We start from the raw sequence: 72,089 nt of genomic DNA on the forward strand, positions 1-72,089 counted from the left end.
CACTTGCATTCATGCACTCATTTTGAGGTTAATACACGGCGGATTACCGGACCTCGGTGGATTCCAAAATGGTCATAAGACCCGGATTTCCATATTTAGGACACTACGGTGGTCCTCAGTAGCAGACGGAATGGCAGACCTACGGGTTCACTGCTGATCTGACTACTTTTGTGTGGTGTAAGAGACGCCCGAGCGGAATGGTCCCACTTTGGCCGGTGTTAGGGCAGACTCGATGGTGTCCATCCTTCTTCCGGAATGCATTTTGTTACCCAGCATTGCATTTCATGCAACATACATGCTGACTTAGTTGCTGAGTGTGGTTGGTACCTGTTTATCCTACTTGAGGCATGCTAATTGTTATTATGATCTTTATATTCATTGTGATATATGCAACCCTAGGATGTTATCCCTAGACGTATGAGCCTGAGAGGCTAAATAATTATTACCCTATATATCTGGTTTTATTATTTATATAATTCTTTGGAGTTGACCCTCGCGTCTTCTGTGTGTGTTTGGGCGGACTACGCCATTGTCAGTTGAGTATGGCGGACTGGTACGAGACGGTCGTCCCTTCGGGGGGGACCAGGTTTGAGATGTTGGACCAAGACACCCCGGGCTCATGGGTGGTCGACCCCGCTGGCCACCGAGCTATCTATTCGGGGCGAATAATGGAGGATCGCATTGACCGGATACCAAGCCTGACGCACAGAGTTTGGAGGCACTACACTATCAGCTTCAACTTGCCACCGGGTGTACACTGCGGACCTGGACTGGGAGTGCCACCACCACCGTCGCCTTCGGACGACGTCTACCCCTCGGAGGAGGTGCCTGTGGGAGGGACTTCTTCAGGCACTAGTTCACCCACTGTCGCGGCTGCTATAGACTTGGGATCGGGTGCAGAACCCGCTCGACCAACTGTGGAGACCGATGCAGTCATCGACATAGTCGTCTTGGATTTAGATTCAGACGACGATCTTGGGGATGCATAGTTGGGATTAGTGTAGGAGTAGCGTCTTGGCTCTGATGTTCAGTCTTTCGTTTTGGGCAAGGTAGGTCCCCGACCTTTAGCTTTTCTTGGGGTTCTCTTTACGGAAATCACAGAGAGTTGGTTGGACTAAGAGGTCTTGTTTTAGGCCATCTGGGCTAACTCATTCTCATTTTGAGGGATAGTGTTGCGGACACTTGACTTTTCTTTTGGTTTGTACTTTTGCCTTCGGGCGTTACTTTCTTCTGTCACCCGTCGCTTGAGGTTACTCGCGATGTGGCTGGTACTAGTGTGGGCATGTATATATTTACGTAGATGTATATTAGTTCTCTTTTACCTTTTGTCGAGAAGTTTATTTACCTTCAGTCTTTCATTTTATTATCGAAAAAAAATAATTCACGTTTTCCGCATTAAGTATTTCTTTTGGTTACGAAAGTGACGCCACCGAAATCGGGGTGTTACAAACATCGTTATATGTTTTGATGAGTAGATGTTGATAGATATCGTTATGTGCTTTGATGATGGAATTGTACTAGAGTGTTGATAACATGCTATGTTTAAACCTTAGGGTAGACAATGCAGAACTTATATGTATATATACAACATATATATCTATACCCCTTATACTTTACCTGGTGTCTTGTATTCTCTATCCTATATTCCGTAAGTTGACCCTTGCACGTGCTACCTGTGTTTGGGGGGCTATGTATTCCCTTTTTTGTCAGATGTCGTTGGTGGATTCTTCCGTGATTCCTCGTCGTTCGGGGAAGACCCGGAGCGAAATGACTACTATTGAGCCTTCGACGTGGACTCGGACTTCATGCATGACCAGATGTGAGTCGATGATGGAAGTATGGGGGATGGGTAATTAGAGTCTATTAAGGTTGGGTGTTAGTGTCCTAGCTCTGACTTATTCTTATTTTTGAGGGCTTGTGTTGCTGACACTTGACCTAACATTTTGGGATTGTACATTTTGCCTACGGGCGTTACACTTTTCTACTTTCCGTCACTGGAGGTTACTCGTGACGAGGTCGCTACTTACAGCGGAGAATGTTATATGTATTGTGTATTAGTTCTGTTACCTTTCGCATTTGGGTTTTATTTATTTCAGTCTTAGTTGTCATCAAAAAAAAATATTTACGTTTTTCCGCATTAAGTTTATTTTGGTTACTAAAGTGACGCCACCGAAATCGGGGTGTTACATTGTGGTATCAGAGCTTGTCGAGTCTTTCGGGAGTCTTTGGGGAATAGGTCTTCTGTGCTAGGTTGTGTGACTCTGCAAAGAGTAAAAAATTGATTGTCTGCCAAGCGATTTTTCGCTTAGAATTGATTGAAGTTATTGCTTAATCATATTGTATAGTTATGGAAAAGCTATCTTATGATTAGTACTAACTGTTGGTTTAACTAAACCGAACGATGATAACCTTCTAACCATTCTTTCTCATTTCAGTATAATATGTTCCATTAATCGCGTAGCGTGTGCAAGCACACCTATCTTACTTATACTGTTTGAGCTTTGACCTTATAGTTATTACGCCTATGAATACCTTATTTGACCGTAGCTCGTATTTTAGCTATAGAAGTACACTAGGTTTAAGATAACACGTTAAGCCTAGAAAGTTGTCTTGTACCGATGCGTTTAACCAGAAGCTTGAAGCTAAAGAATGAATCTTAGAGAGATTTCGTATGGATAGTATACGTATGATGTCGAGAGTGTGTAGTTCCGTAGCGACATTATTGAGGATTTAATATCAAGATATTTGTGACTATTGGATGATAGGAACTCATTGACTGATCCAGTAGGTTTTTCTAGATTTCCACCTTCGATGTATTAGGCCTGATCAACTTAATATTGAGGGGGTGATATTCGGAATCACAGCTGGCTATGGACTTTGATAGAAGGATTGGTAAGATTAACTTGATTGGATCGAGGATTAGTCGAGCTGGGAGGAAAAAGTTCGCATTAAGTATAAGTTCTCTTGCGAAGGAGATATAGTTTGAAGAAATGGATATTCATTTAGGAAGCATTGAAGAATTAACGGACATTAGAGGTCCAAACTTGGTGAAGGTTCAGGTTTTAAGTCTATGAACCGTTGTCTTAAGTTTCTAGGACTCGAAGTTGGTTAGAATTTGATAGAGAGATTAAGAAGTTGATTGACGAGATGGTGATCAAGTTACAGAAAAGGGAAGTGTTAGTATTAAGATGAACACTTGAGGTTGTCATATTTGGACAAGTTGCTTAAAGTCTAAGAGTGAATGAAACTTGTTATGGATTTTGGTGATACGAGCTAGAGATTAGCGAGTGAATTTTGCTATGTGGAATGAGAATCTTAGGGTAAAGATTGACTTCAGAAGCTGGAGATCATATTCGAGTAAGAGTTTTAGTGGTGGTATCATTGAGGATTGTAGTTAGACCTCGGCAAGTTGAAAGATGATATGTCTGTCGAGACGCCGTTGGTCAACATTGGGACTAGAAGAGTGAAACAATCGAAGGGAAAGCAGAGTGTTTTAGTGAAAATTATTTGGAATAAAGACACGGACGGTGTTATGTGAGAGTTAGAGGAAAAGATCAAGGAATAATATCCAAAACTATTACTGACCCTTAAGTTTCGAGGACGAAACTTTCTTTTTGGAGGGTAGTAATGTAAGACCCAAGATTTTAAGCTTAGGATCAGTGGAAGAGATTTCCATTTATGATTAGGGTTGATGTATTGTGAAGGGAAACCTGAACTAGAGTTTACCAAATGAAATAAATTTATGAAGGAGAAAGTTCAGGAAAAGTCAAAGGATTACATCATGATCGATAAAAGTTATAGTACGATCGTTATACGCTTAAACCTAGGTCAGAAACCCTAGTATATAGCTAATTTTCACTTTTAGGCACGACGGAAGTTAATTCCAAAAATCTTCAGAGAAATGTTAGAACTTCTCTTTTTCCATATATCACAATCGTTTCGAGGCGAAACTCTAGGATCTACGAACGTCCGATTCCAATCATCGGAAGTTTGCCGAAACCGAATCCCTGGTATTTCAAAACCCTAGAATTTCTCGCCAATGAAGACTTTTTCTATTCAGAGCTTCAAATGAAGATTCTACACGCGTACACCCATTTCTCTTGATGATTTCAATCTTTCTTCAGAAGGAAGTTTTCCATTCCGACATTCGATGCAAAAAGTAACTTATCGGGTAAAATAGTTTTACACCGACTTTGCATTAGTCACCTAAAATATAAGGAGACCTCATTTTAGTTTTGGAATTCTTTCGCCAAAACCTATCTTAGAATTCACGGAGAACGACGCCGGAAAAATCAGATTCGCGAAACTTTCATTTTCCCGCGATTTGCCATCTTCTATATATAGCAAGCAAGTGAGAAGAAATCACAAAACTCCACCATTTTCTACCCACCAAGGCCGCGAGTTTGAGAGGAGAGGAGGAGAAGAAGATTTTGTTCAATCCTTGCTTGATCGTTGATTAATCAGTTGCTGCTTCAAGGTTTCGAGGTATAGTCGCTAATCCTTACCTCTGATCGCTTTTTCCATAGGTTTTCTGTAGAGTTTTCTGAGTGGATAGTTTATGGGTTTTTGCAAAACTATCCTGAATCTTTGATTTCTGATTCTAAACCTCTTCCTTATGCGCCCAAGATCACTTCTGCCGGATTAGATTTTCCGTTATGTCGCCGGAATTCCGCCGGAATCAATTTTAGCCTTAAATACCCATTTTTGGAGTTTTTGAGGTAAAGCTTCAACCTTTAGGCTAAAAACTATCGCCTTAGCTTAGTGTTAGTAGGATTAGTTGTCATAAACGTCGTTAGTAACGTCCCTGCAAAATTTGGTTTTTGGGATTTCAGTTTTGAAATTTCTAAGTTAAAAATCATGACCAAAATACCCCTGCGACAGTTTTTGATCCGATAATTTTTCCGAGTTCAGAATACCCTTAGTTACGGCTAATGAAAGCATAGGAACCAAGTTTGATCGAAGAAAAATCGAGCCCCACAATTGTGAAAAGTGGCCGAGCCCTATAGGGGAGGAGGGGGAAAATTCCTTTTCTGAAAACTTGTCCTTTCGCGCTAGATTATCGTACCTCGGAGTATGAACTACTTCGTGTAACCTTAGTGAGCATTGATAGCTTAGTTTCCGATAGATTTTGATAGAATTCTGTGGTTTTACTTTAAAGGTTCTTTTGAAGAATTTCCTGAAGATCAAGGAGCTCATTGTGAAGGAACGTTTGAGGAGAACGCTGGAATAACTAGAGGTAAGGGCAACTTACCTTGCTAGTTAATGCTTTAGGTGTCGATGAATTCGACTTGATTTATTGTTTATGCACTTGTTTGTGTTTGACTGGTAAAATGTTTTCTGAGGCTTCGGCTGACAATGTAGATGATTCATCTACTGAATGTTTTTGAGAGTGAATTACATGCTATGTGCTATGTGGGTAATCTAGGATGTGTGGTGCATGCCTTATATGCTAAGTGCTATGTGGTTATTGCTTATTATGTGGATATATGACATGTTGATTGATGGTGCTGAGTTATTTATGCTTTAACAATGAAATCTGAGTTTCTGAATAGTGAGAATAGCGGGCAGGTCATGCCGATTTTATTTTGAGAGTTTGGGGAAAGTTTGTTAGGACGAATGAGGTTCGGGCCTTAATTTTGTTTAGTGGATCGAGACCTCCTCTGGAAGCGACTTGGGATTGGGAGATCCTGCAAATGTATAAGACTTGCGATAAGACAAAAGGGAATCTATTTTATAAAGAAAATTCATAAGACCTTAAATAACCTCAAAATCTTTAAGTAATGATAACAACCTCGAAGGAAGGCATCAGTTTATACCTTCGGGTACAGTTTATGCCTTCGGGTACAGTTTATGCCTTCGGGTACAGTTTATGCCTTCGGGTACAGTTTATACCTTCGGGTACCGTTTATGCCTTCGGGTACAGTTTATGCCTTCGGGTACAGTTTATGCCTTCGGGTACAGTTTATACCTTCGGGTACCGTTTATGCCTTCGGGTACAGTTTATGCCTTCGGGTACAGTTTATACCTTCGGGTACAGTTTATACCTTCGGGTAATTCGGACATCGACGGGGGATATGATCGACCGTGAGGTTAGGATCGACCTGTTGATTGTCGGGCATAGCGGAGGGAAAAGTCGACCCGCAGGGTTAGGACTTATCCGGCTATGTCAAGGTTGTAAGTGACACTCCGGGGTTATGGTCGACACAATGCCAGTGTTAGGACCGACTCAAACGTGCCCAGCCTATTCTTTCTTCGGGTAATTCGGACATCGACGGGGGATATGATCGACCGTGAGGTTAGGATCGACCTGTTGATTGTCGGGCATAGCGGAGGGAAAAGTCGACCCGCAGGGTTAGGACTGATCCGGCTATGTCAAGGTTGTAAGTGACACTCGGGAGTTATGGTCGACACAATGCCAGTGTTAGGACCGACTCAAACGTGCCCAGCCTACTCTTTCCGGAATCGTCGAGAGTGACGTTGCATTGACATATCATGCACTCTAATTGTATCGTTATGTGTTTTGATGAGTTGATGTTGATAAACATCGTTATGTGTTTTGATGAGTAGATGTTGATAGAGATTGTTATGTGTTTTGATGAGTTGATGTTGATAAACATCGTTATATGTTTTGATGAGTAGATGTTGATAGATATCGTTATGTGCTTTGATGATGGAATTGTACTAGAGTGTTGATAACATGCTATGTTTAAACCTTAGGGTAGACAATGCAGAACTTATATGTATATATACAACATATATATCTATACCCCTTATACTTTACCTGGTGTCTTGTATTCTCTATCCTATATTCCGTAAGTTGACCCTTGCACGTGCTACCTGTGTTTGGGGGGCTATGTATGCCCTTTTTTGTCAGATGTTGTTGGTGGATTCTTCCGTGATTCCTCGTCGTTCGGGGAAGACCCGGAGCGAAATGACTACTATTGAGCCTTCGACGTGGACCCGGACTTCATGCATGACCAGATGTGAGTCGATGATGGAAGTATGGGGGATGGGTAATTAGAGTCTATTAAGGTTGGGTGTTAGTGTCCTAGCTCTGACTTATTCTTATTTTTGAGGGCTTGTGTTGCTGACACTTGACCTAACATTTTGGGATTGTACATTTTGCCTACGGGCGTTACACTTTTCTACTTTCCGTCACTTGAGGTTACTCGTGACGAGGTCGCTACTTACAGCGGAGAATGTTATATGTATTGTGTATTAGTTCTGTTACCTTTCGCATTTGGGTTTTATTTATTTCAGTCTTAGTTGTCATCAAAAAAAAAATATTTACGTTTTTCCGCATTAAGTTTATTTGGGTTACTAAAGTGACGCCACCGAAATCGGGGTGTTACAGTTAATGGATATTTATATTTAAAACATAATTAGATTTTTATTTTTATTTACGCTTAAAATATAATAATTCATAAATATGAAAGCTATAAAAGGAAGGTTATAACTTAATGTAATTCGAATTTGGAAAAAATTCAAATTTGTTTTGGTGAAAAAAATATTCAAGTTTAAAACACAAGTATTCATTTATTTTTTCTGAACGTCACAAATATTCACTAGTAAATTAGAAAATATTTTAATTAAAACCAAAGATTCTCTAAAATTCAAAATTTAAATTAATGGACTAAATAAATCATCATCAATATCATCGTAATTACTAGATTTGACTTGATATCCTATTTTAAAAGTTGATGAGATAGAGACTATCACATCATTTTCTCCTATACACATATTTTTTCTTCACTTCTTCTTATTTGCCTTTTAGCGAATGACAACACTCAATCGTTTCATCAATTTCAATAGGTGCATGTGTACATTTATTTTCTTCTTACCCATGAGATAGTGTGTTTTATCTTCTAAGCTAACATTTTAAAGATTTGTCTCCAAGGTCTATTATTTCTCCATATACTATTTTTTTAATTCCAATACCATGAACGATTTCAAGAATATAATATTATACTTTAGGATTTAATTTATTTTATAGATGTGATCTATGTCTCATACGAACATCATAATCATTCACTTTAAAAATTCTATGTTTTTGAGTTTTTGGTATTTGTTAAATAATACTTAAAAATTATATGAAATGATTTAAATATACTATCAATTTTTTTATAAATGACAAAATATATGAGATTACTTAATTCAATTCTTCAACAATTATTAAAAAAATAGATTCAAGCGTTAATATTAGACAAAATCTATCATGTATTTTGCTGGTTTAAGCCTAATTATAATCGATTATTAGAGTTAGATCATGGCTTTAGCGTGATATGACTTACGTTGGATCCTATGCCAGCCAAGAGCCTGTTCTTGAAATGGGATATTCATATTTGCTATCCATCGGGGTTTTCATATCTGGTTTTTGAAACAGATAGTCTTTTGTTGAAGGATGGGCGTAAATCACTAGTGGCATCCTACTCGCGGATGATTGTGGAGGATTTTTTGGACCTTAGTCGATTTTGCCTCTTGCAGTTTGGTTCATGTGAAGTTTTTCGCTAATGTGGTGGCAAACTGTATATCAAAGTTAGCTTTATGTAATTATGTTCATTCATGGGTTGAGGGGGGTCCTCCGATTTATTTTCTGATTAAAGAAGTTTTACTTTACCCTAATAAAATTAATTTCTAAAAAACATGTCCATTAGAAAGAAATATGGAAGGTCTTACGATTAAAGACATATTTAAACTCTTATATATTATATTTAAAATAAAATTTGTTAAAAAAACTTACGAAGAACATAAAAATTATGATGTTTTTAACACTTTTGACAACAAATGCTACCTTTATAAAAACAATAAATGTTTTGTTAAAAAAAAAATTGAATTTGAAGTCCTATAATTATTTTCTTTGCCAAAAAGTAATCCTATACAATAAGCTCTACCTTATTTTAGAAATAGTCAACTAACTTTATCCTAGAATCTTGGGTCCTTTGGTTTGCATAGCTGGGTTAGATATATTTTGTAATTCAGGTTCCCTCTGATACGATCGTCCTGCACGATGCTGGGACAAGAGGTTCGACAACCGCTTAACAGTAAAACAAAACTTAACAGCAGAAACAATAACACACAGTAATTGTTAACCCAGTTCAGTGAAAACAATAACCTACGTCTGGAGGGTTTGCACCCAAAGAAAGGAAATCCACTATCTCAAGATTCAGGAATTACAGACACTCATGAACAACTCAGTTGATAATTCACTTCCTAATCTACCCAGTATATTTCTACTTAGAATCTCAACCTAAGTATGAGAGCCCCTCTCACTTTCTCTCAATCACTGCCACAGTGATTGGTGAACACAATGAACAAGTAGAGTTTGAACGCAATCAAACACACAGAATCTCTCTTTGCTTTATAGGATCAGTGAGCAAAGACAGATTCACAACTAACAAAGGACAAAGCACAAACACAAATCCTAAAACACTCGATCTCTCTCTATCAACTTCGACAGTCTTCACGTTTTAGGTCTTCATCCTTTTATAGACTTCAGAAGCGGTAGCATGGGCTTTTGGGTTGGCACGGGCTGAAGAAACAGATTGCAGTAACAGCAATTCAAAACGCAATCTTGATAGATTCGGTTTCTTATTGCACAAGTAAAGATAGAAACCAATCTTTTAACAAAGATTGTTTCAACAAATAACAACCCAACAAATAAACCCTTCTGGAATAGATACTTGCTCCTCAAGTAACTCAAAAACATATCTTCAGTAAATCTTCAGAGGGCCCACAACAGAAACACAAGCTGAGGACTGATGCCCTAGCTTCACGAGGTCAGAGGCCACGACATCTGCTTCGAAAATCGGTTGTTTTGACAAAATGCATGGCAACATGTACCAACAATCTCCCCCTTTGTCAAATTTTGTCTAAAAACAACTCACAATCAAAGAGGATAAAAACTAGAGAAACAATTCTCCCCCTTAGTCAAATCTCCCCCTCAACTGATGCAACTCCACAACCAACTACCATACTTCAGAAGGCATAGTTGGAACAAAACACTTAGCAGCACAAACACACAACCAAAAGTACAATCAGGCTTAGCACATGATGACACCAAAATAGATTAGCTTGAACATCATCGTATCAGAAACACTACCATCAGAAGCTGGCAGCACATGATCAGAAGTACTACTATCAGAAGCTAACATATCAGAAGTAATGTTTAAGAAGTAACGTTTCAGAAGTAACGTTTCAGAAGTAACGTTTCAGAAATACTGCCATCAGAACATGCCTCTTGAAACAAACATAGCCATTGTCTTGAACTTGTCTTCAATGCTAACACTCTCAGAACACACATAGCAGAAGCAACTTCACAGTAGAAACATAGGTCTTCACAAACTTCTGATCATAGATCTTCAAACATCTGAAAACACAAACTTCTGGAGACTACTCCCCCTTTTTAGCACAAATTTGCAAAGGGTGCACGAATACATCAAAAACAAAAACAAACTAGTCTTCAGAACTGGAATCCTCTCCTGATCCTTCTGCACTTTCTTCAGATCCTTCCTCCTCTTCATTACTCACATTCGGAGCAACTGTAGCAGCAACACTTTGCTCACCATCTTGACGTTCTTCTTCTTGTAGCTTGAGTAGCAACGCATCAACTTTGAGCTTCCTGGCAGTGCTCACCCTGATTGTCTCCTGCAAAGCCTTGGAGACTTCCAGTAATTCAGCAATTATGGTCTTAGTGCCAGACTCAGTCACAGGAGGAGCAGATGTTCTGCTGGTTGGTAAGGCAATGTCTAGAACATGTGGCTCCATAAACAAACGTTGATCCAAAGTGATTGGAACTCCACGAGACATAGCCACATCATCTGCCTTGAGAATCTGAGGATGTTGCTTTAGAATTATCTCAGTAAGAAGTGAAGGAAATGAAACAGGCAGCTTCACAGCACAAGTATCAACATGCTTCAATGTCTGCTCAAACACAAAAGTTCCAAAATCAAAAGCAATAGACTTGCCAATCCTATAGATCAACTTGGCAAGCGTTGCAGAAACACCAGAGGTATGCTGAGTAGGAACCCAATTCACAGCACCAATCCTGTTAAGGATAGCATACTTCACACTCAGATTTCCAGTAGACAACAACTTCTTGCTGGGCCACTTCTTCACATAACCTGCAGTAAGCTCCTTGGCAACATCATCCATGGACACTTCTTCATCAACAAATTCAATAGCACTTCTTCCAAGTGCTTGATTGACCACAGCAGGTGAGAACATCACACATTCAGCCCGCACATAGACTCTCCTGAATTCTGCACTATCAGGAAGTCCCACATCAATAGAGAGATTCACCAAGAACTCTCTCACAAGCTTCTCATAGCACCTACCAACATTCTGAATAGTCTTCATCAGACCTGCTTTCTCAATAAGTGCAATAACATCTCTGCATTTAAGAACATCAGAACCAACTTCCCTTTCCTTGGCCATTCTCCTCTTGCAGACAAACTTCCACTTCTGAACGTTCTCTTCTGAGTGGAAAGACACTCTATCAATAGGAACAGCATGAACATTCTGAGGAATACGCTTACCAGAAAACTTCTTTTTCTCAGAAGATCGAATGTCCTGGACACCGACTTCAACATCTGACTCAGAGTCTTCAACTTCAACTGAAATCTTCCTCTTCTTCTTCTCAGTGGGAGTCTTGTCTTCCTTTTGCTTTCCCTTACTCTTCACACTGGCTTGTCGGGACTTGTAGGTTATAGGTGAAGACTTGGATTTCTCTGGAGTGACTTCAGGAGAAGAAACCCTTCTTTTCTTCTTCATCCTCGCAGCAACACTATCAGCAAAGGTCTCAGTCAGAGGAACATCATCAGAAGCATCATCAGAGATGTCCTGAACAGAGGCTGGAGCCTGGATTGGCTCTTCAAAATTGATACCCTCAGAGTTACCAGTCTATGGATCAGCATCCTTTGAAGAGGATGACACAGAGATATCAGGCTGGGTAGCATCACCTGAAGCTTCATGAGAAGTGGAATCCTTTCCAGGTTTTTCTTGAGCAGAACTTTCCACAGACCCAGATGTCTCAACATCAGGTACAACATCAGGGGGCGATTTCACGAGAGAATCTTCATCAGGAACATCCTCAAGGATAGGAACATTTGGGGTTTTGCTGTTCTTGACCTGTAATTTGTAGACCTTACACGTTGGGTTTCTTGATCTCATCTTCTTGGGGGCTTTCTTGGACACAGAAGATGGTTGAGAAGAATCACTCTTCAAACCCATACACTTGACTCCTTTAGCAGTTCTTTCAATCTTGGCCTTGACAGATTCCTTCTTTCCTGAACTATGAGACATGATGAATGTTTACTTCTTCAGGTCTAGGAATTAACTCCCACACTTCATTTCTTCTGAACTGCTCTAGCTCCTCTTGCATAGCATTTATCCAGTATTCATCAGTGAGAGCTTCATTGACATTCTTGGGTTCTATCTTAGAAATGAAACAACTGTGAGCAATTATACTTCTGGATCTGGTAGTCACCCCTTCTTGAAGATTACCAATAATGTTTTCTTGAGGATGATTCTTCTGAACCCTGATTGATGGAGCTTTGTTTGATGTGATATCTTTGTCTTCCTTTTCATCAGCACTTGTTTCTGACTCATTGTCGAGGGCGGTTGCTGGAGCATCGGCTGGAACATCAGCACCATTATCATCTTCATTCAAAACTGCTTCTTCCTTCTTGCTTGGTTCATCATCCATAGTCACATTCACAGATTCCATCATGGTCCTTGTGCGAGAGTTAAAAACTCTATAAGCTTTGCTGTTCATAGAATATCCCATGAAAATTCCTTCATCACTTCTAGGATCAAGCTTCCTCTTAGGATCACGATCTGCAAGGATATAACATTTACTTCCAAATATGTGAAAGTATTTTACAGACGGTTTTCTACCTTTCCATAGCTCATACTGTGTGAAGGATGTCCCTGCCCTGATGGTGACTCTATTATGTATGTAACAGGCAGTACTCATAGCTTCAGCCCAGAACTGGTGTGGAATCTTCTTAGCATGTAACATTACTCTAGCTGATTCCTGGAGAGTTCTATTTTTCCTTTCAACTATTCCATTCTGCTGTGGAGTGATGAGGGCAGAAAATTCATGGCTAATACCTTCTGTTCCACAGAACTCCAAGAATTTTGAATTCTCAAACTCCCTTCCATGATCACTTCTGATTCTAACAATCACACAGTCCTTCTCATTCTGAAGTCTCATACATAGATTCTTGAATATTTCAAAAGTCTCTGATTTTTCTCTCATAAATTCAACCCATGTATACCTTGAAAAATCATCTACACAGACAAACACATACCTTTTTCCTCCCAAGCTTTCAACCTGCATGGGACCCATGAGATCCATGTGAAGCAATTCCAGAACCTTTGTCGTGGTCTGATGCTGGAGCATCTTGTGTGGCACCTTGGTTTGCTTACCAATCTGACATTCTCCACATAGCTTTCCTTCTCCCAAGCTCAAATTGGGCAATCCCCTTATTGCTTCATCTGCAAGAATCTTTTGCATGCTCCTGTAGTTGAGATGTCCTAGTCTTTGATGCCATACATTCACCTCATCTTCTTTAGTTAACAAACATCTGGAAACATGAGCTTTTTCTTCTGATGTCCACATATAACAGTTGTCTTTTGATCTGACTCCTCTCATCACAACTCTCTCATCATCAGTGGTCACAACACATTCTATCTTATTGAACTTCACATCATATCCTTGATCACACAGTTGACTTATGCTGATTAAGTTGGCTGTTAACCCATTTACAAGTAACACATTGTTCAAGTTAGGAGATTCTGTGCTAACAAGTTTTCCTATTCCCTTGATCTTTCCTTTAGCTCCATCTCCAAAAGTAACATAGTTGGTGGAGTGACTTCTGATGTCTTGCAAGAAGCTCTTGTTTCCTGTCATGTGCTTTGAGCATCCACTATCAAAATACCAATCTTCATTTGATGATGCTCTGAAGGACGTGTAGGCTACCTGACATCTGACTTCACCCTTGGGCTTCCATTGCTTCCTCATCTGAACAGGCTTTTTATCGTGCATCTGAGGATAACCATATAACCTGTAACAATAGGGCTTTATATGACCATTCTTACCACAGTAGTGACACTTCCAAGGTACAGTTTTGTCAAGCTTAAGCTGGGGTTTCACATGCAGAGGTACATGTCGAGGCAATGAATCTGACAACTGATAATTTCTGGGCTTCTTGAATTCAGTTTGTTTTGCAGCAGACACAAATTTCTTTGAACCTTTCTGATTTTCTTTGTTTGTTGTTCTATAGTCAAAGCCAATTCCCTTCAAACTCCCTCCTTGCTTGCTAGTTTCTTTCAGAATTTCATCAAGCATATCAGAACCACTGTTCAACATTCTAACAGATTTGTGAGTAGCTTCAAGCTTTCTTGTCAAAGTTGCCACTTCCTCTTGAAGTCCTGCATTAATCAACACTAGATTAGCCTTTTCAATAACTTCAGCATTATTAAACTTACTTTGCCATTCCTCCAGATCTTCCTTCAGCTTTGTGCTAAGCTCTTTCAGCCTTTCATTCTGAGAGACAAGTTGTTCTATCTCACTTTGCTTTTCTCTCACAAGTTTACATGCTTCTTCCCACTTGATGTGTAGCAGCTTGTAAGTCTCAGCCAGTTCCTCATCTGTAATGTCCTCATCACTTGTATCAGACTCATAGACGGTTCCAGAGAAAACATTGACTTTGTTTGCAGATATCTCCTCCTCATCTTCAGTGTCTTCATCTGACCAAGTTACCATCATACCTTTCTTCTGCTTCTTAAGATAGGTGGCGCATTCAGACCTGATGTGGCCATATCCTTCACATTCATGACACTGCACTCCTTTATTCTTACCAGATCTTTCATCTTCTTTGGTCTTCCTCTGTGAATTAGAAAATTTGGGTTGTTATCGAACTTCATGTCCTGGACATTAGGCCTGGTTCTTTTGTCAATCTTTCTTAATGCTCTGTTGAATTTTCTTGCTAGCATGGCCAGAGCCTCAGACAGATTTTCACCCTCACAATCTTCATCATCACCTTCATCAGTGTTTGACACAAAAGCAATACTCTTATTCTTCTTCTCAGATTTTCCACTCAGTTTCAACTCAAATGTCTGCAAAGAGCCAATAAGTTCATCAACCTTCATGTTCTCAATGTCTTGAGCCTCCTCAATTGCAGTGACTTTCATAGCAAACTTCTGAGGAAGAGATCTCAAGATCTTCCTTACAAGCTTCTCATCTGACATAGGTTCTCCCAAAGCAAATGAAGCATTAGACAAGTCACGGACACACATGTGGAATTCTGAAATAGTCTCTTCTTCAGTCATCATCAAATTTTCAAATTGAGTAGTAAGCACCTGAAGCCTTGACATCCTTACTCGAGTAGTTCCTTCATGTGCAGTTTTCAGAATTTCCCAAGCATCCTTTGCCACAGTACACGTATTGATCAACCTAAACATATTCTTGTCAACTCCATTAAAGATAGCATTTAGAGCCTTTGAATTTCCTAGAGCAGCTTCATCTTCAACACTGGTCCATTCTTCTTCAGGTTTTTCCACAACAGTAGTAGAGGTGCCTTCAACCTCAGCCTTAGTGGGGTGCTTCCAACCCTTGACAATAGCTTTCCAAGTCTTGTTGTCAATTGATTTGAGAAAGACTGTCATGCGAACCTTCCAGTAGTCATAGTTAGTACCATCCAGAATGGGTGGCCTATTGACTGATCCTCCCTCCTTGTTATCCATGAGAACTTGAATAAAACTCCCTGGAGCTCACCCAACCAGAACAGGGTGCCTGCTCTGATACCAATTGTAATTCAGGTTCCCTCTGATACGATCGTCTTGCACGATGCTGGGACAAGAGGTTCGACAACCGCTTAACAGTAAAACAAAACTTAACAGCAGAAACAATAACACACAGTAATTGTTAACCCAGTTCAGTGAAAACTTTCACCTACGTCTGGAGGGTTTGCACCCAAAGAAAGGAAATCCACTATCTCAAGATTCAGGAATTACAGACACTCATGAACAACTCAGTTCATAGTTCACTTCCTAATCTACCCAGTGTATTTCTACTTAGAATCTCAACCTAAGTATGAGAGCCCCTCTCACTTTCTCTCAATCACTGCCACAGTGATTGGTGAACACAATGAACAAGTAGAGTTTGAACGCAATCAAACACACAAAATCTCTCTTTGCTTTATAGGATCAGTGAGCAAAGACAGATTCACAACTAACAAAGGACAAAGCACAAACACAAATCCTAAAACACTCGATCTCTCTCTATCAGCTTCGACAGTCTTCACGTTTTAGGTCTTCATCCTTTTATAGACTTCAGCAGCGGTAGCATGGGCTTTAGGGTTGGCACGGGCTGAAGAAACAGATTGCAGTAACAGCAATTCAAAACGCAATCTTGATAGATTCGGTTTCTTATTGCACAAGTAAAGATAGAAACCAATCTTTTAACAAAGATTGTTTCAACAAATAACAACCCAACAAATAAACCCTTCTGGAATAGATACTTTCTCCTCAAGTAACTCAAAAACATATCTTCAGTAAATCTTCAGAGGGCCCACAACAGAAACACAAGCTGAGGACTGATGCCCTAGCTTCACGAGGTCAGAGGCCACGACATCTGCTTCGACAATCGGTTGTTTTGACAAAATGCATGACAACATGTACCAACATATTTTGCAGGTGTCGTGTGACTTGATAGGATCCCATCCGGTTGAACCTGTCGTTGTTTACGATTTCAAATGGGGGCTCTCCTAGAGGTGTAGACGTTGACATTAGGGGTTGTTGATTTGGGTGTTAAAGCATGGTTGCATGCTTGTGGGTTTTTTAGTGGTGGAGGGTTTTGTTGTAGTAGCTGGATTTTTGGTCGGCTTTCTGTTGACTTGGTTACTTTACCCATCTTGAGAGGGGTTGTTTCTCAACATTATATATATATATATATATATATATATATATATATATATATACGAAAATAAACTTTATCCTAGAAAATCAAATTAAGAAAACAACTTACTTTTTAATTTATTTTATTTTTTCATCATATTATGTTAGCTTAAGTGGTAAGTGCTAGAAAGGTTCCGAGATCAATCTCTCGCAAGTGTAATTTATTTTTCCGATGTACCAAAAAAATACTATAAATTCAACAAAAGAAATATATATAATTTTTTAAAAGATGTTCACACAAGCAAATCAAGCCTCTGTTTGTCCTCTACGGAACTTAACGTGGTCAGCAAACGACAAAATGAGCTCCTCTTATGAATAAATGCAGGTCATACAAATTTTATATATTGATAATTATGAAAATAATTACCAAGCAAGTTTATCATTCTAACCCCTTAATTTTATTTCTTTTATTATTATGATATTAAATTGAAATATCATATGTAAAATTATCATCCTAAAGATCTTTCAAAATATTAATATATAAATTCATAAACAAACTAAATTTTTTTTACGGTTTAATTCATTAAATATATATTTCTAACAAACATTTACAAATTTATGCAATTAAAAAGTTCTTTAAAAAATATTTGTGCAATTAAAATTACAAAACTTAAAAAAAGATATTACTACACAAATTTAATGATAAAGTCACCCGTGCAGTGCACGAGATTCAACTAGTTTGCTAGAAGACAATGAAAATAAGGTATGACATAAGAGAATGACACAATTAACACACTTACCAATGTTATTTTGTATAAGGCTCTTCGGGCTCAATAATATTTTATTAACTTATCATGCACTGTGTAAATGGGGCTAGATATTATTGAGATCCTAAACCTTTTGCTTAAGTTGTATGATCTCAATTGAAGAGTTGAATTCCTCGTTTAAAATATGAGGAAGCATTTGTGTTCACATAGTGAACCAAGACTAGATTAAAAACTTCTACGGAAGGAATCTTAATCCTAACTATTTTCATTTTAATAGTGAACACACATAATTACAAGAGGTTTGAGTCACTACAAAATAAGATGTTGTCGCTCGCCCAACCAAGGTCACTCACCAAGTGAGAGCACTACACATTGCACGAAGATGTCTCTCTCCAGATAAGGAAGTCGCCAATAAAGTGTTCGCTCGCCTAATGAGGCAGTTCTCACTCGCTAGTCGCTTGTAGGATGAGGTAGTTTCCAAATACTCCACAACCTTCAAGTGATCGTCTCAAGGCTTTAGCCAAAATCGGTCACCCCGTGCTTCTCAACAGATCATTTGCCCGTCAGGGCCTAGTATGTAGAGGCAACTAGAAGAAGATGTCACCCTACTTTGCACATAATTCAGGCGACCTTAAAGCCTGATCACCCCTGACCTATCCAACTTGGTTTATAAGAAACATTTGAAGAGTTGAGTTTCTTGAAGCCTTCAACAATTTTTTATTAGAAAAATGTATTTGCTTTTCATATTTAGGTATGAGTTTGATATTGGCATATAGAATACATATGATTTAGCATTTGGTTTATACTCATATCTTCGTTTTATACTCATATCTTCATATGTAGATCTAGGGTGAAGATAATGTTAGAATATGATAGAATATACAGATAACTCTTGAATTAAAAAGGCTAAATTGCAACTTTAGTCCCTATGGTTTACCAAAACCACGATTTTAGTCCCTCACCTAATTTAATTACAAAAATAGTCCCTCACGTTCCCTCCCGTTTGCAACGTTAGTCCTTCCATCTAATTTTTAACGGAGAAGGCTTATGTGGCAACGCACATGCCTCTCATGTGACCAAGAAAAATGATTTAATTGCACTTTTGGTCCCTGGCTTATACACATTATGTAGTTTTGGTCCTTAAAGTCCAAAAATTGCATTCACATTTATATAAAAACAAAAAAAAACCAGAAAATGATAAGTATTCATATTCTTCAAATTTAATTACATATTTATTAAATCATACTCAGGCATAATATTATAAATTTTAATTTTAAATAATTAAAAACATATGTATTGATTTGTGTATACTTTATAGAATAATAAAAATATATTTAATCAATACATTTAACTTAATATAAAAGATATCGGGAAAAAAAAACATGAAGGATTATATATAAATAATTTCAATTTAAATTAAATAGGATGGAAAGAGAAACAATTATGATTGTTATCAAAACATTACTGAATAAGAATTTAAATAGGTATTTTATAAAATCATAATCAGGCATAGTAAAATAAATTTTAATTTGAGTAGAATTTTTGAAGAAGATGAATAGTTATCATTTTTTATTTCTTTATTGTTTTTTTATTAATTTCGATGCATTTTTTGAACTTTAAGGACCAAAACTACACAATGTGTATAAGTAGGGGACTAAAAGTGCAGTTAAATCATTTTTCTTGGTCACATGAGAGGCATGCGCGTTGCCACATAAGACTTCTCTATTAAAAATTGGACGGAAGGACTAACGCTGCAAACGGGAGGGAACGTGAGGGACTGTTCTTGTAATTAAATTAGGTGAGGGATTAAAATCGTGGTTTTAGTAAACGTCAGGGACTAAAGTTGCAATTAAGCCAATTAAAAACTAAGAATTAAAAAATCAAAACCTAGAAATACAGATGTAGTTTTCCTAATTGGTCTCTCCTATAATTTACCAATGGAATTTTACCATAGTATGAGCATGATGATTATACCCTTACGTTTATCTTTTAAATGACATAATATAATTTAATTGGTAAAGACATATAACGAAACTGTTCAGAATTCAAATGTGAGTTGGAGTCACATATGGTTAACAACGAGTGAAGTGAATACTTTATATGAGATCTATAAACTTAATACCTTAAGGTTTTGGGTAAATATGTTGTGTCTAAATCTCTTGGTGATCTTTGATGTTGGCCCATTGATACATGATCTCATGATTTAGGCTCCACCTGTCTCCCAACAAGTGGTATCAGAGACGATGTTGGTGTAGCCACGAGACAGCTCCTTGTATCAAAAATTTACCTGGCGATGTGGTCAGGCTGCGTGTTCTGTTGACGCCGTGAAGCGAACGACAATGCAAATGTGAATAGCATGAGAATGTAGTAGTGACTCGCACTTGAAGAGAGGTTTCAATCCTAGAAAAACATGTGCTGAAATTATGAGCTGTAATATTGCTTGGATGTTGAACGTGTGGATCTTGGTATCTAACATATGGGGTTGCTTTTTCTTGTTCCTGTTATTAATATGAGGAGTGTACTTGAGAGGAGGCATGATCATGTTAACCACATTTTATGAGGAGTGAATCACATTAACGAAGTACACTACATATTTTTCCCAAAATCCTAAGGTAATGGGTGTATGAGTCATTTCACTTATAAACTATTCATTAGTCTCCTCTTTTTTTAATTTGAGACTTCTTTATATATTTTTTCTTATTACTCACACTTAAAGAATTCCCAACAGTTCCAAATATGGTGGCACATTATAGCACTAGCCAATCTATCATATCAGAATTAGGATTGAAAGTGGTGTCCTAACTATATAGATGTATTAAATTCAACATGCCCTCTCAACTACTAATTGAACCCAACCAACCAATGAACTTTTTCACTGGGGTCATCTATACTGCTCCACCATTAGAAAATTGCTCGGTGAGTATAATGTAGCTTTTTTTGGGATATTAATTTGCTCTACTCCCATCAAGTGCTTACCTTGATGACAAACTAGCAGGGTACTATAACATTTCCCCATCATAAAGCAAACAACTCAGCAAAGCGAAGCATGTCCAGTTATGTTTTCTTCTTTTGGTACTTCAAAAACTGTAAGTTCTTGTGAAGCATATACATGTTACTTTGAAGTTTGATCAACTGATAAAATCACTAAAAAATTCTAGTGTTTTATTGATTCGGTTTTAGAAAGATTATTAGTGTAACTTAAGAATGTTAGAATTGATTCTGAATAAGTATGCTAATCTAAGCATGCTATCAATCACATGATCGTTTAAGGTGGGGAAGGGGTTCAGATTCCAAATAATTGGGTCCTGGTTTAAAAATAAAAACATCGGAATGTTAAAACTTTGCAAGTTTTCATGAATGAATTTTGTGATTTACTTTCTTGTGCACTTAATCATATTGATGATCTCCTTCTGTGCCCCCACACTTTCTCTTAAATATTCCAACTTCCAGAATTCACAGCTAGGACCTAGGACATGAAGGAGCTATAGCAAAAATGTAACCACATAATCGGTTATTAGCAATGGATTGTTCTTTTAATGCTGGCATTTTTGTGTATCGGTGCTGTGCTCATTAGCTACTAGCTAGCTTTAATGACAAAAATGATTCAATCAAAATTGCCAACTTATATAGCTAGGTAGCCTTTAATTTAAAGCCATTCCATTATTCCAGTCAATAAAAAAGAAAAACAATTTTGCGAGTTATAAGATACATTGTTCTGTTTTGGTTGATACTGCAGCCAACTCAAGAAGTTTGTGAACAATGTGCGTAGCTTTATTTCTTTGGCAATCCCACCCACTCTATCCGTTCCTTCTTTTGAATAACAGGGATGAATATCACAATAGGCAAGTTTTCTTTATTATTTTTCTTTAAGGGCCCGTTTGGTGACCAGGACAGGATATGATAGGACAGGATAATAATCATATCCTGCTGTTATCTGTTGTTTGTTGCACCAGCAGGATATGATAACACTATTCTGTCTCCTATCCTATCCTGTCAATCATGTGTAAAAGTTATCCTGAGGGGGGAGCTAGGATAGAGCAGGATAGGATACCAGTTATATATTTTCTTTCAGTATCCTAACTCCAAATTAATTTATTTTAATATTATATAATTTATAATAATATTAATTAATAAATATAAAAATATTAATTTAACTAAAATAAAAAATAAATAAAATTATTATTCATAAATAGTAAAATAGACTACTTACTTATAAATATTGATTTATTAATAATAATAATAGACTAATATAATATTTTCATCTCCTATTATTTAAAAATTATTTATCTACTTATATAATAATTTAAATATAAAGTATTTTTGAAATAATAATATTTTTAATTTAGTTAATTTTTATTGTTTATCACGTGTCACAATTAAGTGAAAAACATTGATTACAAATATTGATTTTTTAATAGTAATAGATTAATTTTTTATTTTCATCTCCTATTGTTTAAAACTACTTATCTACTTATCTAATAATTTACAATTCAAATATAAAGTACTTTTGAAATAATAATATTCTTAATTTAGTTAACTTTTATTGTTAATTATCACGTCTCACAACTAAGTGAAAACCAATCGGATAACTGCATAATTTTATTTAAAATATAGGGTATCTTCAAAACAATAAAATAGGCTAATTAATAAAATTTAAATTAATTTTATATATTTTAAAATATAGACTCATTCATGAAAATGTAAAGAAATTAAATTTAATAGAATGATGAATTTTAAATGTATTTTTTATTCAAATATAAATCTGATACATTTTTCCTTATCATATCCTGTCCTTATCATGTGCACCTCAAACACAGGATATGATAAGAGTCTATCCTGCTCTTATCCTATCCTGTTGATATCCTGTTCACATATCATATTCTATCATATCCTATCCTGACCACCAAACGGGCCCTAAAAGCGTTTGGTACTTGTTTGATTGGTTAAATATGCATGCATTTGCTTGTCATTAACTTTCAATTTTATGTAAATGTTGATTTGGATGAAGGCCTACGAAGCCAGTGTCATGGTGGGAAGGTTGTGATATAGTGGGAGGGAGGGACGAAATAGCAAAGGGTACATGGTTAGCTTGTTCCACACAAGGAAGGGTGGCTTTTCTGACCAATGTTTTGGAGCTTCATACACTCCCTGTGGCCAAAAGTCGAGGAGACCTACCCGTTCTGTTTCTCAAGGTATAAGCATGGGCATTAGTCCTATGTTATTTTCTTTCCTGAACTGAATTTTATATGCTGATATTTTCATGTTAAATTTTTTGGCCATGATAGGTACACATTAAACAGTATAACACCTCACAAATTAAATATGCCACTTTCTCTCTATCTTTAACTTTTTTCTAATGTTTTATTGTTTTAATACATATGAATCCTCTAACCACAATCCGACATCGGTTTTTAAAAGTAACAATATGCAGAGTACTTTAAAAAAAGTCCAGCAGCTTGGGAACATTTTAATGATGCTACAATATTGATGTGTTTATTGGCGGAGGTTGAAAACACCCCACTAAACGCGTACGCCAAACAATAGTTCTAGAAATGCAGGGTCTATGTATCATTACTCTTCACTTTTTTATCACTGCATCATACATCCTATTCATTATTTATCTCTCTATTCTTTTACTTCCACACTCCAGATATGTCTACACTCATTGAGTATATCAGAAACGATTAAGATTTTTGAACTACACATTTCTAGCGAGACACCTGCAGTAGGTGACAATTTTATCACTACAATCTGCAGTGTTTATAAAAAAGAATTATCTCTGCAGAAACACTGTGACAAACTGTAAATTTCAAACTGTCACAAACTGGTGTCACATATGTTTTAGTGGGAAATGTTTGTATTACAATTACAAATTAACATCCAAATTTACTGTTCATTTTAATTTCTTCGTTTTTTTCTTTTCTGTTTTTCAGAGCAACAAGCATCCCAAAGAATTTGCAGAAAGCCTGAAAACAGAGGCTCCATGTTACAATGGCTTCAACTTAATCGTGGCCGATGTTACATCAAAATCCATGGTTTACATCTCCAATAGGCCCAAGGGACAACCTATTACCATTCAAGAGGTTCCGCCAGGGCTGCATGTTCTTACAAATGCAAAGTTAGATTCGCCATGGCATAAGGTTGGTTAACAAAGATTGACTCCAAAAAAATTACTTAATAGGCTTTTTCTACCGTGAACCACGAAAAATATGGTTCACAAGTTAAAAGAGTGGATAAATTTTAGCATACAAAAGACATATTGTAAATAACATCTATTAAATGCAAGCTGTAAAAATATAGTTCGTGGATGGATCAGTTTTTAACATGGTTATTATAAAATTGTTTCAATAAACGTTATCTATCACGGACTAAGAAAAATGTGATTCATGAAGTAAAACACATTTTCTACAAATTAATTTTATCACATTCTAAGAATTATATTGGAAATAATATTTACTAAATACATGGTTCATTAGTAAATCAGTATTGGACATAATTTACCGTAAAATTATATATGATAAAAGTAAAAGTACTATTTATATTTATTTTGACATATGGGAAAAAAAGTAAAATAAACTTTGGGTCAAAAACAAAATAATAAAAATGTATTCCATGGTTTCCCTCAAAATTCTGTGTTTAATTTTTATGATCTAAATTAACAACTAATTCAGATCCATTTTCTATTTTTATTCTCCCTTCACATACCTACCAATTTTAGGGATCTGTGGTCCCTAGATGATGGACGAGAAAAACAATTTCCTTGTACATATGGTACATGAGTCTTTTTTAGTGTACCACATTTTTCGAGCAAACAAGACACATGCAGTTTGTGGAAGAAACTGTAGACTTTTTATAAGCTAAATGCATGGTACACAAATTATTTATGTTGAAAAAGTTGAAGAATACACTAACAGTTCTCCATTTTACGATAAAATATCATTATATATCAGTTATTTACGTTCTATGCAAGCTATTAGAAAAATATAAATTATTCCTTCCAAATCCTGAAGTTCATTATAGGCCATTGAGTATCTTGTACATAATAAGGAATGTGTGAGTTACCTCTTGTAGGCTCTGCGCCTTGAATTCAGTTTTAGACAACATGTTGCCAAATATGGGGAAGGTGAGATACCTGTGCAGGAGGTAATCCAGAAGCTAATGAAGGACACAGTTAAAGCTGACAAAAATTTACTACCTCGTATATGCTCACTTGATTGGGAATTCAATCTTAGCTCCATTTTTGTTGAAGTACAAACACCAATGGTAACTTAAAAATTGCAAACAAAGTGATAAAAATCATGGAATATTGGAACCTATATATGATAACTGAAATCCTATTATATTATGTGCAGGGTCTATATGGTACTAGGAGTAGTGCTGCCTTAACCGTGAAATCAAGTGGACATGTAAGCTTTTATGAACTTTATCTCGATGGCCACATGTGGAAGGAGCATGTTATTGATTTCCATATCAGAAAGTTGAAGTGGATAGAGGCTATATAGAGATTCATGGATGAAGTAACCTACGCAAGAGCAATAAAAGAAAAAGAAATAATAGCTTGCTAGCTTTCTATAATATAATGTATTCCATAATTCATATTATATGAAGAAGGATCATTATCAATATTTGATCCCTTCTCTTTGTGTTGATAGTTGATAAGGCATGTCATTAAAGCACAACCAGCTAGCTAGTATAGTGCTGGACTGTTCATGTATTAAGTTTAAATAACGACATAAACTTAATCATTTACTCTATCCATTCCTATTTATAAGACCTTAAATAAAAAAATTGGTGTTTCTTTATATAAGATCTCTTACAAAGTTTGAGAAACATTTATTATTATTTTTCATTTATACCCCTCGCATTTATTGAGCTTTCATAGTTTCAAGATGCTACCGAATACAAATCAAGGGAATAGGTCTTATATTTAGGAACGGAGAGAGTATAACATAAATTCTCTCCATCACTTGAATATGTGTTTTTGTATTTCTGTCATCATCAGACATTCCAAGATAGTTTGAATGTGTTTTTGACTAATTCATATATTTTGCATGTGTTACTGGAACAAATGTGTTTTGATCAACTTGAACAGACATAATTACAAACACACACTATCAGGCACTCTTCCTGATTGACTTGTACTAATAGGAGTCATATAAGTTTAGGAGTGATTGTGTGTCATTCGATTTTCAGGTGACATCTCACATGATCGATCCAATCCCTTCGGTTTTATCTTGTAATCATGTATTGATCCTTTATCTTCGTATTGATAAGGCAAGCCATTGATGAACACAACTAGCTATTACAATGCTCGACTGCTCATATATATATTAAGATTAAATAACGACATAAACCTAATCATTGATAACATATAAATTCTCTCCAGGCACATGAATACGAATGTGTTTCTATTTATGTTATCGTACATTCCGAGGCTGTTTGAATGTGCTTTTTGTCAATTCATATCCCTTGTATCATATGAGAGAATGTGATTCTGTTAACTTGAACGTACGTAATTATAAACGTATACCATATAAGTTATTCTTCCTTTTTGACTTGTACAATTAGGAGTTGTACGTATTTGTGGTTTGGATTAGTTCGATTTTCAGGTAAAATTTCATCTGATCCAACCCATTCAATTTTATCATGTAATCATTTATTGATCCATTTTCTTCATATTAATATACTCCCTCCGTTCCTAAATAACTGACACTATTTCTAGCTGAATTTTGTTCCTAATTATCTGCTACTTTACAAAGTTCAAGAGAGAATTGACTATACTTTACCAATTGTACCCTTCATTTATTGGTGGTAGGAAAATTAAAAAGTTAGAATTAATAAGAGAGATAAAGGGTATAATAGGAAGTTAGATAGTAGTTTTAATAAAACAAAAACATTAATTGTTATTTCTTAATACTTGTGCAACAACCTTAAAATGTCAGTTATATAGGAACGGAGGGAGTAGTTGATAAGGTATGTCATTGATTAGCACAACTAGATAGATACTACAACGCGTGACTGCTCGTGTATTAAGATTAAATAATGACATAAACCTTATCATTGATAGATATAAGTTCACTCCAACGACATGAATATGAGTGTGTTTATATTTTTGTCATTGCATATTCCAAGGTTGTTTGAATGTGCTTTTAGTTAATCCATATTCCTTATGTCAATGGAGCGATAGTTTTTTTTTCCAACTTGAATGTTTGTAATTACAAACACACACAACATCAGTTATGCTTTTTTTTTTAACTTGTGTAAGACCAAGATTTGGTCAGGTGGTACAACTCCATGTTTTAATGATAACAAGTTTATTATTATGTATGAACAATTATGGTACTCTAACGTTTGTCTTCTTAAGTTGTGACAAACATGCTCTGACTCTGACTCAATGACCATATATATATGAGAAGTTGAAGACCCAAGAGTAACCAACGGAACGCTTCTGCAATCACTACGTTCTTCTGAACGGTAGCAAACACTTCAGATGTTCTGAAGATTAAACCTCTGATGTGGACTCTAAAAGACTCAAGCGCTGAAGCTCTGAAGACCAGATGTTCTGAGGAACGGTCCAGAAGCTGAAGACTTGAAGACTCTGAAGTCCAGAAGTAAGCTAGCTCACAAGACCAAAAGTACTTCATGTTCTGAAGACCAGAAGTTCAGGTGATCGATCCAGAAGCCGAAGTTTTGAAGGTCAGAGGATCCAAGCTTCCTTCTGACTCTGATCACATAGCTTCACAAGTCCCAACATGAAGCGTCGCCAAAGATCAAGAGTCAACTAGGCTAAGGAAATGTCATTGTCATTCTTACAAAAGCAAGTGTACTATTCTGACCACCTTACCTATGACGTTCAGCCACAGTGGGTTCTGGAAAATCCAGAACTTCCCTCCAACGGATTGATTCTTTCAACGGATACTACCCCTATACCTTGGAGTATTTAAAGGCTGAAGATAGAAGAAATGGCTAACAAACTGTTGAGCAATACAAGTGAAAAACCTACAAGTGAATACCTTAGCAATATTTCTTCATTGTTCTTATAGTGTTTACTTTTTCTTGTTTTAGAAGCATTTACTTGTAAACCAAACCTTTCACAAACTTTGTTTGTAGTTCCTTGAGAGACCGGTGAGGTCAGTATTCTTGACAAGACTAAGACAAGGTTGTCTTGGTGTTGCTAGTTCTTAGATTTGTTAGTCACTGAGCAAAGTGTGCTAGTGCAGTTGAAACAATCTTTGAATAGTGGATTGCCTTCATTCTAAGAAGGAAGAAATCACCTTAACAGGTGAACTGGACTAGCTTGAGAGATTCATCAAGTGAACCAGGATAAAATAGTTGTGTGCTTTTCTTTATCCTTCACCTTTAGCACCTTATATTCTTTCACCGAAAAGATTGTCAAAATCTTTGAGAGAAAGCGGTTAAACTTCAAAACCATATTCAAACCCCCCTTTCTAGTGTTTTTCATACCTTCAATTGGTATCAGAGCGTAAGTTCTGATTACCACACTTAACAGTGTTCAGAGATCCGGATCGGTGTGAAAAACTCAAATGGATAACACCACCAACGATGCTAAAAAAGATCACTACAGTGCTAAACCACCTATGTTTGAAGGAGAAAAGTTTGATTACAGAAAATATAGAATCAAAAGTTTTTTTCTTGGCTTTGATGCTTGTTGTTAATTTGTTGTCTTGCATTTTGTCAAAAACAACTGGATGTCGAAGCCGATGCCGTGGCATCTGACTTTGTGTTGCTAGGACATCAGTCCTCTGCTTGGAACGTTAAGTGTGGACCCTTGAAGATTTTATGAAGATATATTTTTGTAGTAACTAGAGGATCAAGTAGCTGTACGAGAAGGGTTTGATTTGTGGGTTGTTATTTGTTGAAACAATCTTTGTTAAAAGATTGATTTCTATCTTTACTTTTGAATATTGCAACAATATCTTGGAGATTCAGTTTTGATTTGTTACTGCAATCTGTTACTTCAGCCCAAGCAAATCCTAGTGCCCAAGCCATCGCTGCTGAAGTGTATAAAAGAACGAAGACCTAAAGCTTGAAGACCACCGAAGCTAATAGAGAGATCAAGTGCAATTGTCTCTTGCCCCAAAGAAAAAAAATTGAAAAAAGTCAAAAGAGAAAATGACCTCCATGGTGTGGTGGAGTTCCAAAAAAAAAGAAGAAAAAAATTCTGAAACTAAAGGGGGTTGAGAGACTTGAGTGCTAAGTATCAATAGCTTGAAAGCTCCGTAATTCCAAATTGGACCACACTCAAATTTTGTGCAGCCTTAGTCTTCCTTAGGGACCACCTACCTTGTGCTTTACCTAGCCAACATTACAACCCTTTTGAAGTCTCATTGAATAATGCATTGTCAACTTTAGTTGCTCTTGAGTGAATGATTCTCAGAACCTATGAACTTGCTTTTGTGCTCAGTGCACTAAACAATTGTCTCATGCTAGGATGTTAGCTCTAAATGCTTCTCATAGTGGACTCTAATTCTTCTTTATCTAAGAGTAGCATGAAGTTGATTGTTGAATCTTTCTCTTGGAACTAACTGCATTTACTTGATCCCCGGTTTTCTAAAACAGTATCCCTCTTTTGGCATGTGTGTTGGGAGTAATTCTTTGTGCTTGAGGGCAAGCTAATCTTAGTGACGCTCGAGGGCGAGCTGTCGTTGAGTATAGTGGTGTGATGACCCGGATTTAGTAGTGTTTTTAGGGTCATTTCTTTGTAGGTTTTGAGTCTTTTTCTTGTGTTTCATGTAGTGTTTCATGCATTCTCATGCATTTTTATCTTTTCTTGAGTCTTTGTTTTGTTTTGGTAATTTTGTAGTTTTATAGGGAGTTTTCTTGCATTTTAAGTTAAGTTTAGGACTTGCATGATTTTCTTTTGTTTTATGAAGGACCTCTTGTGCTAATGAGCTCTTTGAGCTTCTAGATTCTTCCTTGACTTGTTGGTTAGGTTTGGAGAGCAGAAACTGAAGGTAATAGAAGGCCAAGAAGCATGGAATTGAAGGAGGACTTAAAGAGGATTGAAAGAGGAGTTACAGAAGCCAAAGAGTCTTTTCCAAGCGAGCTGGAGCGCCTAGGCGTTGGCAGGCGCTGGGTAGGCGCCAATTAGCTCCAGAGAGCATGTTTTCAGGATGGAATTGGCGCTCAGGCGCTCTGAATTGGCGCCTGAGCGCCCGGAACAACCCAACCTCGTGATTTTTGCCTATAAATAGGATTTTAGTCATTTTCTTTTGTAATCTTTGACATCTTTGGATACTTTGTAAAATTCAGAGGTAGAGGAACATCTAGGAGAGTGAGAGAAGGCTTCCAAGCTTGTAATTCAGGTTCTTAGCCAAGCATGGCGCTAATCTCTCTTCTTTTACTTTGGTTTTCTTGTAAGACTTTTCCTTTTGAGTTATAATCTTAAGTTCTTTCCCACATGTTCTTCTTCTTTCCTTGAATCCCATATCCATGCTTTATGTTTCAAGTTAGAACATGTGCTAGCTTTATGCTTTTCTATAATAGAACGGAAGTTTGTTATAGATTAGGGACTTGTTATGGGATTACCTCTTCTATACTTGCTGCTAGGAATAGAGGAAGGGTTGGGGTTTGTTGGCCTGAACTTTATAATCTTTATGCTTCAAACAAATGTTTAAGTACACAAGGCATTGGGCTTATCTTTTGGTTTGAAAGAATTATCTATGCGAGGCATCGATAGGTAGTTGCTTAGGCTATAACATCAAGGAGAGATTCATGAGAACATGTGCTTAGAATGATGTGCTTGAATTGATTAGTTGAGCAAGAACCCAAAGTAAATCACTCTTTCTTTTCATTTTCTGTTTCATTTCTGAATTTATATTTACTTTTTCCTTATTACTACTTCGACATGTGTTTGCCTAAGTAAAACAAACCTTCAAACTCAAAGCTTGAACCGAATCTATTCACTCACAATCCCTGTGGTCCGATATTTAAAACCGGGTGGATTCCGTACACTTGCGGATTTACCAACAAGCATAAAACCCGAAGGCCTGCCATTTCGGTCTGCTACTAAGAGTCACCTAGCAGCGCTCTTACGTGGAAATCCGGGTCTTATGACCATTTTGGAATCCACCGAGGTCCGGTAATCACGCCGTGTATTAACCTCCTATGTGTGCATGAATGCAATGTGATCAGCCAAACAACGTCTCCGACATCACTCGACACGTCGCCACGTGTTCTAGCTAACTTAATGTCTCTATAAAGAATACCCTAAGGTAAATGTCGATTCTGCGACAAAATACAATAATCGTAAAATGAGTGCAAACACTCACGATAACTCTTCGAGTCATCAATGCTCCCACGAAGTCTCACGCTTCAGTGGAGTCTCACACATTCACAAAGTCTCACGCTTCAGTGAAGTTTTATGCTTTCACGGGGTCTCACGCCCCAGTGAATTTACACACTTGCACGAAGTCTCACGCTTTAGTGAAGTTCCATGCTATTCACGAGGTCTCACGCCTCAGTGAATATCCATGCTTTCCACAAGGTCTCACGCCTCAGTGGAGTATCCCGCATTCACAAGGTCTCACGCCTCAGTGAAGCTTCATGCTGTTCACGAGGTCTCACGCCTCAGTGAAGATCCATGCTTTCCACAAGGTCTCACGCCTCAGTGGAGTATCCCGCATTCACAAGGTCTCACGCCTCAGTGAAGCTCCTCGGCTCATCCCTTGGATGGCTAAACAAACTGCTCCCAGAGCACAAGAGTATCAACATACTCACAACTTCTTAACATTCTCAACACTTGGGATCCGACGACCCTTCTCGCTTTCCAAAACTAAGATTTGCATCCAAAGCTTCCTTTCGAGTTTATTATCATTATTTGAAGATTTAGAGGTTCTTTAATGTCTTATGAGTTTTCTTTGCAAAATAATATCCTTTTAGTCTTATCGCAAATCCTATAAGTTCTCGGGATCTCCTAATCCCCAAATAACACCAGAGAATGTCTCGATCCATGAAACACCATAACAAGGCCCGAATCTCATTCATCCTATCAAACTTTCTCAAACTCTCAAAATAAAATCGGCATGACCTGTCCGCTATTCTCATTATTCAGAATCTCAGATTTCATTGCAAAAGCATATTTAACTCAGCACAATCAACCAACATGTCATATATCAACATATTATGCAATAACCACGTAGCACTTAGCATATAAGGCATGCATCACACATCCTAAATTACCCACATAGCACATAGCATGTGATTCACTCTCAAAAACAATCAGTAGATGAATCATCTACATTGTCAGCCGAAGCCTCAGAAAACATTTTTCCAATCAAACACAAACAAGTGCATAAACAGTAAACAATGTCGAAAGCATCGACCCTAAGCATTAACTAGAGATTCAGTGAGTAGCCCTCACCTGTAGGTTCTCCAGAGTGATCTTCAAACTCTTCCTCACAAGCAAAGCGTTGCTCCTCAGGAAATTCCTCAAAAGCACCTTTAAAGTAAAACCACAGAATTCTATCAAAATCTATCGGAAACTAAGCTACCAATACTTACTAAGGTTACCCGAAGTAGTATATACTCCGAGGTACGATAATCTAGCGCGAAAGGACAAGTTTTCGGAAAAGGAAATTTTCCTCCTCTTCCCCTATAGGTTCGGCCACTTTTGGTAATTGTAGGGTTCGATTTTTCTTCGATCAAACTTGGTTCCTATGCTATCATTAGCCGTAACTAAGGGTATTCTGAACTCGAAAAAATTATTGGATCAAAAACTGTCGCAGGGGTATTTTGGTCATGATTTTTAACTTAGAATTTCAAAACTGAAATCCCAAAAAGCAAATTTGACAGGGACGTCACCAACGATGTTTATGACAACTAATCCTACTAGCACTAAGCTAAGGTGATAGTTTTCAGCCTAAAGGTTGAAGCTTTACTCCAAAAATGGGTATTTAAGGCTAAAATTGATTCCGGCGGAATTCCGGCGACATAACGGAAAAACTAATCCGGCAGAAGTGATCTTGGGCACGTAAGGAAGATGTTTAGAATCAGAAATGAAATATTCAGGATAGTTTTGCAAAAACCTCAAAACTATCAGCTCAGAAAAGTCTATAGAAAAGCTATGGAAAAAGCGATCAGAGGTAAGGATTAGCGACTATACCTCGAAACCTTGAAGTAGCAACTGATTAATCGACGATCAAGCAAGAAATGAAGAAAATCTCTCCTCCTCCTCTCCTATGCAAACTCGCGGCCTCTTGGAAGAAAATGGGTAAGATTTTTGTGTTTTTCTTCCTTTCTTGGCTATATATAGAGGTTGGCAAAACGCGGTAAAATGAAAGTTTCGCGAATCTGATTTTTCCGGCTTCATTCTCCATGAATTCTAAGATAGGTTTTGGCGAAAGAATTCCAAAACTAAAATGAGGTCTCCTTGTATTTTTGGCAACTAATGCATAGTCGGTGTAAAACTATTTTACCCGATAAGTTGCTTTTTGCATCGGATGTCGGAATAGAAAACTTCCTTCTGAAGAAAGATTGAAATCATCAAGAGAAATGGGTGTACGCGTGTGGAATCTTCATTTGATGCTCTGAATAGAAAAAGTCTTCATTGTCGGGTGATTCTAGGGTTTTGAAATACCAGGGTTTCGGTTTCGGCAAACTTCCGATGATTGGAATCGGACGTTCGTAGATTCTAGAGTTTCGCCTCGAAACTATTGTGATATATGGAAAAAGAGAAGTTCTAACATTTCTCTGAAGATTTTTGGAATTAACTTCCGTCGTGCCTAAAAGTGAAAACTAGCTATATACTAGGGTTTCTGACCTAGGTTTAAGCGTATAACGATCGTGCTATAACTTTTATCGATCATGATGCAATCCTTTGACTTTTCCTGAACTTTCTCCTTCATACATTTATTTCATTTGGTAAACTATAGTTCAGGTTTTTTTTCACATTACATCAACCCCTAATCGTGAATAAGAAGTTTATTCACTTAGCATAAGTTTAAAAACTTGGGCCTTACAGTTATTACTGTTAGTCGATTGTTGAACCTGTTGTCCCAGCATCGCGTAAGACATCTGGTCTAAGGAACCTGGATTTCCTATCGGGCAGGTAGTGCAGATGACAGAAAAAGCACATCACGAGGATGTTTCTTCTTAGGAAATAACTTAATTTCTTGGTTTAGTAAGAAGCAGAACTGTATATCTTTATCAACTGCAGAAGTAGAGTATATTGCCGCTGGAAGTAGTTGCACACAACTCATGTGGATGAAGCAAATGCTCAAAGACTATGATGTTGAACAGGATGTCATGACATTGTATTGTGACAATCTCAGTGCAATCAATATTTCCAAGAATCGAATTCAGCACACCAGGACCAAGCACATTGACATAAGACATCATTTTATTAGGGAATTAGTGGAGGATAAAATTGTCATTTTGGAGCATGTTACGACTGAGAAGCAATTGGCTGACATATTTACAAAGCCCCTTGATGCAAGTACTTTTGAAAAACTAAGAGGAAATCTTGGGATTTGCCTCTTAGAAGGAGCATAACAATCAACGCTCCTAAAGGTGTTAACGGCTAGTTTCTTTTTACTCATCATTAACTGCCGTTGTGACATTATCAGAGAGAAGGTTTCTTCTTTGCCCAACTGCTATATAACCTCCTCCAACGGGCAAATTGTCTCCACTCAACCGCTTGTATTTCTTATTTCTGAAATTTCCAACTTCCATCATTCTCAATTATTCTTCAATTTTCTTTGCTCAAATTGCTGTTTCTCTCAAATCATCATGTCTGAAGCATCAGGGAAGAAAGATTATGTCAAGGCCAAGGTTGAAAGAACTCCACTTGGTGTGAAATGCATGGGCTTCAAGAGTGGTTCATCAGATTCAAAGAAGAGTTTTGTGAAGAAGAAGACCAAGACCCCGACAAGAAAGGTGTATCAGTCTTAGGCTCGAGATGAGACTCCCTTAAATGTTCTTGTTTTTGAGGATGTCACAGATGAAGAAGAACTTTCTGCTGAAAACTATCACATTGGTCTCGATCAAGATGTTGTGCCCGATGCTAAGGCTTCTGTACCTCGGGAAGATTCAGGTGTGCCCACTAAATCTCATGGGTCTTCTTCTCCTTCAAAAGAGGATGAACTAGTGCATGTGTCCACTGATGATTCTCAGTCCAAGGAATCAAGCCAGGCTCCTGCTTCTGTTTAGAACATCTCTGATGATGACTCTGATGATGTTCCTTTAACTGCTTCTCTGCCTGATAGTGTTGCTGCCAGGATCAAGAGAAAAAGAAGGGTTCCTGATGTTGAAGAATCTCCTGCTCCAAAGAAAAAGACCAAGTCCACTCCAGCAACTTCCAGGTCTAAGCAAAAAGCTGTGAAGGGAAAAGGTAAGCAACAGGAAGTTAAATCCAAGAGTGTCAAGAAAAAGAAGGTTCCAGTTGCTGCTGAGGAATCTGGGTCAGATGTTGAAGCTGATGTCGAGGACATCTTGCCTTATGAGAAGAAGTATGCAGGAAAACACATTCCTCAGAATGTTCCTGTTGTACCTATTGATAATGTTTCCTTTCATGCTGAAGGTAATGTTCAAAAGTGGAAGTATGTGTGCCAACGCAGATTTGCCAAGGAAAGGGATGTTGGCTCTGATGTACTTGAGTACAAGGAAGTGGTCGCACTTATTGAAAAGGATGGATTGATGAAGATTATTCTCAAGGTGGGAAGGTGTTATGAGAGGCTTGTGAAGGAGTTTCTGGTCAATCTGTCTATGGAAGTGGGACTTCCTGAAAGTGTTGAGTTCAGAAAGGTGTTTGTGAGGGCTAAATGTGTTGAGTTCTCTCCTGCTGTGAGCAACCAAGCACTTGGTAGAAGTGTTGTTGATTTTGTTGATGAGGAATTGTCCTTGGATGTGGTTGCCAAAGATATTAGTGCTTGCCAAGTCAAGAAGTGGCCCATCAAGAAGTTGTTGTCTACTGGAAATCTGAGTGTGAAGTATGCAATCCATAACAGGATTGGAGTTGTGAATTGGGTTCCTACCCAACATACTTCTGGAGTTTCTACTACTCTTGCCAAGTTGATCTACAAAATTGGCACATCTACTGTTGGTCAATTCGCAAGTGTACGAATACCTCCGGGTTTTAAATTATCGAACCACAGGGAATTGGTGTGGCAATTCAGTTTAAGATTCAAGTTTAAGGTTGAAAAGCAAGTAAAATTCAGTTTTAATAATTGGTTGTTTCTTGAGTTTGTAAAAAGACAAGTAATCAAGTAATAAAGCGATTGAAAAAACAGAGATGAGATTGCCTTGGGTTCTTGTTCAACTATTTCAGTTTTAGCAAACCTTCCTATTCAATTAATCCCGAGTCTCTCCTTGATGTTCTAGCCTAGTTAGTTATCTTTCGATGCCTCGCAAAGAAAACCCTTTCTAATCAAAAGATAGATTCAATTCCTTGATAACCTAAACATTTGTTAGAAGCACTAAGCATGCAATTCAGGCCAACAAACCCCAACCCTTCCCCTATTCCTAGCAGCAAGTATAGAAGAGGTAATCTCACAACAAGTCCCAATTCTATAACAAACTATCGTTATGATTATAGAAAAGTAAAAAGCTAGCATGCATTCAAGCTTGAGAGATAAAGCATAGGAGTGAGATTCAAGGGTTTACTCAGAACAACATGAATAGAAAAGGAATGAAAGCTAAAACATCCAAAGTCTTACAAAGAACCCAAAACAAAAGGGGTTTTAGCCAAGCATGGCTATAGAATCCATACAAGAAAAAAAGGATAAAACCTGGAACATGGACTTGGAAAATGCTTCTCCTCAAGCTCCAGAGCATAACCCTACTTCTAACTTATTTAGGAATGTATAGAAATGACAAAAGTTACAAAAGAAATGACAAAAAGCCTATTTATAGGCAAACAGGTCGAGTATGGGCGCTCAGGCGCCAATTAAGCATGCCTGAGCGCCAATTCCAAGCCAAAACAAGCTCTCTGGAGGTAATTGGCGCTCAGGCGCTCAATCAGGAGCGCTCAGGCGCCAATTCCTTTCTAGCATCTTGTAAACATCGATCCAATTGGCGCTCAGGCGCTCAACACGAGCGCCTGAGCGCTCTCTACATGCTAGAAAGCCTCTTGTCCTTCTTCTTAACTCCCCTTTAAGCCTTCCTTCAATTTTCCAAGCCTTTTGACCTTCTTTCTTCATCAGTTTTCAGACCTAGCTGCTTGGGAACAAAGCAAAGAAAATATCTAGGATTTCCAAGAGTTTATTAGCACAAAAGACCCTCAATTCAAGTAGAAAAGATATGCAAGTCCTAAACTTAATTAAAATACATGAAAGGTCCCAATAAAACTATGAAATTACCAAAACAAAGTAGAAACACAAATAAAGATAAAAATGCATGAGAATGCATGAAACACTACATGAGACTCAACAAAAAGACTCAAAACAAACTAAGAAATGACCCTAAAAAGACTACTAAACTAGGGTCATCATCTACTGCATTTGATTTTGGCTCTTTTGTGTTTGAGCAGACATTGAGGCATGCTGACACTTGTGCTGTGAAGCTCCCAATCTCTTTTCCATCTCTTTTTACAGAGATCATTCTCTAACAGCATCCTCAGATCATCAGGGCTGATGAGGTTGCTATGCCCAAGGGTGTTCCAATTTCCCTGGATCATCGTTTGTTCATGGATCGACATGTCCCGAACATTGTTGTGCCATTTAGCAGGACTTCAGTCCCTGCTTATGTGAGTGACTCTGGCACAAAGGCCATTATTGCTGAATTGATGGATGTTTCTAAGGTTTTGCAGGAGACTATCAAGATCAGCACTGCTAGGAAGATAAAGGTTGATGCTTTGCTTCTCAAGCTTCAAGAGGAAGAAGGTCAAGAGGGTGAGCCAAGTGGTGCTGCTACTGCTCCTCAGGATGCAGGCACTGAAGAAGAGGGAGAATCTGAGAGTATAGAAGAAACTGAAGGAGAATCCAGCTCTGAAGATTAGTTTGTGTTTTTCGTGTAGGTTGTGCACCCTTTGCCAAATTTGTGTTAAAAATGGGGAGTAGTTTTTGATTTATGTGCTGTTTAAGCTAGCTGTGAAAACTAGGTGTTTTGTTTCTTGGTAGCTTTGATCTGTAATAATTTGAAGACAAGTTCAAGACAGAGGCAAGTAATTGAGTGGTTGTTTAGCTACTGTATGTTTCTTGATGCATTTGGTGATTAGCTTTTGTTCAAGTTGCTTCTAGTTTGTTGGTTTGCACTTGTTGGATAGTTAGTATGTTTCTGCTGCCATGTTCTATGTTCCAACTGTGCTTTATGGAGTGTGTTGATTGTTGGATGCATTGTTTCAGGGGGAGTCTGCTACTAAGGGGGAGCTTTGGTTCTTTTTTTATCCTCTCTGTTCATTAAGTTGTTTTAGACAAAATTGGACAAAGGGGGAGATTGTTGTAACTTTGTTGTCTTGCATTTTGTCAAAAACAACTGGATGTCGAAGCCGATGCCGTGACATCTGACTTTGTGTTGCTAGGACATCAGTCCTATGCTTGGAACGTTAAGTGTGGACCCTTGAAGATTTTATGAAGATATATTTTTGTAATAACTAGAGGATCAAGTAGCTGTACGACGAGGGTTTGATTTGTGGGTTGTTATTTGTTGAAACAATCTTTGTTAAAAGATTGATTTCTATCTTTACTTTTGAATATTGCAACAATATCTTGGAGATTCAGTTTTGATTTGTTACTGCAATCTGTTACTTCAGCCCAAGCAAATCCTAGTGCCCAAGCCATCGCTGCTGAAGTGTATAAAAGAACGAAGACTTAAAGCTTGAAGACCACCGAAGCTATTAGAGAGATCAAGTGTTTTAGGATTGTTATTGTTCTTTGTCCTTGTTACTTGTGATCATACTTTGCTCACTGATTCAATAAAGCAAAGTTATGAAATGTGGTGTTTGAATCTTCAAACTCTGATTGTTGATTGTTAGTTACCAATCATTGAGGCAGTGATTGAGAGAAAGTGAGAGGGGATCTCATACTTAGGTTGAGATACAAAGTAGAAATACACTGGGTAGATTAGGAAGTGAACTATGAACTATGGTGTTCATGAGTGTCTGTAATTCCTGAATCTTGAGATAGTGAATGTCCTTTCTTTGGGTGCAAACCCTCCAGACGTAGGTTAAGTTTTTCACTGAACTGGGTTAACAATTCTTGTGTCTTGTTTACTTGTGTTTTTAATTACTGTTGTTACTGTTAGTCGATTGTTGAACTTGTTGTCCCAGCATCGCGTAAGACATCTGGTCTAAGGAACCTGGATTTCAGATCGGGCAGGTAGTGCAGATGATAGAAAAAGCACATCACGAGGATGTTTCTTCTTAGGAAATAACTTAATTTCTTGGTTTAGTAAGAAGCAGAACTGTGTATCTTTATCAACTGCAGAAGTAGAGTATATTGCCGCTGGAAGTAGTTGCCCACAACTCATGTGGATGAAGCAAATGCTCAAAGACTATGATGTTGAACAGGATGTCATGACATTGTATTGTGACAATCTCAGTGCAATCAATATTTCGAAGAATCCAATTCAGCACACCAGGACCAAGCACATTGACATAAGACATCATTTTATTAGGGAATTAGTGGAGGATAAAATTGTCATTTTGGAGCATGTTACGACTGAGAAGCAATTGGCTGACATATTTACAAAGCCCCTTGATGCAAGTAATTTTGAAAAACTAAGAGGAAATCTTGGGATTTGCCTCTTAGAAGGAGCATAACAATCAACGCTCCTAAAGGTGTTAACGGCTAATTTCTTTTTACTCATCATTAACTGCCGTTGTGACATTATCAGAGAGAAGGTTGCTTCTTTGCCCAACTGCTATATAACCTCCTCCAACGGGCAAATTGTCTCCACTCAACCGCTTGTATTTCTTATTTCTGAAATTTCCAACTTCCATCATTCTCAATTATTCTTCAATTTTCTGTGCTCAAATTGCTGTTTCTCTCAAATCATCATGTCTGAAGCATCAGGGAAGAAAGATTCTGTCAAGGCCAAGGTTGAAAGAACTCCACTTGGTGTGAAATGCATGGGCTTCAAGAGTGGTTCATCAGATTCAAAGAAGAGTTTTGTGAAGAAGAAGACCAAGACCCCGACAAGAAAGGTGTATCAGTGACGAACGCACTGTCGTGGGTGCGTGCCAAAGTATTCTGCTTTGAATGCAGTACAAGGTGTTGAACACCAGGATCGATCTCACAAGGACTCGGTGAGGTATTAATTGATAATAGAGTAAAACAAAGCAATTAAAAAGGGGTTTGATTGATTTGATTGTAAAGTAACAAACAAAACTTAAAAGAGATTTAATCAGATAAAAGAAAGTGTTAGTCATCTGATTATAACATTCAAGTGCAACAAACCTTCATCGGTTACAAAAGATTAACTCTTCCTTATCAATTCCCTAATTCGTGAGAACTAATTAACTAAGCGAAAATTAATTCACAGTTTCCTAAACTTAGCGATTAAGAAACAGTTACGAACTAACATGAACTAAGCGAACATGCATCAACTCTTATTTCTAAAACTACGGAATTAAGCAAACCCTAGATCAGAAATAGAGATGAAAAGAATTAATAAAGAAAGAATTTGCATTAAGAACAGAACCTCAAGTTTGCAAACACAAGAATATTAAAAATCCTAAGACTAACTATGGAGTTTAGTAACTCATACTAGAAAAGATGGAGAGAGATATTAGGAGAAGGTGGAGGAGGTGATGGTGAGATGTGGTGAGGTGGTGGTGTCTAACAAAAGCCTAAACTCACTTATTTATACTAATAAATAAACTTGTTCATCAAGTAACAATCTTTGTTATCTAAATCTTTTCTAAATCTTCACAAAATCGGGCCCACATAAAGGAGTAAGCTGCTGAACAATCAGGCATTCGAGGGTCCCACAAGAAGTCTGAATCTTCAATTGAGGTAAACATGAGAGTTGTAGCTCCTTAAGTCAGCTTCGCGGACCTTCAATCGGATCCTAATTCGGAGTTCTGTAGCCCAAGATATGATCATTTTAGTGCAGACTGTTCCAAACTCGCAGGATTAGCGACAGCAACTTTTCAAGGCAATTCTGACCATGTTAGAAGCTTGTTCTTCAATTGTGCTGAACATGAAAGTTGTAGGGCTTCGAGTTAGCTTTCCAACGACATATTACTCGCCCTATTTCGATATTGCTAGCTCCATATTCAATCTGTTCTAGCAAAACAGTCATAGAAACTAAAAGTGTAGAATTAAGCTCTTTTCCATGAATAATCCAAATAAACACTAATGGTCAAAACATGGCTAAGTCATAACAATTAAGCACAAAAATGTATATAATGAAGCTTAGAAAGACACACGTAAAGTGTATCAATTATGCGCTTATCAAATACCCCCACAATTATGCGCGTATCAATTATGCGCTTAAATTCAGCTTGCTTACAATTTATCCACAAGGAAGGTACCTCTTTTGAGCAAATTAGACCATGCATTCAAATAATTCACCCCCACAGTTATTGAATACTAATTCTCAAAATAATTCCAAAGCTCTTACATTCCCTAAGGTTAAGGTATCATCATTGTTTTTCACTTAGGCTTGTAATGAGCTGCAAAAGAATAGAGATATTAGGCTCAAAGAGGTTGAAACAAAGGTTAAAACATGCAAGGTAAGCTTTTTAGGCCAATAGCTTATTGAAAAAGAATGCCTTATCACATCAAAGTATGAAAAATGAACAACAATTTGAGTCAGAATCAAGTCAAGTTCTGCAGTGCATATAAACATGAGGAAATCACACAAGAAAGAAGAGAATCATGGCAAAGATATTACAAGGTAGTCTCACATGGCAAGCATATAACACAACGAATCCAACAAATAAATTCTCAATGCAATATCATGATGGACTTAAAATGCAAGCAACTTCATCCAAAAAGAGACTTGAAACTTAACAGAAAAGTGGTTACATTGCTCACAAACTCAGCATCTCTAAAACTCATTGAAAAAGTGTGAACTCTTTTATTGAAAACAATAAAAAAAAAAAAACAAATAAATTGAAATTGCAAACTATCCTAACTGAGGTTCTACTACTCCTAAATAAGATTTCCACCCCCACACTTAAATCACACATTGTCCTCAATGTGAGGCACAAATCATCAAATAAATTAGACAAGTGTAATAAAAGAGAAAGGTTAGGAAAAACCAGGGATTAAGGAAAGAACTAGAGAGGCATGAAACCTCGCAATTCTCTGAAAATGCTATCACCTGGGTCCGGTGGAGGCCTTGCATTAAGGGGAAGCTCATAGTCTTGAGGCACAACAACGACAATCCACAAGTCAGGTGGCTTTGGAGGGATCTCATCTGCAACAATCTTAACAAACTCAAATTGTTCTCTAGCACCTTCAGCATGACTCATGACAATGTTCAGTTTGAGTGAAAACTTTTTCCAAGCATGTCTACCACCTGAAATAAGAGTAAATGAAAAATCAGTACATTCTACAATCAACTCTTTGTCTGGAGGCTTCGGTAGAGATTTCAAAACATATTCCTCCATGGAAATTGACTCCTTGCAATCAACAGAGTCTCCAATAAGCACGACTTTTTCAAAAATGTCTAGATTAATTAAAAGCGGCTTATGCGGAAATATAGCTAATTTAGATCCATGTTCTACATCCATCTTCTTAACTTCATCCACTGCAAAACACTTCTTGAAATCATCCAACAACTTATTTTCTTCTTCACCGGGATACATCTTCCCACAAGAAGTCTGAATCTTCAATTGAGGTAAACATGAGAGTTGTAGCTCCTTAAGTCAGCTTCGCGGACCTTCAATCGGATCCTAATTCGGAGTTCTGTAGCCCAAGATATGATCATTTTAGTGCAGACTGTTCCAAACTCGCAGGATTAGCGACAACAACTTTTCAAGGCAATTCTGACCATGTTAGAAGCTTGTTCTTCAATTGTGCTGAACATGAAAGTTGTAGGGCTTCGAGTTAGCTTTCCAACGACATATTACTCGCCCTATTTCGATATTGTTAGCTCCATATTCAATCTGTTCTAGCAAAACAGTCATAGAAACTAAAAGTGTAGAATTAAGCTCTTTTCCATGAATAATCCAAATAAACACTAATGGTCAAAACATGGCTAAGTCATAACAATTAAGCACAAAAATGTATATAATGAAGCTTACAAAGACACACGTAAAGTGTATCAATTATGCGCTTATCAATCAGTCTTAGGCTCGTGATGAGACTCCCTCAAATGTTCCTGTTTTTGAGGATGTCACAGATGAAGAACTTTCTGCTGAAAACTCTCACATTGGTCTCGATCAAGATGTTGTGCCCGATGCTAGGGCTTCTGTACCACGAGAAGATTCAGGTGTGCCCACTAAATCTCATGGGTCTTCTTCTCCTTCAAAAGAGGATGAACTGGTGCATGTGTCCACTGATGATTCTCAGTCCAAGGAATCAAGCCAGGCTCCTGCTTCTGTTTAGAACATCTCTGATGATGACTCTGATGATGTTTCTTTAACTGCTTCTCTGCCTGATAGTGTTGCTGCCAGGATCAAGAGAAAAAGAAGGGTTCCTGATGTTGAAGAATCTCCTGCTCCAAAGAAAAAGACCAAGTCCACTCCAGCAACTTCCAGGACTAAGCAAAAAGCTGTGAAGGGAAAAGGTAAGCAACAGGAAGTTAAATCCAAGAGTGTCAAGAAAAAGAAGGTTCCAGTTGCTGCTGAGGAATCTGGGTCAGATGTTGAAGCTGATGTCGAGGACATCTTGCCTTATGAGAAGAAGTATGCAGGAAAACACATTCCTCAGAATGTTCCTGTTGTACCTATTGATAATGTTTCCTTTCATGCTGAAGGTAATGTTCAAAAGTGGAAGTATGTGTGCCAACGCAGATTTTCCAAGGAAAGGGATGTTGGCTCTGATGTACTTGAGTACAAGGAAGTGGTCGCAGTTATTGAAAAGGATGGATTGATGAAGATTATTCTCAAGGTGGGAAGGTGTTATGAGAGGCTTGTGAAGGAATTTCTGGTCAATCTGTCTATGGAAGTGGGACTTCCTGAAAGTGTTGAGTTCAGAAAGGTGTTTGTGAGGGCTAAATGTGTTGAGTTCTCTCCTGCTGTGAGCAACCAAGCACTTGGTAGAAATGTTGTTGATTTTGTTGATGAGGAATTGTCCTTGGATGTGGTTGCCAAAGATATTAGTGCTTGCCAAGTCAAGAAGTGGCCCATCAAGAAGTTGTTGTCTACTGGAAATCTGAGTGTGAAGTATGCAATCCTTAACAGGATTGGAGCTGTGAATTGGGTTCCTACCCAACATACTTCTTGAGTTTCTACTATTCTTGCCGAGTTGATCTACAAAATTGGCACATCTACTGCATTTGATTTTGGCTCTTTTGTGTTTGAGCAGACATTGAGGCATGCTGACACTTGTGCTGTGAAGCTCCCAATCTCTTTTCTATCTCTTCTTACAGAGATCATTGTCTAACAGCATCCTCAGATCATCAGAGCTGATGAGGTTGCTATGCCCAAGGGTGTTCCAATTTCCCTGGATCATCGTTTGTTCATGGAGCCACATGTCCCGGACATTGTTGTGCCATTTAGGAGGACTTCAGTCCCTGCTTATGTGAGTGACTCTGGCACTAAGGCCATTATTGCTGAATTGATGGATGTTTCTAAGGTTTTGAAGGAGACTATCAAGATCAGCACTGCTAGGAAGATAAAGGTTGATGCTTTGCTTCTCAAGCTTCAAGAGGAAGAAGGTCAAGAGGGTGAGCCAAGTGGTGCTGCTACTGCTCCTCAGGATGCAGGCACTGAAGGGAGATTCTGAGAGTATAGAAGAAACTGAAGGAGAATGCAGCTCTGAATATTAGTTTGTGTTTTTCGTGTAGGTTGTGCACCCTTTGCCAAATTTGTGTTAAAAAGGGGGAGTAGTTTTTGATTTATGTGCTGTTTAAGCTAGCTGTGAAAACTAGGTGTTTTGTTTCTTGGTAGCTTTGATCTATAATAATTTGAAGACAAGTTCAAGACAGAGGCAAGTAATTGAGTGGTTGTTTAGCTACTGTATGTTTCTTGATGCATTTGGTGATTAGCTTTTGTTCAAGTTGCTTCTAGTTTGTTGGTTTGCACTTGTTGGATAGTTAGTATGTTTCTGCTGCCATGTTCTATGTTCCAACTGTGCTTTATGGAGTGTGCTGATTGTTGGTTGGATGCATCGTTTCAGGGGGAGTCTGCTACTAAGGGGGAGCTTTGGTTCTTTTTTTATCCTCTCTGTTCATTAAGTTGTTTTAGACAAAATTGGACAAAGGGGGACATTGTTGTTACTTTGTTGTCTTGCATTTTGTCAAAAACAACTGGATGTCGAAGCCGATGTCGTGGCATCTGACTTTGTGTTGCTAGGACATCAGTCCTCTGCTTGGAACGTTAAGCGTGGGCCCTTGAACATTTTATGAAGATATATTTTTGTAGTTACTTGAAGATCAAGTAGCTGTACGAGAAGGCTTTGATTTGTGGGTTGTTATTTGTTGAAACAATCTTTGTTAAAAGATTGATTTCTATCTTTACTTTTGATTATCGCAACAATATCTTGGAGATTCAGTTTTGATTTGTTGCTGCAATCTGTTACTTCAGCCCATGCAAATCCTAGTGCCCAAGCCACCGCTTCTGAAGTGTATAAAAGGGCGAAGACCTAAAGCTTGAAGACCACCGAAGCTAATAAAGAGATCAAGTGCTTTAGGATTGTTATTGTTCTTTGTCCTTGTTACTTGTGATCATACTTTGCTCACTGATTCTATAAAGCAAAGTTATGATATGTGGTGTTTGAATCTTCAAACTCTGATTGTTGATTGTTAGTTGCCAATCACTAAGGCAGTGATTGAGAGAATGTGAGAGAGGTTATCATACTTAGGTTGAGATACTAAGTAGAAATACACTGGGTAGATTAGGAAGTGAACTATGAACTGTGGTGTTCATGAGTGTCTGTATTTCCTGAATCTTGAGATAGTGGATTTCCTTTGTTTGGGTGCAAACCCTCCAGACGTAGGTGAAGTTTTTCACTGAACTGGGTTAACAATTCTTGTGTCTTGTTTACTTGTGTTTTTAATTACTGCTGTTACTGTTAGTCGATTGTTGAACCTGTTGTCCCAGCATCGCGTAGGACATCTGGTCTAAGCGAACCTGAATTTCAATGCTGATCTCTGGGATCATATTGTTGATGGCTACACTCGTCCAGTTGATGAAGCTGGAGTGAAGCTTACAAGAGATAAGATGACTGATCAATAAAAGAAAATGTACAAGGATCATCACAGAGCAAGAACTATCTTGTTGAATGTTATCTCATATGATGAATATGAGAAGATCACTAATCGTGACTCTGCAAAGGCCATCTTTGATTCTTTGAAGATGTCTCATGAAGGAAATGAGGAAGTCAAGGAGACAAAGGCGTTGTCTCTGATCAAAAAGTATGAAGCCTTCATGATGGAACCTAATGAATCAATAAGTATCATGTTTTCCAGATTCCGGATGATCATTGCTAGGATTAGAGTGCTGGACAAAGGCTACACCACTGCTGACCATGTAAAGAAGATCCTCAAAGGTCTTCCTGAGAAGTGGATGCCCTTTGTTACGTCCTTGAAGCTGTCTAGAGACATCAACAAGATGAGTTTGAAAGAACTCATCAACATTCTGAAGAGTCATGAGATAGATCGTGTTGACCATGTTGTCCAGAAAAAGCAGAAATCCATAGCTCTGAAGTCAAAACCTGAGAAGGCCAAGGCGCTTCAAGCTGAACAAGTTTCAGAAGAATCCTCTGAAGATTCTGATGAAGATTAGCTTTCATTGATTTCAAAAAGGATCAATCACCTTTGGAAGCACAGGCAGAGCAAGTACAAAGGATCATCAAAAGCCAAAGAAAAACAAGAGTCTTCATCTGGTCTACGCAAGTCATCATCAAAAGAGGTCACATGCTTTGAATGCAAGGAGCTAGGACATTATAAGAGTGATTGTCCTAAGCTGAAGAAAGAAAAGAAGCCTAAGATGTACTTCAAGGCTAGGAAAAGTCTCATGGTAATTCTTGATGACTTAGATTCAGAAGAAGTGAAGGAAGACAAGGAAGCAAAGTCAAAAGATGAATCAGATGTTGATCCAGCATCAAAAGCTGAGTCAGACTCTGAAGATGAAAATGAGGTATTCACATCCTTCTCATTGTCTTAACTTAAATCTGCTTTAGCAGAAATTATGAGTAAACATGATTCTCTTCGGACTAAGCATAAAAAGCTGAAAAAAGATTTTCTTGCTGCTTATGAAGTCTTTGCTAAGAATGAGAAAATCATTTCAGAATTAAATGAAAACAACTTCTCTTTGGTTAATTCTAACTCTGTTCTTAAAAATCAAATTTCTAAGTTAGAAGAAGTTATTGCATCTAGTACTTCTGATGATAAGAATAAAACCAAATATGAAAAATCGTTTCAGAGGTTCCTAGCTAAAAGGGTAGATAGAAGCTTAATGACTTCAATGATCTATGACATTAGCAGAAGTGGAATGAGTGGTATTGGCTATTCTAGACCCAGTAGAAATGCGCCTCCGATGCCTAAAACTAAATTTCTTTACGAACAGTTTGTTCCTTCTGGCACCATTATACCTGAACCGTTACCTTCTGAAGTTGCTTTACCTATTAAGAAAGGAACATTCTTTATGTCAAAATTTCATGCACAGATTCCCCTGTATTATCCTGTTGAAAGACCCAAAGTTGTCATAACTTCTGGGGTAACTAACAAGAAAGGACCTAGAAAGTGGGTACCTAAGAAAAAGATTATATATGTTGAAGATATCCTTGATAGCTCCACTGAAAAACCAATCATGGTATCTGGACAGTGGATGCTCGCGACACATGACGGGAGAAAAGCGCATGTTCCAAGACCTAAAACATAGACCTGGTGGTCAAGTTGGTTTTGGTAGCAACGAGAAGGGTAAGATTGTTTGTTCTGGAACCATAGGTGTTGGTAAGAGTCCATGCATTGATAATGTTCTCTTAGTTGATGGTTTAATGCATAATTTATTGTCAATAAGTCAATTAGCTGACAAGTGTTATGACATTATATTCAATCAAAAGTCTTGCAGGGCTGTAAGTCAGATCGATGGCTCTGTTCTGTTTAACAGCAAGAGGCGGAACAACATTTATAAGATCAGATTATCTGAGTTGGAAAATCAGAAAGTAAAGTTCCTTCTTTCTGTTAATGAGGAGCAATGGGTATGGCATAGAAGGTTAGGGCATGCTAGCATGAGAAAGATCTCTCAAATGAGTAAGCTTGACCTTGTCAGGGGCTTACCTGCTCTGAAGTTCTCTTCAGATGCTCTTTGTGAAGCATGTCAGAAAGGCAAATTTACAAAAGTCCCTTTCAACGCAAAGAATATTGTTTCCTCCTCAAGGCCGTTGGAACTTCTGCATATTGACCTATTTGGACTGGTGAAAACTGAGTCTATAGGTGGCAAGAAATGTGGAATGGTCATTGTTGACGACTTTAGCTGTTGGACATGGGTAAAATTCTTAAGACACAAGGATGAGTCGCATTCTGTGTTCTCTACCTTTGTTGCCCAAGTGCAAAACGAGAAGGGTTGCAGAATTGTCCATGTCAGGAGTGATCATGGTGGAGAGTTTGAGAATGAAGAGTTTGAGAACATCTTTGATACCTACGGAATATCACATGATTTCTCTTGTCCTAGAATGCCTCAGCAGAATGGCGTTATGGAAAGGAAGAACAGAACTCTTCAAGAGATGGCAAGAACCATGATCCCAGAAACTGACATGGCAAAGCACTTCTGGGATGAGGCAGTAAACACAGCGTGTTATATTCAGAATAGAATCTCCATAAGACCATTTCTGAATAAGACTCCTTATGAATTGTGGAAGAATATAAAGCCCAACATTTCTTACTTTCATCCTTTTGGTTGTGTCTGCTATATGTTGAATTCTAATGATAGATTGCATAAATTTGATTCTAAGTCCTTGAAATGCTATCTGCTAGGATATTCTGAACGTTCTAAGGGTTATAGAGTTTATAATATTGAATCTAAGACTATTGAAGAATCTATTCATGTTAGATTTGAAGATAAGCTTGACTCTGACAAGTCAAAGCTAGCTCAAAAGTTTGCAGATATGAGTATAACCATTTCAGACATGGACAAAGAATCAGAAGTTGCTGATCCAGAAGAAACTACATCGGAGGATGTTGCTACAACCTCTGATCAACCACGTTAAAGGAAGAGTAGAGTAATTGCCTCTCGTCCTGAAGAATTGATTCTGGGAAACAAAGATGAATCAGTCAGAACCAGATCTGCTTTCAAACCCTCTAAAGATACTCTCTTAAGCTTAAAGGGTTTAGTCTCTCTGATCGAACCAACTTCTATTGATCAAGCCCTTCAACATAAAGATTGGATTCTTGCTATGGAAGAAGAATTGAATCAATTCACCAAGAATGACGTTTGGAACATTGTCAAGAAACCCAAGGATACCCATATCATTGGAACAAAGTGAGTATTCAGAAACAAACTCAATTAGAAGGGAGAAGTAGTCAGAAACAAGGCAAGGCTTGTCGCACATGGCTACATTCAAGAAGAAGGCATAGATTACACTGAAACCTTTGCTCCTGTAGCAAGGTTAGAAGCTATAAGGTTGTTGATTTCATTCTCTGTGAACCACAACAATGCCCTTCATCAAATGGATGTCAAGAGCGCATTCCTCAACAGTTACATTTCTGAAGAAGTGTATGTTCATCAACCCCCTGGATTTGAAGATGCTCAACATCCTGACCATGTCTTCAAATTAAAGAAATCTCTTTATGGTCTCAAGCAAGCTCCAAGAGCATGGTATGAGAGACTCAGTACTTTCCTTCTGGAAAATGGGTTCGTAGGGGGTAAAGTGGATACAACTCTCTTTTGTAAATCTTACAATAATGATATTCTGATTGTGCAAATCTATGTTGATGATATTATATTTGGTTCTTCTAATCCCTCTCTTTGCAAGGAATTTTCTAAGTTAATGCAGGCTGAATTTGAAATGAGTATGATGGGAGAACTCAATACTTTCTGGAAATTAAAGTAGATCAACAACCAGAAGCAACGTACATTCATCAAAGTAAATATACCAAAGAACTTCTGAAGAAGTTCAATATGTCAGAATGTACTCCTGCTAAGACACCAATGCATCCTACATGCATTCTAGAGGTAGAAGACACAAGCTCAAAGGTTTGTCAGAAGCTCTATCGTAGTATGATAGGCTCTCTTCTCTATCTGACTGCATCCATGCCAGATATTCTGTTTAGTGTACACTTCTGTGTTCGTTTCCAATCAGATCCTAGAGAACTCACTTAATTGCTGTTAAGAGAATTCTCAAATATCTGAAAGGTTTTACTAACCTAGGCTTGATGTATAAAAATACATCAGAGTATAAGCTTTCAGGTTATTGTGACGTTGACTACACTGGAGATAGAACTGAAAGGAAAAGTACTTCTGGAAATTGTTAATTTCTGGGAAGTAACTTAGTCTCATGGGAGAGCAAGAGGCAATCTACAATTTCCCTATCTACTGCAGAGGCAGAATATATCTCTGCTGCTATTTGTAGCACTCAGATGCTCTAGATCAAACATCAGCTGGAAGATTATCAGATCTTTGTCCAGTATGAAGATGGATTAGAACCTCCGACTATGATGCTTCCTTATCAGATGTTGTCTAGTTCAGAAGGTCACTTAATCAGAAGATGAGTACCACTTGGTATTCCTTCTGTGACAAGACATTAAACGCGTGTCAGATTTATTCTGATGCCTTGTTCCTTTTGCCTCTCGGGAATTTCTGTTGTACTGATCACATCTACTTAATTCTCCACCGCGTATTATTAGTATTTATTGCTTAATATTGCCACATTAATTTCTGACCGTTGATTTTTACTTTTGCCTTTGGTTTCTCAACTACTCAGCAGTTACTTTTGAAAATCACTATTTACCCACATTCTCACACACGTTTCCATCACTTCACTCATTCACACATATTTTCAAATTCTTAAGTGTTATTCCTTTTGCTCTCCTTCTCTCTCATCTCTCTGATCACCTTAGTCACCAAAACCTTCAACACCACCAATGGATTCATCAAACAGCAACAAACAAGTAGCCACTCTGGAATATCTCAACTCCTTTTCTCAGGAGGGTAGAGCCAAGAGTATAGAGGATACCTTTAATGGACCAGTTATTCCTCACCTTCATATTGGAGGATCTTCATCATCTTCTCAGGCCAAACCCAGAAAGCATGAACCTGAAGAACCAAAGGTTGCTCCCATGGAAGAAGCTCCGGTCACATGTGTTCTTACTTTTGATGAGCTGACTGTCTTGTGTGAACCGAGGGTTGATTTTGATAATCGCGAGATGCATGACGTAAATTTGAAGACTGAAGTTGCTGCTCAGGGTTGGGAAAGCTACTTCAACAGTCTTCCTGGGTCAATTTCTGTGAAATTGGTCAAAGAGTTCTTGAGAAAGGTTACCTACAGTGATGTTCAGATAACTTCAAACGTTCTAGGGCAAAAGATTGTCATCATAGAAATCTCCTTCGCCAAGCTTCTGGGAATGGAGAACAAAAGAGGGAAACGCTTCACCAATGTTGATAATCAGATAAGGTTGGTCCAAGAGTTCGTCAATCCCCACCTTTTTGGGAAAAAGGTCTCCTCAAAATCTGATGGAAAGACAAAGGATCTCTTTGCTAACATGAGAGTCTGACACAAGATATTTCTGATGTGCATCAATCCAAGACCCACTTCCAGTTCCCTAGATTACATGAACGTGACCCAGAAGTGCATGCTATACTGTCTGGATCAGAAGTTTAAGCTCTTCCTTCTCTACTTTCTCTTTCAGTATCCGAAGGATGCTGTGATGAAATCAAGAACAACAACAACCTCTGGTGTGGCCTCCTTCAAGTAAATCCCTTTTGAAAGAATGCTCTCAGATATTTTCATTGAGAATGGGCTAGTTCAATTCCTGAAGGACTCCAACTGCACAGAGGATCTGACTGTAGCAACTGGAGAAGCCATTAATGCCAAGACTCTCCACAACATGAAGCTGATTGAGATAGTTGTTGTGAAGCTAGTGAAGGAATCTCCTAATGATCAGTTGGCTCTGAGGCGAATCTACGTCGATGGCTACCCGCTCTGGTCTAAGGAGGACTCTCCAGAAGCCATTGTGGAATATTTGAACGCCTTGAAGGATGAAGGTGTTGATGTAGATCTGGAGGTATTCATCAGGAATCTCCCTTAGACCTCAGATGCTGAGCTTCCTAGAAAAAGAAAGTCAGTGACGGAAACTTCTGAAGGAGATTAGAAGGCAAAGAAGAAGAAGGCCAAGAAGGACTCTGCCTCAACCGCTCTGAATCAGAATCCTGCTCCACGATCAACCAGAGGCTCTGCACAGCGTGTAAGTAAATCCGCATCTGCCTCTGTTTCTTTTGCACTCACTTTAATTGATGAAACTCAACCTCTGCCTTCTCCGTCTTCCATCACAACCTCAACTCAAATTCCTCTCACCTCTTCACTCACCCCTCTAATCGTACATTTACCTACACAACCCATTAACACTATCATCACCACGGTCACCACCACATCTGACCAACAAATTCCTCAACCTCCCAAACAAGATCTCTTAGATCAAATTCACCAAGCCTCCTCTGCACCAACTCCACAAACCATACACCTCACTCTTCCACAAACTCCAGAAAGAGTCGCAGAGTAGAATCCAGAATGGGGTCCTGCCCCATATCCAGATGCCGACTAATCAGCTGCCACATGCTGCTGACAGTTGTGACTTTGGCCAGGAGCGCTGCATAGAGGTTCTGACCGAACGCTCTAGCCCTCAACTCTTGAAGATAGTTCTCTACAGAAGCCATTTCGGAATTTCTGTGGGATGTTGGACTTTTGTAAGATCAAGTTTTGATCGTGTAGTACAACTCTATGTTTTGATGATTACAAGTTAACATTTTAGTATGAACAATTATGGTACTCTAACGTGTTTTCTGAGTGTGCTTGATGACCCGGGTTTATATGATGTTTTTAGGTCTTGTGTCTCATGTAGTGTTTCATGCATTCTCATGCATTTTTATCTTTTCTTGAGTCTTTGTTTTGTTTTGGTAATTTTGTAGTTTTATAGGGAGTTTTCTTGCATTTTAAGTTAAGTTTAGGACTTGCATGATTTTCTTTGGTTTTATGAAGGACCTCTTGTGCTAATGAGCTCTTTGAGTTTCTAGATTCTTCCTTGACTTGATGGTTAGGTTTGGAGAGCAGAAACTGAAGGTAATAGAAGGCCAAGAAGCATGGAATTGAAGGAGGACTTAAAGAGGATTGAAAGAGGAGTTACAGAAGCCAAGGAGTCTTTTCCAAGCGAGCTTGAGCGCCTAGGCGCTGGGAATTGGCGCCTAGGCGCTAGTGCAATTTCCTGAAGCCTTTGGAATTGGCGCCCAGGCGCTGGGAATTGGCGCCTAGGCGCCAATTAGCTCCAGAGAGCATGTTTTGGGCATGCAATTGGCGCTCAGGCGCTCTGAATTGGAGCCTGAGCGCCCAGAACAGCTCAGACTCGGGAATTTTGCCTATAAATAGGATTTTAGTCATTTTCTTTTGTAATCTTTGAGACTACTTTCATTTTTACATAAACTCAGAGGTAGAGGAGCATCTAGGAGAGTGTGAGAGGGCTTCTAAGCTTGTAATTCAGGTTCTTAGCCAAGCATGGCAAGATCTCTCTTCTTTTGCTTTGGATTTCTTTGTAAGACTTTTTATATTTGAGTTATAATCTTAAGTTCTTTCCCACATGTTCTTCTTCTTCCCTTGAATCCCATTTTCTGAATTTCAATCTAAGCTTGTATGCATGCTTGCTTTATACTATTCTATAATCAGAACGGAAGTTTGTTATAGATTAGGGAACCGATTTGGGATTATCCCTTCTATACTTGCTACTAGGAATAGAGGAAGGGTTGGGGTTTGATGGCCTGAAATTGCATGATCTAAAACCTCATATAAATGACTAAGTACACAAGGAATTGGGCTTAGCTTTTAGTATGAGAGAATTGCTTATGTGAGGAATCAATAAGTGAGTAACTAGGCTATATCATCAAGGAGAGATCCATGAGAACATGTGCTTAGAATGATGTACTTGAATTGACTAGTTGAACAAGAACCCAAAGCATGTTATTTTCTGAATTGTCTTTTTATTTTTCCTTTTCCTTATTACTACTTCAACATATCTCTTATTCAATAAAACCAACCTTCAAACTCAAAGCTTAAACTGAATTTAGTCACTCACAATCCCTGTGGTTCGATATTTAAAACCGGGTGGATTCGTACACTTGCGAATTGACCAACAAGTTTTTGGCGCCGTTGCCGGGGATTGTTTTGTAAGATCAAGATTTGGTCATGTGGTACAACTCTATGTTTTGATGATAACAAGTATTTATTTGTGGATGAACAACTATGATACTCTAACGTTTGTCTTGAGTGTTTTGACAAACAGGTTCTGATTCTGACACCAGAAGATATATTCGTCAGAAGTTCTGAAGATCAGAAGATCTGAGGATCAGAGGATCTGAAGATCAGAGGATCTGAGGATCAGAGGATATGAAGATCAGAGGATCTGAGGATCAGAGGATCTGAAGATCAGAGGATCTGAGGATCAGAGTATCTGAAGATCAGAGGATCTGAGGATCAGAGGATCTGAAGATCAGAGGATCTGAGGATCAGAGGATCAGAAGATCAGAGGATCAGAAGATCTGAGGATCAGAAGATCTGAAGACCAGAAGCTCTGAGGGACCAGAGGCTCTGAAGGTTCAGAAGCTCTGAAGGTCCAGAAGCAGAAGTTACGAAGGTCAGAGGATCCAAGCATCCCTCTGACTCTGATCACCAAGCTTCACAAGTTCCAACACGAAGCATAACTCTGATCAGAAGTCAATGGTTAAAGGCAAATGTCTCTATCAAGAAGTACAAGAGCAGTGTACTATTCTGAAAAGCCTACCTACCAAGGTTCAGCCACAGCAGGTTCTGGAAGTTCCAGAAATGCCCTCCAACGGTCATATTCTCTCAACAGAAATATCCTTTGCACCTTGGACTATAAAAGGCTGAAGAAAAGAAGAAAGCTAAGGGGGAGAGAAAACAAAGAGCTGCAATACAAGAAAAGATTCAAGCCTCTACTTTCTTCATCTGTTCTTATTTAGTTTACACTCAGCTTATTTAGAAGCAAACCTTTGTAAACACCAACCTCAAACAGTTGTTTGATTTTCCTTAAGGGACCGGGTAGGTCAGTATCCTTAAGAAGACTAAGAGAGTGAATCTTAGTGGTGATTCCTTTAGGAGATCAAGGTTGATCGGATCCTAGAGAAGACTAAGAGAGTGAATCTTAGTGACAGCTAAGTCAGTGTATTGTTAGTCACTTGTAGGTTTCAAGTGCAGTTGTAACAATTATCTGATTAGTGGATTGCCTTCATTCTAAGAAGGAAGAAATCACCTTAACGGGTGGACTGGATTAGCTTGAGGGATTTATCAAGTGAACCAGGATAAAATACTTGTGTGCTTTTCTCTTCTCTCTATCTTTATCCGCTGCACCATCTATCTTAGAGAAACCGAAAAGATTTACTTTAAATCTTAAGGGGAAAGTTTTTATATTGAAAACGCTATTCAACCCCCCCTTCTAGTCGTTTTTCACACCTTCAATTGGTATCAGAGCGCAAGTTCTGATTACCACACTTAACAGTGTTTAGTAGATCCGGGCCAGTGTGAAAAACTCATGGATTCCACCACTACTACAAGCAAATATCAATACAGTGCAAGACCACCTATCTTTGATGGTCAGAGATTTGATTTCTGGAAAGACAGAATCAAAAGCTTCTTTCTTGGCTTTGATCCTGATCTTTGGGATTTTGTTGTTGATGGCTACACCCCTTCTGTCGATGAACATGGTGTAAAGATCCCAAGGGAGAAGATGAGTGAAGATCAAAAGAAGAAGTTCAGAGATCATCACCGATCAAGAGCTATTCTGCAAAGTGCCATTTCATATGAAGAATATGAGAAAATTACTGATCGTGATTCCACCAAGGGCATCTTTGAATCCTTGAAGATGTCTCATGAAGGAAACAAGAAAGTGAAAGAATCAAAGGCACTGTCTTTGATCCAGAAATATGAATCCTTCCAAATGGAACCTGACGAATCCATTGAGGATATGTTTTCCAGATTCCAGTTGATTATTGCTGGAATAAGACCCCTCAACAATAGCTACACCACTGCGGATCATGTCATGAGGATCCTTAGAGGTCTTCCTGAAAGCTGGATGCCTTTGATAACTTCCTTGGAGCTAACTAGAGATGTTGAGCAGATGAGTTTGGAAGAACTCATAAGCATACTGAAGTGTCATGAACTAAAGCGTGCTGAACATCAGGATCAGAAGAAGAAGTCTATAGCCTTGAAATCCAAATCTGAAAAGGCTAAGGCTCTCCAAGCAGAAGCAGAAGAATCTGAAGAAGCCTCTGAAGATTCTGATGAAGATGAGCTGACTCTGATATCCAGAAAGCTCAACTGCATCTGGAAGCACAGGCAGAGCAAATTCAAAGGCTCATCAAAGGACAAAAAGTCAAAGAAGCATTTCAAGACCAAGAAGAGTCTGATGGTGACTTTTGATGAATCAGAGTCAGAGGATGTTGACTCTGATGATGAAGTTCAAGGACTCATGGCTATTGTCAAAGACAAAGGAGCAGAGTCAAAGGATGCTGTTAACTCTGACTCAGCATCAGAAGGAGATCCTAACTCAGACGATGAAAATGAGGTATTCGCTTCTTTCTCAACCTCTGAACTGAAACATGCCTTGTCTGATATCATGGATAAGTATAACTCTTTATTGTCTAAGCATAAAAAGTTGAAAAATGACTTATCTGCTGCTTCTAAGACTCCTTCTGAACATGAGAAAATTATTTCTGATTTGAAAAATGATAATCATGCTTTGGTAAATTCTAACTCTGTGCTTAAGAACCAGATTGCTAAGTTAGAAGATATAGTTGCTTGTGATGCCTCTGATTGTAGAAATGAATCTAAGTATGAAAAGTCTTTTCAAAGATTCCTGGCTAAAAGCGTAGACAGAAGCTTAATGGCTTCAATGATCTATGGCGTAAGCAGAAATGGAATATATGGCATTGTCTATTCTAAACCTTCTGAAGTTGCTGCATCATCTCTTAAGAAAGGAACTTTCTCTATGTCAAAATATCATGCTCAAATTCCTTTCCATTATCCTGCTGAAAGACCCAAAGTTGTCAGAACTTCTGGGCTAACTAACAAGAAAGGACCCAGAAAGTGGGTACCTAGGGATAAGATTATATATGTTGCAGATATCTTCAATAGGTCCATCGAAACTCCAACCATGGAACCTGGACAGTGGATGCAAGCAACACATGACGGGAGAAAGACATATGTCCCAAGATCCAAAACTTGAAACTGAAGGTGAAGTTAATCTTGGAGGCATCAGTAGAGTAAGATTTGGTCAAGTCAAAGCTAGCTGAAAAAGCTTGTAGAGATGAGCATGACTGTTTCAGATAGAAACAAAGACTCAGAACTTGTCAAACCAGAAGCAACAACATCAGAAGATGCTACTACAACTTCTGACTTGCGTCATCAGAAGAAGAGTAGGTTCATAGCTTCTCATTCTGAAGCATCTGAAGATGGAATTTTTTCCAGAATGGAGATGTCACCAGAACCTCTGGACTTTGACACTTCTGCTCTCATCAGAAGATACACTAATCAGCAGCCAAGTATCCCTTGGTATTACTTCTGAGGGGGAGTATTTCGTCTTATGCTCTTACTATTTTTTTTTCCACCTTCATTCTTTTTGCTTATGACAAAAAAGGGGAGAACTTATAGTATCTTGACAACTCCTATATTATTTAGCTCAGAATCTAGATATTACTAACGTTGATATTAAGTATTAGATTCAGGGGGAGCTTAGCTCAGAATCAAGCACGAGTCTTGGATTCAGAAGGAGCAAGATAAACTATACACATCAGGATAAGTTTTAACTCTGATACCTTATACTCTGAGTGTATTCAGTTTATTTGTTTAGAGTTGTTCATCAAAATACATGGTTTTGTCATCATCAAAAAGGGGGAGATTGTAAGATCAAGATTTGGTCATGTGGTACAACTCTATGTTTTGATGATTACAAGTATTTATTTGTGGATGAACAACTATGATACTCTAACGTTTGTCTTGAGTGTTTTGACAAACAGGTTCTGATTCTGACACCAGAAGATATATTCGTCAGAAGTTCTGAAGATCAGAAGATCTGAGGATCAGAGGATCTGAAGATCAGAGGATCTGAGGATCAGAGGATCTGAAGATCAGAGGATCTGAGGATCAGAGGATCTGTAGATCAGAGGATCTGAAGATCAGAGGATCTGAAGATCAGAGGATCTGAGGATCAGAGGATCAGAAGATCAGAGGATCAGAAGATCTGAGGATCAGAAGATCTGAAGACCAGAAGCTCTGAGGGACCAGAGGCTCTGAAGGTTCAGAAGCTCTGAAGGTCCAGAAGCAGAAGTTACGAAGGTCAGAGGATCCAAGCATCCCTCTGACTCTGATCACCAAGCTTCACAAGTTCCAACACGAAGCATAACTCTGATCAGAAGTCAATGGTTAAAGGCAAATGTCTCTATCAAGAAGTACAAGAGCAGTGTACTATTCTGAAAAGCCTACCTACCAAGGTTCAGCCACAGCAGGTTCTGGAAGTTCCAGAAATGCCCTCCAACGGTCATATTCTCTCAACAGAAATATCCTTTGCACCTTGGACTATAAAAGGCTGAAGAAAAGAAGAAAGCTAAGGGGGAGAGAAAACAAAGAGCTGCAATACAAGAAAAGATTCAAGCCTCTACTTTCTTCATCTGTTCTTATTTAGTTTACACTCAGCTTATTTAGAAGCAAACCTTTGTAAACACCAACCTCAAACAGTTGTTTGATTTTCCTTAAGGGACCGGGTAGGTCAGTATCCTTAAGAAGACTAAGAGAGTGAATCTTAGTGGTGATTCCTTTAGGAGATCAAGGTTGATCGGATCCTAGAGAAGACTAAGAGAGTGAATCTTAGTGACAGCTAAGTCAGTGTATTGTTAGTCACTTGTAGGTTTCAAGTGCAGTTGTAACAATTATCTGATTAGTGGATTGCCTTCATTCTAAGAAGGAAGAAATCACCTTAACGGGTGGACTGGATTAGCTTGAGGGATTTATCAAGTGAACCAGGATAAAATACTTGTGTGCTTTTCTCTTCTCTCTATCTTTATCCGCTGCACCATCTATCTTAGAGAAACCGAAAAGATTTACTTTAAATCTTAAGGGGAAAGTTTTTATATTGAAAACGCTATTCAACCCCCCCCCCCCCTTCTAGTCGTTTTTCACACCTTCATGTTTGTGATTTTTGGTTTGAGTTACGAGTTTGAGGTAAAGTCTACCTAAGACTCAAACTTAGGGCTGAATGAGAGACAACCCATGTTTCTTTTTTCTATTTTACGTTTTGTTTCTTCTGTTTTTTTTTTTTCAGGAAATAAAATGGATACAATGGCGCTCGAGCGGTGGCAATTAGCACTTGAGCACCTTGTTTTCTAGCATTTGAAAGACCAAAGGAGAACACTTGGAAGCACTCAATCACTTGGAAGGAGGTTCTTTTCTTACTCTGATTTTAGTCCATGCATTTTTAGCATCTTTTTCCTTTATAGATTTTGTTTATCTTTTTGATCATGCATTTTTTTCTTTATAGAGTCTTTTATACCTTGGTCTTTATGCCCTTTACTTAAATGACATGTTCCCAAGTCTTGCTCACTCACATGACGCTGGTTTTGAAAATGTTTTTGAAGTGGATACTTTGTGCTTTCTTTTGGGGAGTGATTGTATGTTTGGGAAAGAGAGGACGAGACTTCGGTCTTCTAAGTGTTGTCTTGAGGATATAGTTGATGTGAGTCCACAAGGGTCCATCTTTGACCCTTCACTATATAATTTCCCTAGAGGATCCTGACTCACTTGCACTTCTTGGTTCTGTGTTTCATTTTATGCCTCCTTGAGTGTAGCTTTAGGAGACTTGCATTCTTGAGACTGGTAGGTTTTCTTGTACTTCAAAAATTGTTTTATAACATCTTTGTCCCTAGTTGACCCTTTTGAGCCTTATGGAGATTTCTTTGTTACCTTTGTTATTTGGGCTAGTTGTTTGGTTGGAAAAATGGGGAGTTGTGGTTCTTAACTCTCAATGGAGCTAGTTTATAGAAAATGCAATTGTCTCTTGCCCCAAAGAAAAAAATTCAAAAAAATTCAAAAGATGAACTTCATGGCCGGATGGAGTTCCAAAAAAAAAGTCAAAAGAAAAAAAATGAACTCCATGGAATGGGTGGAGTTTCAAAGAAAAAAGAAAAAATTCTGAAACAAAAGGGGGTTGAGAGACTTGTGTGCTAAGTATCAATTGCTTTAAGCTCCTGTTTTCATGAAGGACCACACTCAAATTTTGTACAGCCTTAGTCTTCCTTAGGGACCACCTACCTTGTGCTTTACCTAGCCAACATCATAACCCTTTTGAAGTCTCATTCAATAATGCATTGTCAACTTTAGTTGCTCTTGAGGAAATGATTCCCAGAACCTATGAACTTGCTTGTGTGCTCTGTGCACTAAACAATTGTCTCATGCTAGGATGTTAGTTCTAAATGCTTCTCATAGTGGACTCTAATTCTTCTTTATCTATGAGTAGCATGAAGTTGATTGTTGAATCTTTCTCTTGGAACTAACTGCATTTACTTGATCCCCCGGTTTTCTAAAAATGTATCCTTCTTTTGGCATGTGTGTTGGGAGCAATTCTTTGTGCTTGAGGGCAAGCTAATCTTAGTGACGCTCGAGGGCGAGCTGTCGTTGAGTATAGTGGTGTGATGACCCGGGTTTATATGTTGTTTTTAGGGCTTTTCCTTGTAGGTTTTGAGTCTTTTTCTTGTGTCTCATGTAGTGTTTCATGCATTCTCATGCTTTTTTATCTTTTCTTGACTCTTTGTTTTGTTTTGGTAATTTTGTAGTTTTATAGGGAGTTTTCTTGCATTTTAAGTTAAGTTTAGGACTTGCATGATTTTCTTTTGTTTTATGAAGGACCTCTTGTGCTAATGAGCTCTTTGAGCTTCTAGATTCTTCCTTGACTTGTTGGTTAGGTTTGGAGAGCAGAAACTGAAGGTAATAGAAGGCCAAGAAGCATGGAATTGAAGGAGGACTTAAAGAGGATTGAAAGAGGAGTTACAGAAGCCAAGGAGTCTTTTCCAAGCGAGCTTGAGCGCCTAGGCGCTGGGAATTGGCGCCTAGGCGCTAGTGCAATTTCCTGAAGCCTTTGGAATTGGCGCCCAGGCGCTGGGAATTGGCGCCTAGGTGCCAATTAGCTCCAAAGAGCATGTTTTGGGCATGCAATTGGCGCTCAGGCGCTTTGAATTGGCGCCTGAGCGCCCAGAACAGCTCTGACTCGGGAATTTTGCCTATAAATAGGATTTTAGTCATTTTCTTTTGTAATCTTTGATACTACTTTCATTTTTACATAAACTCAGAGGTAGAGGAGCATCTAGGAGAGTGTGAGAGGGCTTCTAAGCTTGTAATTCAGGTTCTTAGCCAAGCATGGCAAGAGCCATGCTTGGCTAATCTCTCTTCTTTTGCTTTGGATTTCTTTGTAAGACTTTTTATATTTGAGTTATAATCTTAAGTTCTTTCCCACATGTTCTTCTTCTTCCCTTGAATCCCATTTTTTGAATTTCAATCTAAGCTTGTATGCATGCTTGCTTTATACTATTCTATAATCAGAACGGAAGTTTGTTATAGATTAGGGAACCGATTTGGGATTACCCATTCTATACTTGCTACTAGGAATAGAGGAAGGGTTGGGGTTTGATGGCCTGAAATTGCATGATCTAAAACCTCATATAAATGACTAAGTACACAAGGAATTGGGCTTAGCTTTTAGTATGAGAGAATTGCTTATGTGAGGAATCAATAAGTGAGTAACTAGGCTATATCATCATGGAGAGATCCATGAGAACATGTGCTTAGAATGATGTACTTGAATTGACTAGTTGAACAAGAACCCAAAGCATGTTATTTTATGAAACCAACCTTCAAACTCAAAGCTTAAACTGAATTTAGTCACTCACAATCCCTGTGGTTTGATATTTAAAACCGGGTGGATTCGTACACTTGCGAATTGACCAGAAGCACTGTGCTTAAAGAGTGACCCTAGCATTGCTTTCACAATCTCTATGTTCAATCGGAACAGTAGAAAAGCTTTAGAAGATCTGAAGTTAATCAAGCTCTGATATGGACTCAGCTCACTTGAAGTTCTGAAGATCCAGACGTTCTGATAACCCAGAAACTCTGAAGGTACAGATGTTCTGATGGTGCAAGAGACACTGAAGATCCAGAAGCTGAAAAGTGAAGACTCTGAAGTCCAGAAGCAAAATGGCTCTGAAGACCAAGTACTTCTCCTCTGAGTTCAGAATCGGAAGGTACAATAGTCAGAGGATCCATGCTTCCCTTTGACTCTGATCAACAAGCTTCACAAGTTCCAACACGAAGCATTCCTCTGATCAGAAGTCTACAAGGTTAAAGGTCACGTCACTATCCATAGTACAAAAGCAAATGTACTATCTTGACGACCTAACCTAACATTCTCAGCCACAGCAGAAGCTGGAAATCCCAGATCTGCCCTCCAACGGTAGCATTCCCATGCACCGTTCAAACCCTAATCCTTGGAGTATTTATAGAGGCTGAAGACTGAAAGATATGGTTGGAAGAAACTCATACGCGCAAGCTATATTTAAATCTTCTAAGTAATCTTTCTTCATCGAATTCATTGTGTTTACTACAAGCTTTTAAGAAGCAATTTCTTTGTAAACAATATTTCTTAAACAGTTGTTTAGTTTACCTTTAGGAGAACAAGGTTGATCGGATCCTAGAGAAGACTAAGATAGTGAATCTTAGTGTGAGCTAAGTCAGTGTATTGTTAGTCACTTGTAGGTTTCAAGTGCAGTTGTAACAAATCTCTGATTAGTGAATTGCCTGCATTCTAATAAGGAAGAAATCACCTTCACGGGTGGACTGGACTAGCTTGAGTGATTCATCAAGTGAACCAAGATAAAATCCTTGTGTGCTTTTCTCATCTCTTATCTTAAGCACTTTACTTGTGTCTCGAAAGATTTGTTAAAATCTTAAGGTGGAAGTTTTGTTCTGAAAACGCTATTCAAACCCCCCCCGCCCCCCTTTCTATCGTTTTTCATACCTTCAACTTTTTCTTTAGAAGATGTGAGTATGAAACATGAAAAGCACTACCTGCTATTTATACTCAAGGAACGGCTTCCAGGAATTATTGCATGGAACCATTTCCCAAGCTGTTACCTGGTAAACTGTTGAAAGCCTTCAATTCACTTGGCCGGTGGTAAACGCCAGTACTTATGTCAAAATTCACTTGGCCGGTGCTCCTCGTATTCTTCTTTCCTTCTGCATTCATATATTTTTTTGTTACTAAAAATATGTGTTTTATTGTTTACCTATTTTCTCCTTTGGTTTTGTGAACTTAGTCCTTTTCTCAGGGGGAGTACCTTGTTCTTCAAAGCTAAGTTTTTCACACTTTGTGTCCTTTTTGCTTATGACAAAAAGGGCGAGTACAACCCAGTTTTTGATGTGTTATTTTTCTTTTGGAGAATTTCAAGTGATCAATCTTTATTGTAAGACCAAGATTTGGTCAGGTGGTACAACTCTATGTTTTGATGATAACAAGTTTTTTATTATGTATGAAAAATTATGGTACTCTAACATTTCTCTTTTAAGTTGTGGCAAACAGGCTCTGACTTAGATTCAAAGACTCAACATTTATCAGAAGTTGAAGACACAAGAGTAGCCAATGTTACGCTTCTGCATTCACTACGTTCTTCTAAACGGTAGAAAACGCTTCAGATGCTCTGAAGATTAAAGCTCTGATATGGACTCTGAAAGATTCAAGCTTTGAAATTCTGAAGGCCAAATGTTCTGAAGAACGGTCCAGAAGCAGAAGTTCTGAAGGTCATAGGATCCAAGCTTCCTTCTGACTCTGATCACACAGCTTCATAAGTTCCAACCTAAAGCGTCGCCTAAGATCAAGAGTCAACTAGGCTAAGGCAATGTCATTAACATTCGTACAAAAGCAAATGTACTATTCTGACCGCCTTACCTACGATGTTCAGCCACAACAGACTCTGGAAATTCCAGCACTGCCCTCCAACGGATAGATTCTTTCAAAGGAAACAACCTCAACACCTTGGAGTATTTAAAGGCTGAAGATAGAAGAATTTAGCAAAGAAACTTTGTGCATACACGTGAAATACTTTCAGCGAATACCTTAGCAATATTTCTTCATTGTTCTTATTTGTGTTTACGTCTACTTGTTTAGAAGCATCTCTTTGTAAACCAAACTCTTTCACAAACTTTGTATGTAGTTCCTTGAGAGACCCGTGAGGTCAGTATTCTTGAGAAGACTAAGGCAAGGTTGTCTTAGTGCTGCTAGTTCTTAGTATTGTTAGTCACTGAGCAAGGTGTGCTAGTGCAGTTGTAACAATCTTTGAATAGTGGATTGCCTTCATTCTAAGAAGGAAGAAATCACCTTAACGGGTGGACTGGATTAGCTTGAGTGATTCATCAAGTGAACCAGGATAAAATCCTTCTGTGCTTTTCGTTATCCCTCTTCTTTAGCACTTTACATTCTTTCACGGAAAAGATTGTTTTTATCTTCGAGAGAAAGTGGTTAATCTTCAAAACCCTATTCAAACCCCCCCTTCTAGTGCTTTTCATAGCTTCAATTGGTATCAGAGCGTAAGTTTTGATTACCACACTTAACAGTGTTCAGAGATCCGGACCGGTGTGAAAAACTCAAATGGCGACCACCACCAACGATGCTCAAAAAGATCACTACAGTGCTAAACCACCTATCTTCGTTGGAGAAAAGTTGGATTACTGGAAAGATAGAATCAAAAGTTTCTTTCTTGGCTTTGATGCTGATCTTTGGGATCATATTGTTGATGGCTACACTCGTCCAGGTTATGAAGCTGGAGTGAAGCTTACTAGAGATAAGATGATTGATCATCAAAAGAAAATGTACAAGGATCATCACAGAGCAAGAACTTTCCTGCTGAGTGCTATCTCATATGATGAATATGAGAATATCACTAACTGTGACTCTGCAAAGGCCATCTTTGATTCTTTATAGATGTCTCATGAAGGAAATGAGGAAGTCAAGGAGACAAAGGCGCTGTCTCTAATAAAAAAGTATGAAGCTTTCATGATGGAAACTGATGAATCAATAGGTGCCATGTTTTCCCGATTCCAGATGATTATTGCTGGGATTAGAGTGCTTGGCAAAGGCTACACCACTGCTGATCATGTTAAGAGGATCCTCGGAGGTCTTCCTGAGAAGGGGATGCCCTTGGTGACGTCTCTGAAGTTGTCAAGAGACATCAACAAGATGAGTATGGAAGAACTCATCAGCATTCTGAAAAGTCACGAGATAAATCGTGCTAATCATGTCGTCCTCTGAAATCAAAACCTGAGAAGGCCAAGGCACTTCAAGCTAAACAAGTTTTAGAAGAATCTGCTGAAGATTCTGATGAAGATGAGCTCTCATTGATTTCTAAAAGGATCAATCCCCTTTGGAAGCACAGGAAAAGAAAATTCAGAGGATCACCAAAAGTCAAAGGAAAACCAGAGTCTTCATCTAGTCAACGCAAATCATCACCTAAAGAAGTTACATGCTTTGAATGCAAGGAGCCAGGACACTACAAGAGTGATTGTTCTAAGCTGAAGAAAGACAAAAAGCCTAAGAAACACTTCAAGGCTAGGAAAGGTCTCATGGTAACTCTTGATGATTCAGACTCAGAAGAAGTGCACTCTGATGGTGAAGTTGTTGAAGGACCCATGGCCATTGTCAAAGACCAGAAAGCAGATTCAAAAGCTGAATCAGACGCTGATCCAACATCACAAGTTGAGTCAGACTCTGAAGATGAAAATGAGGTATTCGCATCTTTCTCATTGTCTGAACTTAAATCTGCTTTAGCTGAAATTATGAGTAAACATGACTCTCTTCTGACTAAGCATAAAAAGTTGAAAAGGGATTTGCTTGATGCTTCTAAAGTATCTGCTAAATATAAGAAAACCATTTCAGAATTAAATGAAAACAACTTCTCTCTAGTTAACTCTAACTCTGTTCTTAAAAATCAAATTTCCAAGTTAGAAGAAGTTATTGCATCTAGTACCTCTGATCATAAAAATGAAACCAAATATGAAAACTCCTTTCAGAGGTTCCTAGCTAAAAGTATAGATAGAAGTCTAATGGCTTCAATGATCTATGGCGTCAGTAGAAATGGAATGAATGGTATTGGCTATTCTAGACCCAGTAGAAATGAGCCTCCTATGCCTAAATCTAAATCTATTTATGAACAATTTGTTACCTCTGGCACCATTATACCTGAATCCTTACCTTCTGAAGTTGCTTTACCTATTAAGAAAGGAACATTTTCTATGTCAAAATATCATGCTCAGATTCCTTTGCATTATCCTGTTGAGAGACCCAAAGTTGTCAGGACTTCTGGGGTAACTAACAAGAAAGGACCCAGAAAGTGGGTACCTAAGGAAAAGATTATATATGTTGCAGATATCCTTAGCTCCACTGAGACTCCAATCATGGTATCTGGACAGTGGATGCTCGCGTCACATGACGGGAGCAAAGCGTATGTTCCAAGACCTAAAACTTAAGCCTGGAGGTGAAGTTTGTTTTGGAGGCAACGAGAAGGGTAAGATTGTTGGTTCTGGAACCATAGGTATTGGTAAGGGTCCATGCATTGATAATGTTTTATTAGTTGATGGTTTAATGCATAATTTATTGTCAATAAGTCAATTAGCTGACAAGGGTTATGACATTATTTTCAATCAAAAGTCTTGCAGGGCTGTAAGTCAGATCGATGGCTCTATCCTGTTTAACAGCAAAAGGCGGAACAACATCTATAAGATCAGATTATCTGAGTTAGAAACTCAGAAAGTAAAGTGCATTCTTTATGTTAACAAGGAGCAATAGGTATGGCACAAACGGTTAGGGCTTGCTAGCATGAGAAAGACTTCTCAACTAAGTAAGCTTGACCTTGTCAGGGGCTTACTCACTCTGAAGTATTCTTCACATGCTCTTTTGTGAAGCATGTCAGAAAGGCAAATTTACAAAAGCCTCTTTCAATGCAAAGAATATTGTTTCCACCTCAAGGCCGTTGGAACTTCTGCATATTGACCTATTTGGACCGGTGAAAATTGAGTCTATAGGTGGCATGTAAGGCCCTAAGTCCAATTTGGAACAATTTTATGGAAGTTTGAATAAAATTGAGGTTTTAGCTAATGTTTGATAACTGGCAGATTAGAACTGTCAACTTGTGTGAATTTTTAGAGGGTCTTAACGACTTCATTTGGGAAAACTTTCTTCATGAGCGTTGTAGCCCTTTAAGTCTAGAAAATTCTCGAAGTGGAATCAGGTCATTCCGACCCTTGTAGCTCGAGAAATTCGAATTTTACCGAGTGTGGTTCTGGCAGTAAAGTGCCAGCGAATTAATTTGTGCATTTTTATTTTAATTCCGAATTTGGTTTGGTTATTTAATTAAAAAGAGTAGGTTTTTAATTAAATAAGACCTGGTTATGGTTTTTAATTAATTGGGTCAAAGGTGATGAGATTTGGGCTTGAAAAGGGAAAACAAAACCCTAGCCCACTTGTGGTTTGCATGGGATTAAGGGGAAAACCCTATTTTCTTTCCCTCATTCAGAACAGAACCTGCACAAGTTTCACGTAAGAATAGAAAGGGAAAATACAGAAGAGAGAAAAGAGAGAACTCTAGAGAGAGAGAGAGCAAGGGGAGCCGCCGCCCAAGCCACCACCACCGCCGTGTAGCGCGCGCGAGAGGAGAACGACAAGGGGGAGAGTTTCGCGAGGAAGAAGGAAGAGAGAGGAACGAGGACAGCAGCGTTCTGGACTTTGTTTTCATCACCAAAGCTTCTTCTTTTCATCTAAATTCATTCAAAACCCGAGGTAAGGGCTGGTCCTAGGACTTGGGTAGTTTATTAGGGACTTGTTGCTATGTTTGTTTGTGAAGAATCTTGATTGTTGAGGGTTTGCATGAGGGTTTGGGTTGAAGGTTTGCTTGCTGTACTATTATCATATGAGACCTATGTGATTTGATTTTATTGCTGGAACATAGCTTAAAGCCTTGGGCTGAGATGGTTTATAGCTTAAACTAGAGGTGGAAGTTTCGCTGCCAGTTTCCTGTACTGGACAGCGGACTTCAGAGCCCCTTTTTACCTGTTTATGGTCATCAAATGAAAAAGTGATTAAAATGAAAGTTGTAGATTTTCGAAATATCTTTCCAGACATATAAAAATCATAATTTTTGGTTTAGTAATGTGATCTGGGGGTCGTGTTTAGTAACTGTCACACCTGCTGTCTTCCTGTTCCGGACAGTTAGCTTTAAGGCCTAATATCACCTAATTCTGGGACTCAAATGAACAAGTCTGTAACTAGAGAGTTGTAGATATTTAAAATAGCTTTCTAGAAAGGTATCATACGTGATTTTTGGTTGAAAGATGCATTCTGTGGCTCTATTTTTGTGAAAGTTGTTTCTGCTGTCAATATGTTGAAGTTGCGATGATATATTATGCATGAGTGAATGTTCTTGCGTTCCTTTACGTGGATTATATTTATTTTCTGAGTTAATGGTTCAAGGGTCGCTCACCTAGCCGTAATTCCCTTGTAACCCGTGAATGTTGTGTTGTGAAGGTTGTTGTATAAAGAGTATGATAAGACTCTAGGATTGATTTTAGAGACTTAACAAAGAGAACAGTGTAATAAACTCGCTTGCAAGTAAATGTGAATAATTGGACATAGGTCTGGTGAGGACTATGGACCATGAGAACGATGGTACCTTGCACGCGAGGGTGTTTTGTGGGTTGTACGGTGAGTCCCCACATGATTGGCTGACTGCGGTCGCCTTGTGATTCTGTGGACGGACGGTGAGTCTGGCGGACGGTGAGTCCCCCCACATGATTGAGGGTTGTACGGTGAGTCCCCTCCGAGATTTGTTCATCTGCGGATGATCGTGATTATGGCCATGGAAGTTTTGGTGGGTTGTGTGAAGTGAGATTCCGTTAGTAACTGACTCTTTCCCATAAAAGACATATAATGTACTTATATTATATATGTTGTTGTTGATTTTGTCATTATCATTCTTTTGTTGGACCTGACCCTGCTTGTTTGCTATGTGTTTGTTTGGGGGGGGTAGATGGTCGTGAAGATAATGGCGATGACTCGTTCTTGGGAGTTGATGCTACGTGACGTGCCAATACTGGAGGACGACTACACTTTAGAGGAAGAGGAAGAGGCTAAGGAATAGGGTTTGGGTTGAGAGTCTTTTGTTTTCTGTTGGGGTTGAGAGTTTCCGAAGTGTCGGTATCGAACAATTTTATTGCTTAAATTCGAATGAACAAGTTTTGATGTAATCTTTATTTTCATTCAGGCCTTTGTTTCGTACTCTTTACAGTTGGTTATTTAAAAAGTTTTACGAAGTTGGTTACTTCCGCGTGTTTTTTGGAAAGGTTATGTTTCAAGAGTTTTTGTAAAATGAAAGGTTTGTCATTAATTGAAGATTAATAAGTAAATCGACGAAAACTCTTTACGAAAATTGGTTAATTAGTTACTGTGTAACACTCGAGAAATCGGGGCGTTACATTGTGGTATCAGAGCTCCGGTTGAGAAACCAGAGCACTAAGGGTTTTGGGCTTACGAGTTTCCGAACTCGTTGTATTTTATTTTTGAGAAAGGTGTTTTTGAAATTCCGCGGTGAGGATTGGGTAGACTTGTTTGCTAAGATGTTTGCTTGGCTGTGAGATTGTCTGTAGTTAGTATCATTGCCGTGATACTTGAGACTAAGTGTTTGATTATATTAAGATGTTTGAACTCTGAGATCGATTGATGGAATGTCAATCGAAGGAAGAGTGGGCTTTGGAATCCCTTTTGCGCCCAAGGTGTACGCCTGTGTGCGTTTGTGTGCACCAGTGCTGTTGGTGAAGCAGAAGGATGGAAGGTCCAGACTATGTGTGGACTACCGACAACTCAACAAAGTGACCGTGAAGAATCGTTATCCGATGCCTCGGATAGATGATTTGATGGATCAACTTCGGGGTGCTGTTGTTTTCTCGAAGATAGATCTGAAGTCAGGATATCACCAAATCCGTGTCAAGGAGGCTGACATACAGAAAACCGCATTCAGAACTCGTTATGGGCATTATGAGTATCTCGTGATGCCATTTGGAGTTACAAATGCACCCGCAATATTTATGGACTACATGAACAGAGTGTTCAGGCCATTCCTGGACAAGTTCGTGGTGGTGTTCATTGACGATATTTTGATTTACTCGAAGAGTAAAGAAGAACACGAAGAGCATTTGCGTCAAGTGCTAGGAGTATTGCGGGAGAAGGAGCTATATGCTAATGGCTCGAAGTGTGAATTCTGGATGGAAGAGGTGAAGTTCCTAGGTCATGTCATATCAAGTCAGGGTGTGGCTGTTGACCCCAGCAAGATTGAATCGATCATGTCATGGGAACAACCTAAGACAGCAAGCGACATCAGAAGCTTTGTTGGGCTTGCTGGCTACTATAGACGATTCGTCAAAGATTATGCAAAGTTGACTTCGCCGTTGACCCAGTTGACAAAGAAGAATCAACCGTTTGCGTGGACGGAGAAGTGTGAGGCTAGTTTCCAGGATTTGAAGAAGCGGATGACCACCGCACCCATACTAGCTTTACCTAAGGAAGGAGAACCTTATGACGTGTACTGTGATGCGTCACACAATGGTTTAGGTTGTGTAATGATGCAGGAGAAGAAAGTGATTGCTTATGCCTCGCGACAGCTGAAGATTCATGAGAAGAATTATCCTACGCATGATTTGGAGTTGGCTGCTATAGTATACGCTCTCAAGATTTGGAGACATTACCTGTATGGCAGTACGTTCACGATCTACAGTGATCACAAGAGTCTGAAGTATTTGTTTGATCAGAAGGATCTGAACATGAGGCAACGAAGGTGGATGGAATTTCTTCAGGATTACGAGTTTGACCTACAGTATCATCCGGGGAAAACTAATGTGGTAGCTGACGCTCTTAGTCGAAAGGTTATACATGTATCCTCGTTGATGGTCAAGGAGTTAGAATTATTGGAGGCGTTCCGAGATCTGAGTTTGGATGTGAAGATAGCTCCCGGGAAACTTAGTTTCGGGATGGTGACGGTGTCGAGTGGGCTCTTGGATGAGATCAAATCGAAGCAAGAGACTGATGAAGGATTACTTGAGTGGCGCAAACTAGTTACTCAAGGGAAGGCACCGGAGTTCGCTATCGGAAACGATAACATACTGCGTTGCAAGGGACGGGTTTGTGTACCCAATGACGCAGCTATGCGAAGATTAATCTTGGATGAAGGTCACAAGAGCAGGTTGAGCATTCACCCGGGGATGAACAAGATGTATCAAGACCTGAAAGTTCATTTCTGGTGGCCTGGAATGAAGAAACAAGTAGCTGAGTATGTGTCGACATGCTTGACTTGTCAGAAGGCTAAGGTGGAACATCAGAAGCCAGCAGGAAAACTACAGTCGTTGGATGTTCCGGAGTGGAAGTGGGACAGTATTTCTATGGACTTCGTGACGGCTTTACCTTTAACTCGGAGGAAGTTCGATGCAATTTGGGTTGTTGTTGATCGTTTGACAAAGACCGCTCATTTTATCCCGATCAACCTGAAGTACAAGGTGGAGAAATTGGCGGAGATTTATGTGGCTGAGGTTGTGCGTCTACATGGTGTACCGACCAGCATCGTGTCAGACAGAGATCCGAGGTTTACCTCTCACTTTTGGGGAGCCTTGCAGCAGGCCCTCGGAACTAAGTTGAGGTTGAGTTCTGCCTATCATCCCCAAACCGATGGGCAGACAGAGAGGACAATCCAGTCACTGGAAGATTTGCTACGGGCCTGTGTGTTGGATCACAAGGGCAGTTGGGATGAGATGCTGCCATTGATCGAATTTACTTACAACAATAGTTTCCATGCGAGCATCGGCATGGCACCTTACGAAGCTTTGTACGGTCGGAGGTGTCGTACGCCCTTATGCTGGCATCAAGATGGGGAAAATTTGGTGATTGGCCCGGAATTGGTGCAACAGACCACCGAGGAAGTCAGGAGAATTCAGGAAAAGATGAGAACCGCGCAGAGTCGCCAAAAGAGTTACGCCGACAACCGACGGAAGGAGTTGGAATTTCAGGCCGGAGACCATGTCTTCTTGCGGGTTACCCTGACGACAGGTGTCGGAAGGGCAATCAAGT

The 72,089-nt window shown here is 38.6% G+C and overlaps 3 protein-coding genes across 5 annotated transcripts; all 3 read left to right on the plus strand.

Annotated features, from left to right (window-relative positions):
- The first annotated feature begins 20,522 nt into the window (after window positions 1-20,522).
- LOC130733061 (uncharacterized) lies at window positions 20,523-25,473 on the plus strand. Of its 3 annotated transcripts, XM_057585131.1 has the most exons (8): window positions 20,540-20,582; window positions 20,662-20,752; window positions 21,117-21,300; window positions 21,403-21,508; window positions 22,675-22,858; window positions 23,600-23,806; window positions 24,738-24,929; window positions 25,019-25,473. In XM_057585131.1, the coding sequence occupies exons 4-8, from the start codon at window positions 21,426-21,428 to the stop codon at window positions 25,166-25,168; spliced, it is 816 nt and encodes a 271-aa protein (XP_057441114.1). In that variant the 5' UTR covers window positions 20,540-20,582; window positions 20,662-20,752; window positions 21,117-21,300; window positions 21,403-21,425; the 3' UTR covers window positions 25,169-25,473. The 3 variants fall into 3 exon arrangements, with proteins under 3 accessions (XP_057441105.1, XP_057441114.1, XP_057441097.1); XM_057585122.1 differs by lacking the exon at window positions 21,117-21,300 and having other exon boundaries at window positions 20,523-20,582; XM_057585114.1 differs by lacking the exons at window positions 20,540-20,582; window positions 21,117-21,300 and having other exon boundaries at window positions 20,595-20,752.
- Window positions 25,474-34,415: 8,942 nt separating this feature from the next.
- Window positions 34,416-37,620, plus strand: LOC130739992 (uncharacterized). Its single transcript, XM_057592473.1, has 4 exons — window positions 34,416-34,503; window positions 34,627-34,798; window positions 34,904-35,723; window positions 37,234-37,620. The coding sequence occupies exons 1-4, from the start codon at window positions 34,416-34,418 to the stop codon at window positions 37,618-37,620; spliced, it is 1,467 nt and encodes a 488-aa protein (XP_057448456.1).
- A 4,944-nt stretch (window positions 37,621-42,564) lies between these two features.
- Window positions 42,565-44,461, plus strand: LOC130740000 (uncharacterized). The gene is made up of 4 exons (XM_057592485.1): window positions 42,565-42,606; window positions 42,866-43,083; window positions 43,189-43,846; window positions 44,123-44,461. Exons 1-4 carry the CDS (start codon window positions 42,565-42,567, stop codon window positions 44,459-44,461), a joined length of 1,257 nt encoding a protein of 418 aa, XP_057448468.1.
- Window positions 44,462-72,089: the final 27,628 nt, after the last annotated feature.

The sequence above is a fragment of the Lotus japonicus genome, chromosome 1 (assembly GCF_012489685.1).
Source record: "Lotus japonicus ecotype B-129 chromosome 1, LjGifu_v1.2".
In the NCBI taxonomy this organism is placed as follows: Eukaryota; Viridiplantae; Streptophyta; class Magnoliopsida; order Fabales; family Fabaceae; genus Lotus; species Lotus japonicus.

Excerpts from the sequence above, each read along its gene's own strand:
- LOC130733061 (XM_057585122.1), top strand. The coding sequence starts at position 21,426 with ATGTGCGTAGCTTTATTTCTTTGGCAATCCCACCCACTCTATCCGTTC. Across the intron at positions 21,509-22,674 it reads AGGGATGAATATCACAATAG|GCCTACGAAGCCAGTGTCAT; the intron begins GCAAGTTTTCTT and ends ATTTGGATGAAG. Across the intron at positions 24,930-25,018 it reads TTGAAGTACAAACACCAATG|GGTCTATATGGTACTAGGAG; the intron begins GTAACTTAAAAA and ends TATTATGTGCAG.
- LOC130739992 (XM_057592473.1), top strand. The coding sequence starts at position 34,416 with ATGTCTGAAGCATCAGGGAAGAAAGATTATGTCAAGGCCAAGGTTGAA. Across the intron at positions 34,504-34,626 it reads ATGCATGGGCTTCAAGAGTG|ATGAAGAAGAACTTTCTGCT; the intron begins GTTCATCAGATT and ends AGGATGTCACAG. Across the intron at positions 35,724-37,233 it reads ACAAAATTGGCACATCTACT|CATCCTCAGATCATCAGGGC; the intron begins GTTGGTCAATTC and ends ATTCTCTAACAG.
- LOC130740000 (XM_057592485.1), top strand. The coding sequence starts at position 42,565 with ATGTTAGAAGCTTGTTCTTCAATTGTGCTGAACATGAAAGTT. Across the intron at positions 43,084-43,188 it reads GTGTCCACTGATGATTCTCA|GATCAAGAGAAAAAGAAGGG; the intron begins GTCCAAGGAATC and ends TGTTGCTGCCAG. Across the intron at positions 43,847-44,122 it reads AAGATATTAGTGCTTGCCAA|CATCCTCAGATCATCAGAGC; the intron begins GTCAAGAAGTGG and ends ATTGTCTAACAG.